General features: G+C 42.0%; 5 protein-coding genes and 1 long non-coding RNA gene across 6 annotated transcripts; all 6 read left to right on the plus strand.

The window, feature by feature from the left end:
- The first annotated feature begins 506 nt into the window (after positions 1-506).
- LOC133965081 (hepcidin-like) lies at positions 507-1,316 on the plus strand. Its single transcript, XM_062399477.1, has 3 exons — positions 507-687; positions 775-852; positions 1,027-1,316. Exons 1-3 carry the CDS (start codon positions 604-606, stop codon positions 1,117-1,119), a joined length of 255 nt encoding a protein of 84 aa, XP_062255461.1. The 5' UTR covers positions 507-603; the 3' UTR covers positions 1,120-1,316.
- Positions 1,317-3,665: 2,349 nt separating this feature from the next.
- Positions 3,666-4,492, plus strand: LOC133965084 (hepcidin-like). The gene is made up of 3 exons (XM_062399480.1): positions 3,666-3,843; positions 3,931-4,008; positions 4,187-4,492. Exons 1-3 carry the CDS (start codon positions 3,760-3,762, stop codon positions 4,277-4,279), a joined length of 255 nt encoding a protein of 84 aa, XP_062255464.1. The 5' UTR covers positions 3,666-3,759; the 3' UTR covers positions 4,280-4,492.
- Positions 4,493-17,396: 12,904 nt separating this feature from the next.
- Positions 17,397-18,702, plus strand: LOC133965083 (hepcidin-like). Its single transcript, XM_062399479.1, has 4 exons — positions 17,397-17,548; positions 18,044-18,076; positions 18,164-18,241; positions 18,417-18,702. Exons 1-4 carry the CDS (start codon positions 17,498-17,500, stop codon positions 18,507-18,509), a joined length of 255 nt encoding a protein of 84 aa, XP_062255463.1. The 5' UTR covers positions 17,397-17,497; the 3' UTR covers positions 18,510-18,702.
- A 7,048-nt stretch (positions 18,703-25,750) lies between these two features.
- On the plus strand, positions 25,751-26,579 carry LOC133965085 (hepcidin-like). Its single transcript, XM_062399481.1, has 3 exons — positions 25,751-25,933; positions 26,021-26,098; positions 26,276-26,579. Exons 1-3 carry the CDS (start codon positions 25,850-25,852, stop codon positions 26,366-26,368), a joined length of 255 nt encoding a protein of 84 aa, XP_062255465.1. The 5' UTR covers positions 25,751-25,849; the 3' UTR covers positions 26,369-26,579.
- An 11,290-nt stretch (positions 26,580-37,869) lies between these two features.
- LOC133965086 (hepcidin-like) lies at positions 37,870-38,679 on the plus strand. Its single transcript, XM_062399482.1, has 3 exons — positions 37,870-38,060; positions 38,147-38,224; positions 38,404-38,679. The coding sequence occupies exons 1-3, from the start codon at positions 37,977-37,979 to the stop codon at positions 38,485-38,487; spliced, it is 246 nt and encodes an 81-aa protein (XP_062255466.1). The 5' UTR covers positions 37,870-37,976; the 3' UTR covers positions 38,488-38,679.
- A 20,212-nt stretch (positions 38,680-58,891) lies between these two features.
- Positions 58,892-68,575, plus strand: LOC133965517 (uncharacterized). Its single transcript, XR_009923872.1, has 3 exons — positions 58,892-59,848; positions 62,982-63,181; positions 68,450-68,575. It is a non-coding gene; the product is annotated as an uncharacterized LOC133965517 (long non-coding RNA).
- The last annotated feature ends 3,059 nt before the right edge of the window (positions 68,576-71,634 follow it).

The following is a 71,634-nucleotide window of genomic DNA, read 5'->3' on the forward strand; positions in this document are numbered from 1 at the left end:
ATTACTGATTTGGTCACACTGCAGTTCTCTGAGATGTGACTATATTTTACATATTTTCTCTCCTAAGGTATATTATCAATAAAGACATTGCTGCTTGAATATAGACTTGTGCGTTTTTATGATGTATCCTGTTAGACTGTATGAAATCTTTGACATCATTTTCAAATATTATTTTTTAGGTGTGGCCAAAACTAAGTTTAGTAAAGAATCAACATTTATGATGTATCTTTAATAGTTTTAGAAAAATATCCAAACAAACTTGACAGATTTGGTGAACAATGTAAGGGGTCTATTAAACCCAGGGAAAGAGAAAAAAGTCCATGTTTTATTTGCAATTCTACATAAATGGGGCAAAAGGAGACTTTTGCATTAGTCTGGAGTTTCCCAAATGCAGGATTTCACAGTGTGGATGCAGGGAATTGTGTCTGTTCCTGAAAGCAGGCAGAGTTATTACTGTCAGTGATGAAGAAACGGTGTCCTCAGTCTGTATAAATACCAGCACAGTGCACATTCAACCATCAGACCAGTGAATTGACAGGAGCCGACCGGAGTCACCAGCAGAGTCAAAGAACTAAACAACTTAACTCAGTCAAACTCTCAAAGATGAAGACATTCAGTGTTGCAGTCACAGTGGCCGTCGTGCTCGTCTTTATTTGCATCCAGAAGAACTCTGCCACCTTTCCTGAGGTAAGCACCTGACATCAGATCGTTTCATTTGCTTGTTATCCATGAATCTCTCATCAACATACTGAGACTTGATTCCTTCTTTATCAGGTACAAGAGCTGGAGGAGGCAGTGAGCAATGACAATGCAGCTGCTGAGCATCAGGAGACATCAGTGGACTCATGGATGGTAGGTTCAGTTCACTCAATGGATCAAACCAATTCACATCAAATCTCAGATGGAGGTGAATGTGTTTTAGTCACAAAAGTGCCCTGAAGCTCAGTTTACACAAGCAGAGAAAACAAACAGTTAGTTATGATGATGCTGATGAACGTCTCCTCATGTCTCATGTCTCTCACACAGATGCCATACAACAGACAGAAGCGCAGCTTCAAGTGTAAGTTCTGCTGCGGCTGCTGCAGAGCTGGTGTCTGTGGACTGTGCTGCAAGTTCTGAGGATTCCTGCTCCAACAACCATCAAATATTCATTGTTTTGCCTTTTGTTTTAAAGTTCATTGAACTGTAAACATATTTCTGGTAGAACAGGTCACTCATTGGTTCATGGTGTAGTCAAGTGTTCAGAGATGTGATTGTATCACCCACATATTTTCTCTGTTAAGGTTTATTTTCAATAAATGCCAATGCTCCTTTGATTTACTGTGTTTTGAATATATTTTTACATTTTACTCTCAAAATATAATTTTCCACGCCCCACTGTAGGTATGAGTGGATCTATAGATGGTTCATAAAGCATTAAACTGGCATGATTTTCTGTCCAGGAAATTATTCATTTTTTTTTACCACTTCTAATATAGTAGTATAGTAGTATTATATTAATATATAGGTGGTCCTGAGGACTCAACGCACTGCAACTTAAGAAAACACATGCAGGTAGACAAAACACATGCAGGTAGACAAAACACAAGCAAACTAAGAAAACATCTTCATCAATTTGACAACACAACACTAGACATTACGCACAACACAACACATTATAGAAACACGCTGCAATTACAGAAAACTACAATGGAAGTGTTTCCAGTGGACAACTTAAAGTGATGGACACGTCCAATTGTATAATTGTCGATATTTCATTGTATTTCATATTTTTTAATTGGCAGACTATTAGTAGGCAAAACGTCAACGCTTGGTTAACATTAGACATCTGCAGTAATATCTGAATCATGCGATCACAATTTTAAAATAAACCATTGACCAACTCCAAACTGTGGCAGCAACAACAAGACATGTCCAACACTTCCGTTGTCGTTTTCTGTAAGTGCAGCGCGTTACTATAATGTGTTATGTTTCGGTAATCTGTTGTTTTGTGTTGTCAAATTGATGAAGATGTTTTCTTACTTTGCTGATGTTTTGTCTACGAGCATTTGTTTTCTTAAGTTGCAGTACATTAAGCCCTCAGGCCGGCCGTATGAGAGGCCGTGTGAAATCTTTGTCAGAATTATCAAATATGAATTCTTCAGGTGTGGCCAAAACTATGTTTAGTAGAGAATCAACATTTAATATGTATCTTCAATAGTTTTTCGAAATATCAATCAATCAAATTTTATTTGTATAGCCCATATTCACAAATTACAATTCATCTCATAGGGATTTAACAGGGTGTGACATCCTCTGTCCTTAACCCTGAGCAAGAGTAAGGAAAAACTACTAAAAACCCTTTTAACAGGGTCAAAATATATAGAAACCTCAGAGAGCGCCACATGTGAGGGATCCCTCTCCCAGGACGGTCAGAAGTGCAATAGATGCCACGTGTAGGAAAACATCATCAAGATTAAAGTCTCTAGCAGCATTTGATGAGGGTAGACATCCCGAAGGACAACCCTAACATGACATGCCAAGCAGTCCCGCTGCAAGCACAGTCCATGCTCAGCAACCATCTAGACCACGATCCACCATCCAGACCAGACGCAACTCCAGTCCTCAGTCACCGTCCACCGCCGCCCACCAGGACCCATCACAAGCCACCACCGCGGTCCTGGTCCACCGCCTGTGCCCAATGCCAACGCGACACAGGGTCCGCCACCAGCACCACGATCAGCCCACATGACTCAGAATCCGCCACACTGGATCCAACACTGCGACCCCCGGTGCGCGATCCACAAACCGTAATCCATGGTGCGGCCACAGAGGCCCTGGATCTGCGGGTGATAAAGCAAAGGGATTCCGGGGAAGGGGGATAGGGATGGAGAAGAGGAAGGAGAAGCTGGAAAGAGAAGCTCCGTGTGTCATGTGTCATAAAATAGAACAAGTAACGTTCTGCCGCACTAATTAGCTCTAACTATAAGCTTTATCAAAAAGGAAGGTTTTGAGCCTACTTTTAAACGAAAAGATGGTGTCTGCCTCCCGAACTGAAAGTGGTAGATTATTCCACAGCCGAGGGGCTTGATGGCTGAAAGCTCTGGCTCCTACTCTACTTTTAGAGACTTTAGGGCCGACAAGTAGGCCTGAATTCTGGGAGCGGAGTGCTCTAGCGGGTTTATAAGGTACTAACAGCTCTTTAAGGTAAAAAGGCCCTATATTATTAAGGGCCTTGAAGGTGAGGGGGGGAATTTTAAATTCTATTCTGGATTTAACTGGAAGCCAGTGTAGCGATGCTAACACAGGAGAAATGTGCTCTCTTTTCTTTGTTCTTGTCAGGACACGTGCTGCGGCATTTTGGACAAGCTGTAGAGTCTTTAACGACTTACTGCTGGTGCCTGATAATAACAATCACAATAGTCCTAAATATGTCCAAAAAAACTTGACAGATTTGGTGAACAATGTAAGGGGTCTATTAAACCCAGGGAAAGAGAAAAAAGTCCCTGTTTAATTTAGCAATTTTACATAAATGGGGCAAAAGGAGACTTTTGCATTAGTCTGGAGTTTCCCAAATGCAGGATTTCACAGTGTGGATGCAGGGAATTGTGTCTGTTCCTGAAAGCAGGCAGAGTAATTACTGTCAGTGATGAAGAAACAGTGTCCTCAGTCTGTATAAATACCAGTACAGTGCAGATTCAACCATCAGACCAGTGAACTGACAGGAGTCACCAGCAGAGTCAAAGAACTAAACAACTTTACTCAGTCAAATTCTCAAAGATGAAGACATTCAGTGTTGCAGTCACAGTGGCCTTCGTGCTCGTCTTTATTTGTATCCAGCAGAGCTCTGCCACCTTTCCTGAGGTAAGCGCCTGACATCAGATCGTTTCATTTGCTTGTTATCCATGAATCTCTCATCAACATACTGAGACTTGATTCCTTCTTGATCAGGTACAAGAGCTGGAGGAGGCAGTGAGCAATGACAATGCAGCTGCTGAGCATCAGGAGACATCAGTGGACTCATGGATGGTAGGTTCAGTTCACTGAATGGATCAAACCAATTCACATCAGATCTTTCAGATGGAAGTGAACGTGTTTTAGTCACAAAAGTGCCCTGAAGCTCAGTTTACTCAAGCAAAGAAAACAAACACAGTAAGTTATGAAGAAGCTGATGAACGTCTCCTCATGTCTCATGTCTCTCACACAGATGCCATACAACAGACAGAAGCGTGCCTTCAAGTGTAAGTTCTGCTGCGGCTGCTGCAGAGCTGGTGTCTGTGGACTGTGCTGCAAGTTCTGAGGATTCCTGATCCAACAACCATCAAATATTCATTGTTTTGCCTTTTGTTTTAAAGTTCATTGAACTATAAACATATTTCTGGTAGAGCATTGGATAGTTTAATGGTGTTACTCATTGGTTCATGGTGTAGTCAAGTGTTCAGAGATGTGATTGTATCACCCACATATTTTCTCTGTTATGGTTTATTTTCAATAAATGCCAATGCTACTTTGATTTACTGTGTTTTGAATATGTTTTTACATTTTGCAACTCTGAAAATATAATTTCCCACGCCCAATTTGTAGGTATTAGTGGATCTATAGATAGTTCATCAAAGCATTAAACTGACATGATTTTCAGTCCAGCAAATTATTCTTTTTTTTAGCACTTCTAATATAGTAGTAAAGTAGTAGTATATATATATATATATATATATATAACGTAAAGCATTGCTTTATATATCTACATACACTGCCATTCAAAAGTTTTGGGTCACTTAGAAGTTTCCTTATTTTTCAAAGAAAAGCACTGTTTTTTTCAATGCAGATAACATTAAATTAATCAGAAATACCCTCTATACATTGTTGATGTGGTAAATGACTATTCTAGGTGGAAAAATCTGGTTTTAAATGATATATCTACATAGGTGAATAGAGGCCCATTTCCAGTAACGATCACTCCAGTGTTCTAATGGTACATTGTGTTTGCTAATCGCCGTAGAAGACTAATGGATGATTAGAAAACCTTTGAAAACCCTAGTGTAATTATGTTAGCACAGCTGAAAACTGTTAAGCTGGTGAGAGAAGCTATAAAACTGGCCTTCCTTTGTGCTAGTTGAGTATCTAGAGCATCACATTTGTGGGTTCAAATATACTCTCAAAATGGCTAGAAAAAGAGAACTTTCATGTGAAACTCGCCAGTCTAATCTTGTTCTTAGAAATGAAGGCTATTCCATTCGAGAAACGGGCTCTAACCAGAGTAGGAAGCGAAGTGGGAGGCCCCGGTGCACAACTCAACAAGAAGACACGTATATTAGAGTCTTTAGTTTGAGAAATGAAGAGGCGACTCCAGGATGCTGGCCTTCTAGGCAGAGTGGCAAAGAAAAAGCCATATCTGAGACTGGCCAATAAAAAGAAAAGATTGATATGGGCAAAAGAACACAGACATTGGACAGAGGAAGATTGGAAAAAAGTGTTATGGACAGACAAATAAAAGTTTGAGGTGTTTGGATCACACAGAAGAACATTTGTGAGACGCAGAACAGTTAAAAGATGCTGGAAGAGTCCTGACGCCATCTGTCAAGCATGGTGGAGATAATGTGATGGGCTGTGGCTGCTTTGGTGCTGGTAAAGTGGGAGTTTTGTACAAGGTCAAATTGTTTTAAATAAGGAAGACTATCACTCCATTTTGCCATACCCTGTGGACAGCGCTTGATTGGAGCCAATTTCCTCCTACAACAGGACAACGACCCAAAGCACACCTCCAAATGATGCAAGAACTATTTAGGGAAGAAACAGGCAGCTGGGGAGCTGTCTGAATGGAGTGGCTAGCGCAGTCATCAGATCTCAACTCCATTGAGCTGCTGTGGGAGGAGCTTGACCGTAAAGTAAGCAAGAAGTGCCCATCCAACTTGTGGGAAGTACTTCAGGAAGTATGGGGTGAAATTTCTACAGATAACCTCAACAAATTAACAGCTAGAATGCAAAAGGTCTGCAATGCTGTATTTGCTACAAATAGAGCTTTCTTTGACGAAAGCAAAGCAAAGTTTGAAGAACAAAATTAATATTTCAAATAAAAATCATTATTTCTTACCTTGTCAATGTCTTGACTATATTTTATATTAATTTAGCAACTCATTTGATAAATAAAAGTGTGAGTATTAATGGAAAACATGAAATTGTCTGGGTGACCCCAAACTTTTGAACGGTAGTGTACTTCTTATACTGGTCTTATTCTCCTACTTGAAATCACCTCTATGCCCCATATATCGAACAACTGAACTTGTCCTTCAACAGCAGCTGATTCTATACAAGCTTGCTACATATTAATAAACGTATAACACACCTTTAACAGTGAGACATACAAATATATTGTAATAAACAAAACTTTCGACTAAGCACATAAAACGAAAATACTGAGTTTGTAAATCAAAACTAATATGAAAGAAAGGTTGGGAGACTTTACACATGCATGATGCGGCAATTTGTCGTGCCAGGGTCCTACACAACTTGCGGCCAAAGGCAAGTAAAGGTTGATACAGTTCAATTCAATTTGGTTGAGCTTTATCATCGTTGTAACAAAGTGATTATAATTTAATATATTTGTTCTCTAGTTTTGAAAAAGTACATACTGATGGAGGAATGTAGTGATAAATGTCACCAAAAGTCCTTTAATTAAGTTGAATTTAAGCAAAGTTGAAAGTGGAAATGAAATATCAAGCATGGACACTCACCAGGTCTGCTCCGCGTGTCTCGGGCTGGAACATGCCCGCGCCGCTGTCAGCAACGCGAGCTTGTGCGCCGACTGCGCCCGCTTCACAGCAAAGAGTCTCCACCGACGACTAGCACGCCAAGCTAGCGTCTCTGAGAGGGACCCGATCCTTTCCAGTGCCACTACCGAGGAACCCCAACCCGGTGTGGACGAGGAGGACGCTCACGAATCAGAGATTCGTCGCTGGGGCTCCACGCTGGATTTGCTTGACCCGTTAACGGGGCCACCCCTCATGTTGGATTATGAGGAGGAGGATGAGTCCAACGGCGGGGATTGTCTGGTGTCGGACGGTGACGACGAGGATTATGAATCCTGCTTTGTCCCACCTTCACAGGCTCTCAGCTCTCCAAGCCCTGCAAAGGGATCGGTTGGGAAGATTACACCCCAGCCCAGTGGCGATATGCACGATGTGTGTAAACGCGCCGCAGAGAGACTCAAGATTCCATGGCCCGCGGTCGTGGCGGAGGCCCCAAGGTCCCGCTACGAGGGGAAGAAATTACCCCAAGCAAAGAGGGCTGCGAGACAACTTCTCCCGGTGTTCCCGGAACTCCTGGAGGAAGTTACCACCTCATGGAAACAGAACCCTTACTCCAGCAAAACCACCATTCAAGGTGCGTCTTCCTTGGATATTGAGGGAATGGATGAGCATGCCATGGCCCGCATGCCTCCCATTGAGCCCCTGGTGGCAGCACACCTTCATCCACGGCTGTCAGCTGCCTCGTCCAGGGCCCCAACACTTCCCACGAAAGCCGATCGCTTCCAATCTGCCATGACTGAGCGAGCTTATAAAGCAGCGGCTTTGACGGTGAGGGCTCTCAACGTCACCTCCATGTTGTCAGCTTACCAAGCGGAGCTTTTTGACGACATAGCCGACATGCCCGAAAGTTCCGCTTGGGAGGAGATCACCACAATCGCGGATATCTGCCTACGCGTCCAGCGATGCGCAGTACAGGCGGCAGGGAAGTGCATGTCGATGTTGGTGTTACAAGAGAGGACAAGATGGCTGAATCTGACCAATCTGTCCGATAGAGAAAAGGAGGAAATCCTGGACATGCCTATTGTCCCAGAGGGTGTCTTCGGCTCCGCCCTCGCCTCAATGCAAAAGCGCTTTGAGGCGAAGAAAAAGGAGGATGAGGCGCTACAGCCCTTCTATTCCCCGTCAACCCAGGCTGCTCAACCGGGCCCGTCGACCAGTCAGCAGGCCAGGCGGAAGAAGAAAGCGACTTAGCGGCCAACCCCACCGCGAGCGGAGCTGCCACGCGTTCCCTGTTCACTGGCAGCCCAGCTATCCTGTGTGTTAGGGGAGAAATTACCCAGTGCCACCCATCCCTCTCGGCGACGCGTGGGCCCAGAGCTCAGTTTGTGCGTCCCAGTAAAGAGGCGAAGAGATATGTTTCAGGTGTGGGATTGTTCAAAGCCACATCAATGTCTCACAAGCACGCAAACAGAGTTTGTGTTAATAAAAAGTTTTCCACTGACGTAAACAGGCTCACAGCCGAGGGCGCAGGGTTGCAAAATCACAAAATCACAAAAACAAAACCAACGAAACACAGAGGTGCAGAGCACACTGTTGTTCCCCATAACACCACAAGGGGGAAGCAGCGTCCCAACTTGTGGTGAAACATCCCGCTCCGCTCGCTCCGAGCCTATCAGACCGCGCATGCGTAGTGATACTCGGAAGTGCACAGCTGGTACGGGCCCCCAAAGATCGTCTGTGTCAGGCAGAGCTTCACTCCCCCCTAACTTTGAGGCTAGAGAGTTGGAAAGCATGCACAGCGTCAGAATGGGTATTGAGAACACTGGCCAAAGGCTACAGGCTTCAATTCGCCACAATGCCCCCCCGTTTTCCCGGCCTCATCGCTTCCCGTGCGTAGGGAGAGTCGGCCCGGGTGTTACGGGAAGAAATATCAGCTCTATCTAAAAAAAGAGCCATACGAATAGTGCCACACAGGCAGGGACTGGAGGGTTTCTATTCGAGGTATTTCCTGGTCCCAAAGAAAGGGGGGACCTCATTACGTCCCATCCTGGACCTTCGCATTTTGAACTCGTTTCTCAGGAGATACAAGTTTCTCATGCTGACACACTCAACGCTGATACGTTTGATCCGACCGGGGGACTGGTTCACATCAATCGATCTGAAAGACGCGTATTTTCACATTCCAATTTATCCTCCGCACAGGAAATATCTGAGGTTCACTTTTCAGGACACAGTGTACGAGTACCTGGTACTCCCATTTGGCCTGTCACTGAGCCCGAGGGTGTTTGTGAAATGTGTCGACGCCGCTATAGCTCCCCTCAGGGAGCGGGGTATACGCGTGGCCACTTATCTGGACGACTGGCTGCTGCTGGCGCGCTCAGAGCAAGAGGCTGCGGCGCACACGAGCATTGTACTGACTCACCTGGCCGATCTCGGTTTTGTGGTGAACAGGGAAAAGAGTGTGTTAACACCGAGACAGGAAATTGCCTTTCTGGGTCTCACGTTAAATTCACTGACCTACACGGCTCGCCTGTCAGCCGAGAGAGTGCACACTTTCAGGTCCACTCTGTCTCGTTTTGCCATAACACGTCGGGTCACGTACGGACTGTGCCTCAGGTTATTGGGACTGATGGCCTCAACAATATTGGTGGTGAGGCTGGGCAGGCTGTACATGAGAGATTTTCAGCACTGGGTGGCTTCTCTCAGACTGGATCCTGTGCGCCACAGACGCCGCAGTGTAACGGCTTGTGCGTCCTGCGTCCTCGCGCTGCTACCATGGCAACGCCAGTCTATGTTGACAGCGGGGGTGCGCATGGGCACAATATCTGCCAGAAAAGTGGTCACAACGGACGCCAGCCTGTCAGGCTGGTGCGGTGTGTTCGAGGGCAGATCCGCGAATGGGATGTGGAGCACGGATCTCAAACATGCCCATATAAATTATCTGGAGTTGATGGCAGTGTTTCTGACACTGAAACATTTTCTGCCGTTTCTCCGGGGACATCATGTGTTAGTGAGGACGGACAATACGACCACAGTGGCGTATTTCAATCGTCAGGGGGGTCTACGTTTTCTACAGTTACACACTCTCGCACGCAGACTGATATTGTGGAGCGAGGAGCATCTCCTCTCAGTGAGAGCGACCCACGTTCCCGGAATTCAGAATGTGGGTGCGGACCTTTTGTCCATGGGAAATCCTCTCTACGCGGAGTGGAAACTTCACCCGGCTGTAGTAGCTCAGATTTGGTCACATTTCGGCCGCGCAACAGTGGATCTGTTTGCGTCGAGGGGGAACACACAGTGCCCACTGTTCTTCTCCCTGCAGAGCGCACCGCTGGGGCTGGATGCGTTCGCTCACGAGTTGCCGCGCGTCCCGCTTTACGCTTTTCCACCTCTGGCTCTGATTCCCCCGACACTGCTCAGGGTGCGGGAGAATCGTCTGTCACTAATTTTGATCGCTCCTCACTGGCCGTCCATGCACTGGCTGGCGGAAGTTAGACAGCTCCTCCACGGTCATCCATGGCCTCTCCCGCTGCGCAGGGATCTGCAATCCCAGGCGCGCGGACAGATATTTCACCCTCATCCGCAGCGCCTCGCCCTGTGGGCTTGGCCCGTGAGTGGTTTAATCTGAGCCTGACTGGATTATCACAGAATATTGTTAACACAATTCAGAATGCCAGAGCGTCATCCACTAGGTCTCTTTATGACTGTAAGTGGAGGTTGTTTGAGGATTGGTGTGCTAAGGCACAGGAAATCCCTTTTCAATGTCCAGTTGGTACAGTCCTGTCCTTCCTGCAGGACTTGATTGATCAAAAGAGGGCATTTTCAACTGTCAAAGTTTACTTGGCAGCTATTTCTGCTTGCCATGTTGGATTTGAGGGAAAACCAGTGGGCCAACACCCCCTGGTTTGTCGTTTTATGAAGGGTGCACGGAGGTTGCTGCCCATCTCTAAGACTGTCACCATCATGGAATCTAGCAGTGGTGCTTGGAGCCCTCTCTAGTCATCCTTTTGAACCATTGGATAACGTGGACATGAAAACGTTATCCTTGAAGGTGGCTCTGTTATTGGCTTTGGCTACAGCTAAACGTGTAAGTGATATTCACGCTTTATCTGTACATCCAGCATGTATGCGGTTCGCCCCAGGGAACCTTGGGGTGACAATGAGACCGAATCCTGCATTTGTTCCAAAGGTTGTTAAACCATGCTCCCCAGTGGAACTGTCAGCTTTTCAGCCACCTCCCTATGGTTCTGCAGAGCAGCAGCGGTTACACATGCTGTGCCCTGTCCGTGCCTTACACACATATGTGGAAAGGACAAGGAGCTTTAGAAAAGGGGATCAGTTGTTTGTGTCCTGGGCTAAGCCCCACTGGGGCAAACCTGTCACCAAACAAAGACTCTCTCACTGGATAGTGGATGCCATTGCATTGGCCTACTCCAGCTCAGGCCTTCAGGTTCCGACTGGTTTACGGGCACATTCTACTAGAGGTCTCGCGACCTCTTGGGCCCTTTTCAAGGGAGTCTCTATCCAAGACATCTGCGCTGCAGCTAGCTGGTCTTCTCCCCTCACATTTGCGAGGTACTACAGGTTGGATGTCACATCCCCTGACCTGACCCACGCTGTCTTGAGCGTGGGCTCCAATGTGGATCTCACTTTTAAGTGAAGGGGGGGCTGGCGGTCAGTCACCGAGATTAGCTTGTCTGGCAATACGGGAGTCTCCATATCCCATAGTGAGACATCGAAACGAATGCTAAGAAAGAGAACTTTAGGTTACTTTCGTAACCCCGGTTCTCTGAGTAGCATGAGTGAGATGTCTCACCAGACCGCCCTTCTTGCTACTGGGGTGAAGCAAGAAGAGGTGTGCTTGTTTTGAATGACGTGTGACGCCGCGTCCACCGTATTTAAGGTGCGGCACCTTGACGCGGACATCACGACTGCCAGCCTATCAGGGCTGGCGAATTGGAATAAGTGCTTCTGTGAATACGCGCGCGAGGGGCGTATCCCATAGTGAGACATCTCACTCATGCTACTCAGAGAACCGGGGTTACGAAAGTAACCTAAAGTTTTGCTGTTATGCATCAAAATTCCAGGAAGATCGCCAGTTTGTTTTCTCTTTCTTCATGTTTTTGAACATCGACGGATCCACTTTCTTTTATGAACACCAACATAAGGGAAAGCGAAAGAATAAAAACTCAAACTCGAGTAAATCTTACCCACGGAATAAGTTCATTGTCCAGGCCGGCATCATGTTTTGTGTGGTTTATTTTTAAATTTTTTCAGACAAACAAACAAAAAAGACAATGGTTTCTGCTGCCTCTCATATATAAAATAGCGCCTGGTGCCAAGTACCTTCAAAACAAAAGCATCAATTACCAAAACTAAAAAAATACTGTTTGTTATTATTATTAGTCTAAAGGCATAATCTAACTAGCAACATTAAACGAAATAAAAAAAGTAAAGAAATGCTTAACTATTATAAACAAATGAAAACAATGATCAGCTCCAACTAACACCCTCCCTTAATATTATTATTCTGAAACCTTATTTAGCTTATTAATGGGTTTATCTAAATTATTTTCTCCCCAACAAAGATAATGTGTTCACGTTTTTTGGGTCATTAATAACACTTGCTGAGCTCTTAAAAATCATAAAAATTGACTTTAAAAATGGTCTAAGAACCCTGTATAGCCGAAGCACTAACATAGTGATTATGAAAAATACAGATATGAGGTGATTAACTGTTTGATGATAATAAACTGTTTGATGATAATAAAAACAAGGGTCACCTGAAAACTTTAGCAATTATAGAAATCCCCATCTGTACTTTTATCTTGTTGTGTTTAATGTTATCACTGCTGGCCTGTGTGATTGCTTCACATGACCATGTAAGTCAACAAACAAACACAAATAGGTCCACATCTGTTGGAATCTACCTAAAAATGTTTCTAACTGGAAGCATTTCATGATTTATATATGATTTTCAAGCTACTATTCCAACTACCATTATCTCCATGGTGCTTATTACATTTCAGTATTAATTTTCTGTGAAAGAATCAACAAATATTTTGTGACTGTTCACTGTGTGTGGAAGGCAGACCTTAAAATGTATTTTAATAGCACCTAATGACTAGATAACAGAACGTTCCCCTATTTTGGTTACCTGCAGTGGTGGAGAAAGTTATCACAGTCAAAACTTTACTTCACTAAAACTACAAATAGACAAAATGTACCACATTAACCTCTTTACAGCTGGTAAAAGCCCAGCCTCCGAACCCAGTGTTCCTCGCCATTTGTGTTTACCGGAGAGTTCCTCAATGTTCGAGATGAGACCAGTTACAGGCCTGGTACCATGTCACTCAAAGCTCAGTCAGCCAATCAAAGGAGGGGCTCATAAATAATTAATGCAGCAACGGAAAATAGCCTGTTCTCGCTGGAGCGCCAGAGAGAGGCAGAAGAGGGGATATGGCCATTTCATCATGGGGGTACCAATACCTCATATTAAATCCCAGAAAGTTATAAATTATGGGCACTTTTAATCTTAAATCCACATTAAAAGAAAAAGTATTTGTCCAGTATATCCTATTTCATTATTGCTTAGTCTCGACCTCTTGCGAATTTATTTTAGACGTTTCTTCACCAATGATGCTGCTGCTGCAGTAGGAAGCCTGAAACATGCTTCTGTGTTTTCATGCTTCACGGGCCTGCTTATGTATCCCTTCTTACGTGCTTACGGGCGTCGCCCCATTTTTCTAAAGTGTAATGCTAAGCTCCGCAAGCTCACTCAGCCCGCAAGGCTGTGATTGGTCTGCTCTACATCCCTTCTGGAGCTGCATTTCCGGTTTCATGCCCCATAATACAGGCAGAAACAACGGAAGATTTTAAAAAGAAGAATGGACAGCTGCGAAGAACTCCTGTCGGAAGAGGTCCGAAAATATGAGCACCTTTATAACCCGTCGATGTCCGAGTACAAGGACACTGAGATGACTTCCAATTCGTGGAAGGAGATCTCGGCTAACGTCGGTCTCATGCTCCGTCTCCTCTTCAGTCGCTTTTCCTGATGACTAATTATAAGAAGTTGCTCTTCAATGTCCAGCAGCTCCATCTCAATCAATTGTTGTTCGGTTGGAATCGTGAATACACTCTCTGCCATGGTTCACCGTGTGTTTGTAATGGAGAACACGACTAGTAGAAGGTAAATAAACAGTCAACAACGATTGCCACACCCACAAAGAAGGCGTCTCTCAGGTTGTCTTCGACAAAAAGCATTACTCCGCCTAGTGTTCTGGCGCGGAATTGCTTTGTAAGACGCGCAACGGTTGGGGAAGCATGAATGACAACGAGTCTTGCGCCACAGCGGCGTGAAAAGACGCAGACGCAGTCGCAGAAGCATGTTTCAGGCTGGAGGCAGGATCAGTTCTAAATGGACCGCTCTGATTGGATAAGGACCGATTCACCTGTTATAACTGATCACATTTAAAATTGTAAAAAAACTTTGTGAACATGTAACAAAAAAAATTGTAAAAATGCAGTGGAGTACAAAGTCTAGATATAGTACAGATGCATGAAAAATGTACTTCAGTACATTGACAAAGCAAATGTACTAGGGTTACCTGTGCCCCATATTTTTTTAAAACAGAGACCTATTAAATGTTAATGTTCTCGTGAAATATCAATTGTGCCTTTTCGGCAGTAAAACAACACTTTCACACATGATATGAGACAAATTTAAGTTCATTGTCAGGGTACGTCCTCAGTTGTTTGCAACCACAGTGAAATTGAGAGTTGCAAAATTACAAAAGACAAATGGGTTAGTAGCTGTGGTGGGAATCCAAATTTGAGGACAGAAAATCCTCAGAACATCAGCAGATAACTGAGACTGTTATTTATTAACAGAAGTAGCAGCTCCAGGGGAAATCACAAAATAAATTGCACGGCATGGGGCCGCTGTGACGCCTCTGCCTGAAGTGAAATGGCATCTGTGAGATACACAAGAAATATGAGAAGGTGTATATCATCACCATCATTGTCAGACACTGGACTTATTTTCTCTCCTCATGGTGAGCGAGCATCAGGGGCCTCATGTACTAAGACTTGCGTGGATTTCATACTGAAACTTGGCGTACGCCAAAACCCAGAAACTGTCTTACGCACAAATAAATTCAGATGTATCAAAGTGTGCGAACGCATGGATCCAAGCACGTTTCTTTTGTACATCTCAATCAACGTGGAATTGAGCGCACATGCCGACGTGCCAAACTCCTCCCTGTCCACGCCCTCATTTAAATATGCAATTTCATTTAAATAGGCCCCTGGACCTGAGATTCACCTCTTAATCCGATCACCTGGCACCATGAACAGAGTTAAAAAACGCAACTTCACGGAGTCCGAGCTCGAGATTTTGCTCCACGAGGTAGAAATGCGCAAGCATATGTTATTTGGTACCCTGTCAACAGGGATAAATGCTAAACAAAAGACAAATGAGTGGGAGCGTGTTTGCGAGGGCGTCAATGCAGTGGGGTCTCAGCAGCGCACACACTCTGAAATAAAAAAAAAGTGGTCAGACCTCAAGGTGGAGGTGAAGCGGAGGGTTTCTGCCCACCGCCGAAGCGTGACCGCAACAGGTGGGGGGACGGTAGTGGGGGAACTCTCCCCCTTCGATTTGAGAGTGGCCGCTTTGATCGGTGACACAGCTCTCACCGGAGTGGTGGGAGCCCATGAAGGGGACACCGATCATCCCCAAGGTAAATATGCTGAATTCATAAATGCTGTTATTATACTGGTCATACAATTGGCTGCTTACAATACACAACGTAAAAACCACACAAAGAATGAATGCAGAAGTGCACCGCGGGCGACATTTCTAACTTTACGCCCGCTTTTACTGACGTGAATACTGAACACGTCAGAGAAACATGATATTTGGATGTGCACAAGCCCCAGATGTGCATTACGCTGGTTTATACATACGGGACAATTACACGAATAAAGCATTTACTCACCCAGAAGCCACCCATCGCGTACAGTGCCAGCCTCCAGCCTGTTCCCAACCATGCTGTTGGTCAGAATGAATGAATCGTGTGTTGAACCAGGCCACCTTGCCACGATGTTAAGGAGCTGCATTTGCGCATCACATATCACTTGGACATTGATAGAATGAAAGTGTTTCCTGTTAACGTAAACAAATTCATCCTGTGATGGCGCTTTTATGGCAATATGTGTGCAGTCAACAGCTCCGATTACATTAGGGAAACCGGCTGTTGCTGCAAATTACGCTTTAATGTGGGCCTGTTCAACAGCATTGTATGGGAATTTGATGTACCTGGATGACATTCGGATGATTCCGTCCCACACAGCTGGCATGGCTCGGCTCAGGGTGGACTGGCACACTCCTGACCGATCGGCCAGCTCCCGCTGGAAGGCCCCTGTTGCCAGGAACCCCAGCGTGGTCAGCACCTGTGTGGGCACGGACAACCCCTGGCTCCTGGCTGTGTGGCGCTCTAGGGCCGGCCGCAGCTCTGCGCACAGCTCCAGTAATACTGGCCTGGGGAAACGAAATCGGCTCATGAGCCAATCGTCATCATTTGCGAGTAAGTCCTCGCGTTCCCTAAATATACGTTCCCTTCGGATGTGACCATTTGCGATGTCCTCTAACAACGCTAACACAGCCATTGTTAAAACAATTTTCTTCATCCATTGCGCATGCTTTTATAGCCACCCATATAATTGCAAAGTGTGTTAATTGTTCATTAGTGTGTCTCTGATTTCCAAATCACTCTGATGAGTCATTGTTTTCACCTTTTTTCCCAGTTTCCCAGCGTCACCTCTAAGTGTCGCCAAAGGAACAATAGCTGTAGAAACGTGCGTACGACAGCTCTGGAGCTGGCGTGGGGACCGCACATTTTTACGGTCATTTCACGTTTTGTACATCTGAACGTGAGCGTGGAAAAGGACGTACGCCACGTTTTTCTGCGTACGCAACCTTAGTACATGAGGCCACAGGGCCCTACGTTCTACTAATGCACTGAAATTGCCTGATGGTATTTGGTTTAATTCATTCAAGTGATGAATCATACCATCCACTGACGTCCACTGGACTCCGCTGGCACCTCTTGCGTTTGCCATTGCCCATTGAATCCTGAAGCACTTGTTCCTGATAATGATTACAAAGAGTTTCTATAATGTGTTGTGCGTATTGTGTTGTGTTGTCAAATTGATGAAGATGTTTTCTTACATTGCTGGTGTTGTGTCTACGTGCATGTGTTATCTTAAGTTGCAGTACGTCAAGCTGTCTGGCCGGCCGTATGTTAGGCTGTGTGAAATCTTTGACAGAATTATCTAATATAAATTCTTTGAGTGTGGCCAAACTATGTTTAGTAAAGAATCAACATTTATTATGTATCTTCAATAGTTTTAGAAATATGTCCAAACAAACATGACAGATCTGGTGAACAATGTAAGGGGTCTATTAAACCCAGGGAAAGAGAAAAAAGTCCATGTTTTATTTGCAATTCTACATAAATGGGGCAAAAGGAGACTTTTGCATTAGTCTGGAGTTTCCCAAATGCAGGATTTCACAGTGTGGATGCAGGGATTGTGTCTGTTCCTGAAAGCAGGCAGAGTAATTACTGTCAGTGATGAAGAAACAGTGTCCTCAGTCTGTATAAATACCAGCACAGTGCACATTCAACCATCAGACCAGTGAACTGACAGGAGCTGACAGGAGTCACCAGCAGAGTCAAAGAACTAAACAACTTAATTTAGTCAAACTCTCAAAGATGAAGACATTCAGTGTTGCAGTCACAGTGGCCGTCGTGCTCGTCTTTATTTGTATCCAGCCAGGGGCGGACTGGGGGAAAAAAGTGGCCCGGGAGTTTCTGTCAGACCGGCCCACTCAATACACGGCGGTGCGCATGCGTATAACTGGGTGCCGCGTTGCGTGTATGTATGCAAATCCAAATTCTCTACACTTCGGCTGTGTAAGAACCAATTTAGAGGTGTTTATTAATAAGGTGGAGATCTTTTCTTACTTTGGACTTCCGAAGTCTGTAAAACACATATTAAAAGACACTTAAAAAAAAATCGAAAAATAGTCACCATGAGTGTGAAGACCGATTGCGAGTAGCAGTATAAAAGCAGTCAGTGCGAATAGATAGGTATAGCTCTTGGAGAAAATTACGCTTGTGCCGCTGTTTCAACCATTGTAGGGCTGATGCGATGATGGGCGTGGGCCGGTACATCATAGTGATGGGCCGTTGGATTTATATTTTCGGCCATCGGCCCACCGGGGATGTCCCCGGTATTCCCGATGGCCAGTCCGCCCCTGTATCCAGCAGAGCTCTGCCACCTTTCCTGAGGTAAGCACCTGACATCAGATCGTTTCATTTGCTTGTTATCCATGAATCTCTCATCAACATACTAAGACTTGATTCCTTCTTTATTAGGTACAAGAGCTGGAGGAGGCAGTGAGCAATGACAATGCAGCTGCTGAGCATCAGGAGACATCAGTGGACTCATGGATGGTAGGTTCAGTTCACTCAATGGATCAAACCAATTCGCATCAGATCTTTCAGATGGAAGTGAACGTGTTTTAGTCACAAAAGTGCCCTGAAGCTCAGTTTACACAATCAGAGAAAAACACAGTTAGTTATGAAGAAGCTGATGAACGTCTCCTCATGTCTCATGTCTCTCACACAGATGCCATACAACAGACAGAAGCGCAGCCCCCAGTGTGAGTTCTGCTGCGGCTGCTGCAAGGAGGGTGTCTGTGGACTGTGCTGCAGATTCTGAGTATTCCTGCTCCAACAACCATCAAATATTCATTGTTTTACCTTTTGTCTGAAGGTTCATTGAACTACAAACATATTTCTGGTAGAACATTTGATAGTTTAATGGTGGGGTTAAGTGTTCAGAGATGTGATTATATCACCCAAATATTTTCTCTGTTAAGGTGTATTTTCAATAAATGTCAATGCTCCTTTGATTTACTGTGTTTCAATATGTTTTTACATGTTGCAACTCTCAAAATTGTTATTTTCTATGCCCCAGTGTAGATATGAGTGGATCTATATTTAATTCATGACAGCATTAGACATGATTTCTGGTCCATGTAACCCTTTACGTTTGAAGTGGTAGACTGAATACAGGTTGCCAGGCTTCATATTGCTTTGAATATTAACCACAATAAGTGTTTTTGACTTCACAAAGAAGAGAAAGATAAAAAATGCATCCAGACACAATTTGGTGCATTTTCCCTGCATCACAATCATTACATCATCATTGCAGGACTGAAATGTTCAACAACATCTTCTATTGGGAACCCACCAGTACCCCAGAACCCGCTGTTCAAGAATATACTTTAAGAGCACTCTACACTGACATTGGGAGAGAGAAAGGGGAATTGCTGCTATACACCCTATACTTACTTTTATCATCCAACACTCCAGACCACATCTGTTCATTCACAAAACGCTATGCAACACAACCTATTTACTGACCGATACATCTCACACATCTTTGGTTTCTTCTAGTAATTTATTTTTATTTAATTAAATGTTTAGGTTTTGTCTTTAAGTCTTTGTTTCACCTAAAGGTTTCTAAATCAGTCATGACAACTTTTTGAAATTAGTGTCAGGTCATAACGTTAATCAATAAATGAGATAAGTGACATAAGAGAGAGGGATTTAGCTTATTGCGCCAAATATTTAGAAAGACTGAAATTATAGGAAATTCATTAACCCCGATTTAAGTGTTGTTAGATGGTTTAATAATTTCTACCGTTCTTTATTTCTGTTCTGTTTTTCACAATGTTACATTCCTAAGATGTCTAGGGTATGAGGGACAAGCATTTGAAAATAAAGCAGGCCAAAAACAAAGAAACATCGGATGCATTTTTAAATGAAACAAGCATTTATTAAAGAACTATAGGTTAACACAAAACGCCCTTCCCACAACGGAAGGGAAAAAAGAAAACACAAAATAACACCTAACACTGCACACTATTCCACACCGGAACACCAACACTAACACTAACACTTCCACACAGCACGTCCGCACAGCACGTCCGCACAGCACGACATCTCCCAAACTGCTGCTTGGCTCACTGGCGACAGCTGACGCTCTGCTCAAGCTCTTTATTGGCCACACCCTGATGCCAGAGTGGCCTCAGCTGTGCCAGTTGAGGTGCTTCCAGAGCACCCACCTGGAGGAGGCGAGGGTGAGAGAGAGAGAAAACACAGCACGTAACACACAACCTGATTTTTGAATTCAATAAGACAGTTATACAATCCTCATCCGATTCACTCAAACAGTTACAACTGTTTCACTCTATTTTACCCTGGGTTTCATAGGCATACGCTTCATCATTCAATATGCCTATACTTTATATGTCCAATAAATCTTTGTGACATGTCATGACAGACAGTTACAGCTTGACATGGGGATGATACAGTCAAAACCAAGAGCACACATTTTTTACTAAAGCATGGTCAGTGAACTGAACATACCATCCATGAGGCCTGCATGTTTCTATACAAAACAAATAGTTAAAATTAGTAATAATAATAATAATATGGTGTAACCCAGCTCTCTCTGAAGCTGATACATAAACACACACATACACTGGGTCATTGGACACAACTGTAAAGTCAGACTCAGTAAAAACAACAAAATACAGCTTGTTACGTGCCGTGTTTTCTCTCTCTCCCCCTCTCATATCTCCTCCAGGTGGGAGCCTAACAATATATAAAATATCACCTGGTGCCAAGTACCTTCAAAACAAAAGCATCAATTACCAAAACTAAAAATGACTAAAATAATACTGTTAATTGTTATTATTATTAGTCTGAAGGCGAAATTTGGGCAATTATAGAAATTTGTACTTTGACCTTCTTGTGTTTAATGTTATCACTACTGGCATGTGTGATTGCTTCACATGACCATGTAAGTCAACAAACAACACGAATAAGTCCACATCTGTTGGAATCTATCTAAAAAATGTTCTAACTGGAAGCATTACATGATTTATATAGGATTTTCAAGCAACTATTCCAACTACCATTACCTCCATTGTGCTTATTACATTTCAGCAATAATTCTCAGTGAAAGAATCAACAAATACTTTGTGACTGTTCCCTTTTTGTGGAAGGCAGACCCAACATTTATTATAATAGCACCTAATGACTAGATAACAGAAGGTTCCCCTATTTTTGGTTACATGCAGTGGTGGAGGAAGTTATCACAGTAAACACTTTACTTCACTAAAACTACAAATAGACAACTTATGCTCAAGTTACCACATTAACTTCATTAACAGTCCAGCCTCCGAACCCATTTGTGTTTACCGGAGACTTCCTCAATGTTCGAGAATGAGACCAGTGATAGGCCTGGTAGCATGTCACTCAAAGTGCAGTCAGCCAATCATAGGAGGGGCTCATAAGTAATGCAGCAACGGAAAATAGCCTGTTATCACTGGAGCGCAGAGAGAGGCAGAAGAGGGGATATGGACATATCATCATGGGGATACCAATACCTCAAATTAAATCCAAGAAAACTGTAAAAAATATGGGCACTTTATAGCTACTTAAATCCACATTAAAAGTAAAAGTATTTGTCGAGTGTACCCTATTCCCTGATGTAACAGTCTACCACATCATCATTGCTGAGTCTCGACCACTTGTGAATTTATTTTAGACGTTTCTTCACCAATGATGCTCCTGCTACTGTAGGAGGCGGGATGAGAGACATATTTAAGGTTAATGTTCTTGTGAAATATAAATTGTGCATTTTCACCATTAAAACAACACTTTCACACATGATATGAGTTCAATTTAAGTTTATTGTCAGGGTACGTCCTCAGTTGTTTACAACCACATTGAAATTGAGAGTTGTAAAATGACAATAGACATGTGGGTCAGACGCTGTTGTGGGAATCTAAATGTGAGGACAGAAAATCCTCCGAACATCACTTTTTAACCATAATAGGTTTATTGTTGCGCGGTTCGGGGCAGCATTGGCAACATCTGCACGGCATGGGGCCGCTGTTACGCCTCTGCCTGAAGTGTAACGGCATCTGTGTGATACACAAGAGATATGAGAAGGTGTACATCATCACCATCATTATCAGTCACTGGACTTATTTTCTCTCCTCATGAGGACAGAGCATCAGGGCCCTACGTTCTACTAATGCACTGAAATTGCCTGATGGTATTTGGTTTAATTCATTCAAGTGATTAATCATACCATCCACTGACGTCCACTGGACTCCGCTGGCAGCTCTTGCAGTTCGCCATTACCCATTGAATCCTGAAGCACTTGGTCCTGTTAATGATATCTTAGTAACTACATCTTCAAATTCTGACAAGCTCTCATTGTGAATAAGCAAAATAAATGATTCAGATCATACTTCAGCGACTGAGACAGCACAGCCCTCCTGAATGCAAATAAAGGTGATCAAGACGGCCACTGCAACTGCAAAACCCCAGGTCTTCATCTTCGGAGATGGTGGATTGGTTGGTTCTTTGGGTGAATTGTTTTTTGAGCTGTTCCCCAGTGTGATGGTTGGATGTGAAAGATGTGCTGGTATTTATACTCACTTGGTCCAATGTTGCGTCATCATTGGCTGAATGGATGGGCTTTGACCAACTCCATGGGAGTTGATCCAAATGGGACTTTATTGATTGTGGGCCATATTATCTGTTTCACAGCCTCAAATCATCCCCAAACCTACACTAGTGAGAAAACACTTTTTAAAACCTCAGTTTTTCCAGCTGTTACTTTGCGTTTACATCATTCAACGTCTCAGTGTTTCTGAAACAGAACATCTAAACTGAGGATTTGAACATCTCATATCGTTGTTTCTACCAATAAAGTAGATCACTACTACTCTTTCTAACTTTAACTCAAGAGACATCACTTGAGGATATTCATCAGACTTGTCTCTGTGATGCAGCTGCAGTGATGCAATAGTATTCCCACACACCTGTTTCAACATGCAAAAGAGATAATAATCAGATTGTGTCAAATATTTATCGATGTGACATCGGTAAAACAACAGAAAATGGTCAAGTTTGGCAGCAAAAGCTTAGTGTTAATTACATAAACATTCAGTAATCCTACCCTACTTTTGTTTTTACAGATACAAGTGCATACATTCTGCAAACAGGATGTGTGTGATTTTTTAACTCAGAGATAAAAGTATTTTAACATCCAAGACCTTTTAAAAAGGGATAGTTCACCAAAAAAAGTGAATATAAATGTCAGGGACACTTGGATGACACCACACGAGCAGTAAGGAAGGCATCTTATGTTTTTTGTTTTGTTTTATAACGTCTGAATAAGGATTCGCCAGTAACTTCAAATGGATATGATTTTGCTGTGACTCTGTTTACCCCTGACACTCCAGAAGTAATTTGTGGACTTAAACCCTTTTTGCAGTGTATACTATGACTCAATCTATTTTGCTCTTGTTATTTAAAAATCCCAGATGTGCCAGCAGATTTAATGTTGATTGAGAGTGACACTGGTGGGGTTCTGTGATGTTTCAGCACAGGATCAAGTCCCTTCCCACTGCAACATATGAAAAACAACCTGTATATTGCTCCCTCCTACAACTTCAAAATCACACAAACAGGCAAAGAGAGTTTCAGGGAGAGGTCAATGTTGTTGGAGAGCTGCTTGTATACAGCCGTGGCCAAAAGTTTTGAGTTCGCCCACCTTTTCTTCTCCAGATAAGCTTTTTTCCAGATGCCCCAAACAATCGGTAAGGGGATTCATCAGAGAAAATGACTTTACCCCAGTCCTCATCAGTCCAATCCCTGTACCTTTGGCAGAATATCAGTCTGTCACTGATGTTTTTCCTGGCGAGAAGTGGCTTCTTTGCTGCCCTTCTTGACACCAGGCCATCCTCAAAAAGTCTTCACCTCACTGTGCGTGCAGATGCACTCACACCTGCCTGCTGCCATTCCTGACAAAGCTCTGCACTAGTGGTGCCCCGATCCTGCAGCTGAATCAACTTTAGGAGATGGTCCTGTCGCTTGCTGGACTTTCTTGGGCGCCCTGAAGCTGTCTTCACAACAATTGAACCTCTCTCCTTGAATTTCTTGATTATCAGATAAATGGTCGATTTAGGTGCAATTTTACTAGCAGCCATATCCTGGCCTCTGAAGCCCTTTTTGTGCAAAACAATGATGACGGCACGTGTTTCCTTGCAGGTAGCCATGGTTAACAGAGGAAGAACAATGATTTCAAGCACCACCCTCATTTTAAAGCTTTCAGTCTGCTATTTAGTCTCAATCAGCATGACAGAGTGATCTCCAGACTTGTCCCAGTCAACACTCTCCCCTGTGTTAACAAGAGAAATACTGACATGATGTCAGATGGTCCTTCTTTGGCAGGGCTGAAATGCAGTGGAAATGGTTTTTGGGGGATTAAGTTCATTTTCGTGGCAAAGAGGGACTGTGCAATTAATTGCAATTCACCTGATCACTCTTCATAACATTCTGGAGTATATGCAAATTGCCATCATAAAAACTAAGGCAGCAGACCTTGTGAAAATGAACATTTGTGCCATTCTCAACTTTTGGCCACGGCGGTATATATTAAATGAATTGAATTTATTTAGATGTAATATCGCTATTCAGACTTGAGATCTTGAGAATATATCCACAGTCATTTTACATATGAACAACATAGAAGGAGATTCTCTAGTCAGACATTCAATTTAATTCAAAAAACTTGTTCCGAGAGGACAATTCTAACAACAACACAGAAATCTCTTTCTAAGTTGGCAGTTTCGTCAACAAATGTTGTTAATGCTGTAAGCTGTTGGTCTCTGGTCAAGTTTGAAATGTTTCTGTTTTTGCTATTGGCAGCAAAGAAAAGAGAGTATCAGCAGAAAACATCAGAGAAAATGTGTTGGCTATTGCCACTAACCAACCAGGCCTTTATTTTCCTTCATTGTTCTTCTCCCGCCTTCCACACGTCTTCACTCATAGCAGTTGGTACCACAGTGAGGAGCAGTGAGACGCTGTGGCACAATACTGGGAACTCATTCTTTAGGTGTGGCCAAAACTACGTAAGGTAAAGTATCAACATTCAATATGTATCTTCAATAGTTTTACAAATATGTCCAAACAAACATGACGGATCTGGCGTATGAAACCCAGGGAAAGAAAAAAAAGTGTTCCATGTTTTATTTTGTAATTGTACATAAATGGGGTAAAAATATGTGGGTGACTCAATATTATTTAGCCTCATTTGTGTATATATACACTGTGTTTTGCATATGTTTTTACATGTTGCAACTCTCAAAATATTATTTTCCATGCCCCAGTGTAGATATGAGTGGATTGATAGGTGGTTCATGAAAACATTATACTGGCATGATTTTTTGTCCAGGAAATCATTTCTTTATTACCACTACTAATATTTATATTAAAATATATAAAGCAATGCTATACGCTCCAGGTGGAGGTGATCTCTTAGCCACGTCCATGACCACAGAAATGAACCATCCACCTTTAAAGGGTATTACTGATTTGGTCACACTGCAGTTCACTGAGATGTGACTGTAAATTCTACATATTTTCTCTCCTAAGGTATATTATCAATAAAGATATTGCTGCTTGAATATAGCCTTGTGTTTTTATGATGTATCCTGTTAGACTGTGTGAAATTTTTGACAGAATTTTCAAATGTAATTTCTTTAGGTATGGCCAAAACTATGTATAGTAAATAATCAACATTTATTATGTATCTTCAATATTTTTAGAACTATTTCCAAACAAACTTGACAGATTTGGTGAACAATGTAAGGGGTCTATTAAACCCAGGGAAAGAGAAAAAAGTCCATGTTTTATTTGCAATTCTACATAAATGGGGCAAAATGAGACTTTTGCATTAGTCTGGAGTTTCCCAAATGCAGGATTTCACAGTGTGGATGCAGGGATTGTGTCTGTTCCTGAAAGCAGGCAGAGTAATTACTGTCAGTGATGAAGAAACAGTGTCCTCAGTCTGTATAAATACCAGCAGAGTGCACATTCAACCATCAGACCAGTGAACTGACAGGAGATCACAGGAGTCACCAGCAGAGTCAAAGAACTAAACAACTTAACTCAGTCAAACTCTCAAAGATGAAGACATTCAGTGTTGCAGTCACAGTGGCCTTCGTGCTCGTCTTTATTTGTATCCAGCAGAGCTCTGCCACCTTTCCTGAGGTAAGCACCTGACATCAGATCGTTTCATTTGCTTGTTATCCATGAATCTCTCATCAACATACTGAGACTTGATTCCTTCTTTATCAGGTACAAGAGCTGGAGGAGGCAGTGAGCAATGACAATGCAGCTGCTGAGCATCAGGAGACATCAGTGGACTCATGGATGGTAGGTTCAGTTCACTCAATGGATCAAACCAATTCACATCAAATCCTCAGATGGAAGTGAACGTGTTTTAGTCACAAAAGTGCCCTGAAGCTCAGTTTACACAAGCAGAAAAAACAAACACAGTTAGTCATGATGATGCTGAAGAACGTCTCCTCATGCCTCATGTCTCTCACACAGATGCCATACAACAGACATAAGCGTGGCTTCAAGTGTAAGTTCTGCTGCGGCTGCTGCAGAGCTGGTGTCTGTGGACTGTGCTGCAGATTCTGAGGATTCCTGCTCCAACAACCATCAAATATTCATTGTTTTGCCTTTTGTCTTAAAGTTCATTGAACTATAAACATATTTCTGATAGTGCATGTGATAGTTTAATGGTGTTACTCATTGGTTCATGGTGTTGTTAAGTGTTCAGAGATGTAATTGTATCACCCACATATTTTCTCTGTTGAGGTGTATTTTCAATAAATGCTCCTTTGATTTACTGTGTTTGAATATGTCTTTACTTCTTACGTTTGAAGAGGTAAACTGAATACAGGTTGCCTGGCTTTATAAGGTTTTGAATATTTACCACAATTAGTGTTTTTGACGTCAGAGAAGTTCATTCTGAGCTTTTGGATATAAAATGTCTCCACTCCATCGCTTTTCATCCTTTAAGACATTTGTGTGGATATCTTTGTCATCATTATGTGTTGTGTGCTCTCATCGTGACTTTTGATCTTTTTTAAACACCTTCTCATATCAGTTCCGCTTTGAGTATTTCTTTATATATAATGTTCAAGGGGTTTTATGCCAAATTTGAATGGAGTGCTTCAAGATGCTCCTGAGATATTGTGTTCTCTTTTGGCTGCTGCTGTTTTTTTTGTCAGGCTGTGTTTAAAATCCTCTACTCATTCACAACTGCCTTCTCAATTCTATGTAGAGGACAATTTGGTGAATTCATTAACGTAAGATAAAAAATTCTTTCAGACACTATTTGGTGCATTTTCCCTGCATCACAATCATTACATCATCGTTGCAGGACTGAAATGTTCAACATCTTCTATTGGGAACCCACCAGTACCCAAGAACCCGCTGTTCCCAGTATATACTTTAAGAGCACGCTACACTGACCTTGGGAGAGAGAAAGGGGAATTGCTGCTATACACCATATATATACACTTTTATCATCCAACACTCCCTATTTACAGATACATCTCACACATCTTTGGTTTCTTCTAGTTATTTATTTTTATTTAATTAAATGTTTAGGTTTCTAAATCAGTCATGACAACTTTTTGAAATTAATGTCAGGTCATAACGTTAATCAATAAATGAGATAAGTGACATAAGAGAGAGGGATTTAGCTTATTGTGCCAAATATTTGGAAAGACTGAATTACAGGAAATTCATAAACTCCTGATTTAAGTGTTGTCAGTTTGTTTACTTATTTGTACCTTTCTTTATTTCTGTTCTGTTTTTCACAATGTTACATCCCTAAGATGTCTAGGGTATGAGGGACAAGCATTTGAAAATAAAGCAGGCCAAAAACAAAGAAACATCGGATGCATTTTTAAATGAAACAAGCATTTATTAAAGAACTATAGGTTAACACAAAACGCCCTTCCCACAACGGAAGGGAAAAAACAAAACACAAAATAACACCTAACACTACACACTATTCCGCACTGGAACACTAACACTTCACACAGCACGTCCGTTCACCACAACTTCTACCAAACTTCTGCTTGGCTCACTGGCGACAGCTGACACTCTGCTCAAGCTCTTTATTGGCCACACCCTGATGCCAGAGTGGCCTCAGCTGTGCCAGTTGAGGTGCTTCCGGAGCACCCACCTGGAGGAGCTGAGAGAGAGAGAGAAAACACATCACATAACACACAACCTGATTTTTGAATTCAATAAGACAGTTATACAATCCTCATCCGATTCACTCAAACTGTTACAACTGTTTCACTCTATTGTACCCTGGGCTTCATAGGCATACAGCTTCATCATTCAATATGCCTATACTTTATTTGTCCAATCAATCTCTGTGACATGTCATGACAGACACAGTTACAGCTTGTCATGGGAATGATACATTCACAACCAAGAGAACACATTTTTTACTACAGTATGGTCAGTGAACGGAACATACATCAAACCCTGTTTGTATACAAAAAAAATACAGTTAAAATGTTGTAATAATAATAATAATAATATGGTGTAACCCAGGATATTTTCTATTATTTACCCCTTTACAGATGTCCCTTAATGCATCACCTTCAAACTATTGACAGGTACTGCTAAGTAGCTACACACTACCTCTTTTCCAAGGGAATGTGCTATTGCTCGTTCGGAGCCAGCTCTCTCTGATGCTGACACATAAACACACACATACACTGGGTCATTGGACACATCTGTAAAATCAGACTCGGTAAAAACAACATATTTTGGTCTTCCCTAACACAAAGTCACAGTAAAGATTTATAAATTATGTATAATGAAGGCATGAATTGTATATATAGCATTAGAGCATTCTAGAAAAAAAGTGAAACAACATAATTTAAGACCTGGACGGAATGAATATGCGTCTGAGAACCTTTGAGAAACTGGGTTTTATCAGGCAAAGCTAGACATGGCCCAGAGTTTAAACACAAGAGACATGAACATACAAGTTGAAATATGCACTATGTTTTATAGGGGTAAACTCTATGGCCAAAAAGCTTCAGCAAAATAATGTCCTTCAATTAGGAATTTAATACTATCAATAACAGCAAAATGCCCTTCCCTTCTAACATTAATGGGGTTATTGGGTCTGAATTATATACAAACCATTACAGTGATATTTTTAATTGTATGAAGAGTGAATCATTTAATGCAGGTGATGTTTCTAACTGTGTAGGTAGGGTTATTAGACCTGATGAAGTGTATTTTGCCATTGCGAAATTGGCAGTAAACAAAGCATGTGGCCTTGACCATGTAACAGCAGAACATCTGACAAAGGCTAGCCAAAGGATCTCAGTGTTACTCGCTAGTTTCACTGGTCTGCTGTTGCATGGCATATTGCCTGCATCCATGTTGTCTGTCGTATTAGTGCCAGCTGTTAAGAACAAAACTGGAACATATTCAGGATGGAAAATTACAGACCAATTGCTCTGGCTAGTACACTTTCCAAAGTACTCAAACAACTTTTCTCGGAAAGACTTATAAGACTTTAAGAATATTTAATGACCACTGACAATCAACTTGGATTTAAAAACAAACATGGCCCAAATTTATGTAAATATACACTGACGGAAATTGTTAATGGTATAAAATATATAACACCACAACATTTGTATTTCTGAATACATTTAAAGCATTAAACTGACTTCCTATGACCAGTCTGGTCCGACAGGTATTTTTTCAATCTGCATATAGATGGTCTCTCCAATCCTCTTGTTTCTGGAAACACTGGAACAAATGCCTGTATGGGTCTTAACAATAATCTAATTCTCCTGGGTTTCTGGTCTGTTAGGATTGTATTTATCTGCTATTTGTTTGTATTTTATTTTATATAGATATGGATCTTTTTTTGTCTGCAAGACAGTTGAATTGACTAAATGGATTCACTCCAGAAATTTTAAAAATTGCTTGACCTGTTAGTTTTAGACTACACATCAGCAATGGTGGACATGAACCAAAAAAAGTTAAACATAACATAAAGATTAACTGAAGGCTATCGCTATTATTATTATTGATGACCCCAGGTATAACAAATACAAGATTTTGTGCAATTTCTGTATATAACTAGTATAACTATTTCATGGTGTGGAACTAAAGGAAATCCCAAAAGGCAATTGATGTTTTCTGAATGTTCAGTTGGGTCGGTCCAAGTATCAAATCAATCCCTACAGCTTATCCTGGTTTACAAGAGGGTCAAAATACAGCTATATACTTCTTATACTAGTCTTATTCTCCTACTTGAAATCACCTCTATGCCTCATTTATCGAGCAACTGAACTTGTCCTTCAACAGCAGCTGATTCTATACAAGCTTGCTACATATGAATAAATGTATAACACACCAAACCTTTTTAACACTGAGACATGAATGTTACAACTACATTGTAATAAACCAAACAATAAAAAACAAATACTGAGTTTGTAAATCGAAACTAATATGGAAGAAAGGTTGGGAGACTTTACACATGCATGATAATGCAATATGTCGTGCCAGGGTCCGACACAACTTGCGGCCAAAGTAAAGGTTGATGCAGGGAAAGTTCATAGTGTACCTACTGTCCAATGAGAGCTCTTTGATCAGCAGACTCCCATCTGCATACTGTTGCTTTCTTGATGATTTTGATTTTTTGCTGTTGTGCATGAAAATTCCAGGAGATCAACAGTTTGTTTCTTCGTGCTTTCGAACATCGATGGATCCACTTTCTTTTATGGACACCAACATAAGGGAAAGCGAAAGAATAAAAACTCAAACTCGAGTAAATCTTACGCATGGAATACGTTCATTGTCCAGGCAGGCATCATGTTTTGTGTGGTTTATTTTTAGAAAATTTTCAGACAAACAACCCAAAAAAGACAATGGTGTCTGCTGTCTCTCTTGCACTAGAATAAAAAAACATGAACCCTTGCCGGTGCCTGGCTATCTATGCTGCCTAACCATATATCACCTGGTGCCAAGAACCTTCAAAACAAAAGCATCAATTACCAAAACAAAAAATGACTAAAACAATACTGTTAATTGTTATTATTATTAGTCTGAAGGCATAATGTAACTAGCAACATTTAAACGAAACAAAAAACTAAATAAACAAATCCTTAACTATTGAACACTAATGAAAACAATACAACAGATACCCTAACTTAATGTTATTATATTGAAACCTTATAAAGTTCATTAATGGGTTTATATAAATTCTTTTCTCTATCAAAGATAATGTGTTGAAATTTCTTGGGTCTTAAATTACACTTGTTGAGCTCTTAAAAAGCATAAAATTGACTTTAATAATCGTCCAAGAACTCTGTATAGCCGAAGCACTAAAATTGTGATCATGAAAAATACAGTTATAAAGTGATCAACTCTCTGATGATAATAAATACAAGGGTCACCAGAAAGTTGGGCAATTATAGAAATCCCAATCTGTACTTTTACCTTGTTGTGTTTAATGTTATCACTGCTGGCCTGTGTGATTGCTTCACATGACAATGTAAGTCAACAAACAACACGAATAAGTCCACATCTGTTGGAATCTATCTATAAATGTTTCTAACTGGAAGCATTTCATGATTTTTATATGATTTTCAAGCTACTATTCCAACTACCATTATCTCCATGGTGCTTATTACATTTCAGCAATAATTCTCAGTGAAAGAATCAGCAAATACTTTGTTACTGTTCCCTGTCTGTGGAAGGCAGACCTAAAATGTATTATAATAGCACCTAATGACTAGATAACTGAAGGTTCCCCTATTTTTGGTTACATGCAGTGGTGGAGGCAGTTATCAAAGAAAACACTTTACTTCACTAAAACTACAAATAGACAAAATGTACCACATTAACCTCTCTACAGCTGTTAATAGTCCAGCCTCCGAACCCAGTGGTCGTCGTCATTTGTGTTTGCCGCAGAGTTCCTCAATGTTCGAGAATGAGACCGGTGATAGGCCTGGTAGCATGTCACTCAAAGTGCCGTCAGCCAATCAGAGGAGGGGCTCATAAATAATTAATGAGGCGACGGAAAATGTTCTGTCTGTTCTCACTGGAGCTTCAGAGAGAGGCAGAAGAGGGGATATGGACATATCATCATGGGGGTACCAATACCTCAAATTAAATCCAAGAGAGGTGTCAAATATGGGCACTTTATATCTACTTAAATCCACATTAAAGGAGAAATGTATTTGTCAAGTGTATCCTATTCCCTGATGCAACAGTCTACCACATCATTATTGATGAGTCTCGACCTCTTGTGAATTTATTTTACATGTTTGATGCTGCTGCTGCTGTAGGAGGCGGGATCAGTTCTTAAAGGACCGCTCTGATTGGATATACGTGGACTGATTCCCCTCTTATTACTGATCACATTTTAAATTGTAAAAAACTATGTGAACGTGTAACGAAATAGAGGAAAAAGATATTTGCTGATAATGTAGAGCAGGGGTGTCCAAACTTTTTGTCCCGAAGGCCACATACAGAAAAAAATACGAAGGACTGGGCCACTCACGCCACCACACCCACCTGCCCTGGAGCGGACTGTTGACAGTGCGACTCAATCGCGTCGCTCAGGGTGGGGGAGCGAGGCAGCTTGGTGGCGTTCTGAGGTGCAGCGTATGGTTCTACAACTGCGGCTGCAACTTTTCTCGCATTTGTATCGATGGACTCATTTTAATTCATGGTTCTCCAAGGGTTGCGCGTGTTGCAAAGCAATTCACTGCAGAACACTTGGTGGAGTAATGTTTTTTGTTGAAGACGACCTTAGAGACGCCTTCTTTGTGTGTGGCAGTCGTCGTCGACTTACTTTATTACTTTTTGTAGAGGACAATTTGTCCCTGAACTTTCTCCAAAGATTTGTACAATCGTCGACCTGTAAACCGACGTTAGCCGAGATGTCCTTCCACGAATTGCAGGCCATCTGCGTGTCCTTGTATTCCATCATTAACGGGTTATACAAGTGGTCATATTTTCGGACCTCTTCTGCCAAACGCTCTTCTATTTGGTCCATATTCGTTCTTCTTAATCTTCCGTGGTTTCTGCCGGTATTATGAGGCATGAAACCTATACACTGTTAATGTGGTAAATGACCATTCTAGGTGGAAACATCTGGTTTTTAATGAAATATCTAAATAGGCAAAAACATCAAACATGATGCTTTGGTCAGTAGTGGTTGCAAGAACTGGAAGAAAGCATTGTTTATCTTTAGATGGCACAAACACATAGGGACAGTGTTGTTGCATGGCAAAGCTACCAGGCAACTAGCCGACAGGGAAACGTTGCACAGATGATAGCATCTGCACATGCAAGTGAGATACTAGAGAGAAGGGAGTATCTCAGGGGAATTGTTGCAGTCACCTCCATGTTAGGGCGACAGGGACTCCCTTTTCGTGGCAGTGATGAAGGCCAAGACAGCACAAACAGAGGCAACTTTCTTGCTTGCATGGAACTTTTGAAGGAGTTTGATCCTTTCCCTCAAAAATATAACCCTCCCTCAAATGCTACCTATAGCGCGCCATCATCTCAGAATGAGATGATTGAGTGTTGTGCTCAAGAAGTTACCAGTGTCATTGTATCTGAGATGACAAAGTCCAAAATGTATGCCATTATGGCAGATGAGGCAAGGGATGCACGGTCAGAGCAGCTGGCTGTTTGTGTTAGGTACGTGTCAGAGGGGGCAGTGAAGGAACGTTTTCTGGCACTTACAGAGATAATGTCATTCGAATCCCAGTCCATTGCAAACGAGCTGCAGCAGCAGATCCAGAACTATGGTTTTGCAGAGCTTAAGTGTGTAGCACAGACATATGATGGTGCAGCTGTTATGAGTGGGTCCACTGGAGGTGTGCAAGTACATTTTAGAAGGCTCCATCCTGAGTCTATATATGTGCATTGTTATGCTCATGAGCTAAACCTAGTATTGTGCCATACTTGCAGGGCTGTTTCAGAGGCTGTGGAACTTTTCAACTTGTTGGAGTGTGTGTATTCTTTTTTCAGTCAATCATCACAAGTTCCAAGAGGCTCAGTCCAAGCTTGGCTTGACAGCAGTTGAGCTTGTACAACTTTCATACACTCGCTGGGCATGCCAGCTGCGATCAATCAATGCAATTCTTGAGACATTACCTGCCATTTTTGAGTGTCTCTCTGCCATTGGATCCCCCACAGCTGTTGGTCTCAAAGCACAGCTCTACAAGTTCTCAACAGTCTATTCACTACTGATGTTCCAGACCCTTCCGTCTGTAACTGAAGGACTGCACAAGTTCCTTCAGAAAGAGACTTTAGACCTGGCAGGACCTTTTATCAGCAAACAAGCCGTATGTGACACACTGAGGGGCAAACGCACAGATGTATTTGCCACAGAGCTGTACGAGAGAACCAAGGCCCTGTGCCACACCCACAGCATCCCAGAACCAGATGCTAAGAAAAGGCATAAACAGAGAAAAATGGAGGATTTTGTGTTGGAGAGTTGGTTCAGGCACAGAGTTGATCAGCTCACAAACCTTGAAAGCAGAGTTGCTTTTCCCCTGTGTGGACAGGATGGTTAGTGAGCTTGAACTACGATTTTCTAGTGTAGATGCAGGCCTACTAAATGGCATCCAGGCATGCAACCCTAAATCTGAGAACTTCATGAGGGAATCACACTTGGATGAGCTTGCCAAGCTCTACAGCATTGATCTGAAAACAGAGGAGGTTCTGGTGGCCAGAAACTTCCTTGCCCGCAAAATAGAGGCTGGATGTCCACCCCAAGATATGTTAGCTGTGCACAACCTCCTAGATTCAGACATGTTTCCCTCACTGAAGGCAATCATTCAAGTTGCCTTAACATAGCCTGTGAGCAGCTGCTCTTGTGAAAGATCCTTTAGTGCACTGCGTCGGCTGCACTTCTGGCTACGGAAAACAATGGGGCAGAAAAGGCTTCACGGTCTTGCAGCCATGTCAATAGAAAGTGACATACTAGGTGGTATGAGTCACACAGACTGATAGATTGATTTGCCACACTTACAAACAGAAGGCATTCTTTGACGCTTCCTCCCACTAAATATAGTCATTAACGTGTGCTTCCAAACCACCCCCGTCCCTGTCAATGTCCCGATCACCTCACTTCCTCAGAACGGGAATGGAATGCACTAATCATTCATGTTTTCTCAATGCTATGACTATGGCCATGGAAACATGATTACATTTTCTAAAATCTCCTGTACATTGGATTCTATTTTTGAAATAATTTGAATGTATTTTTGTGTATTGTGTATCTTATTCCCTTCTGTTCATAAAACAACAAATAAACAACTCAGAAGTTGACACTGGCAGGTTCATTCTCCATCCATTGTGTGTGGTCCCTTTAAGAATTAGGATTTGGGAGTGACGCGGATATGAAAACTAGTATATCCGTCTTTCCTTTACAAGCAGGAAAATTATTTCTCTCTATTTGAGAAAAGCTCATATTTGTGTTGTCCAATTTCACAATGACCCTGAAATTCATTCTCTTCTGTTATCTTATACTGAATGAATGCAAGCAAAGATACAGAGAAAAAGCACACTCTTTCTGATTGAACCAATCTATGAACTGTCTGAAACAATGGAAATCCGCAGCCCCAAATGACCCAAACAAAAAATTGCGCGCGCTGTGCGCGCAACCATTCAGCTTCCTTAGGGGCTAAGCCCCCCTTTACTTTCATCCTACAAACGCCCCTGCACATGATATGAGTTAAATTTAAGTGTATTGTCAGGGTACGTCCTCAGTTGTTTACAACCACAGTGAAATTGAGAGTTGTAAAATTACAATAGACAAATGGGTTAGTAGCTGTGGTGGGAATCCAAATGTCTCATCTCATCATCCCATCTCATTTTCATCCGCTTATCCGGGGTCGGGTCGCGGGGGGAGCAGCTCAAGCAGGGGGCCCCAGACTTCCCTTTCCCGGGCCACATTGACCAACTCTGACGGGGGGATCCCGAGGCGTTCCCAGGCCAGTGTTGAGATATAATCTCTCCACCTAGTCCTGGGTCTTCCCCGAGGTCTCCTCCCCACTGGACGTTCCTGAAACACCTCCCAAGGGAGGCGCCCAGTGGGCATCCTTACCAGATGCCCGAACCACCTCAGCTGACTCCTTTCTAAGTAAAGGAGCAGCGGCTCTAATCCGAGTTCCTCACGGATGGCTGAGCTTCTCACCCTATCCCTAAGGGAGACGCCAGCCACCCTTCTGAGAACTCATCTCGGCCGCTTGTACCCGCGATCTCGCCCTTTCGGTCATCACCCAGCCCTCATGACCATAGGTGAGGATAGGAACGAAGATCGACTGGTAGATCGAGAGCTTTGCCTTGCGGCTCAGCTCTCTTTTTGTTACAACGGTGCGGTAAAGCGAACGCAATACCGCCCCCGCTGCTCCGATTCTCCGGCCAATCTCACGCTCCATAGTACCCTCACTCGCGAACAAGACCCCAAGGTACTTAAACTCCTTCACTTGGGCTAAGGACTCATTTCCTACCCGGAGTAAGCAATCCATCGGTTTCCTGCTAAGAGTCATGGCCTCAGATTTAGCGGTGCTGATCCTCATCCCAGCCGCTTCACACTCGGCCGCCAGCCGATCCAGTGAGTGCTGAAGGTCACAAGCCGATGATCCAATGAGGACCACGTCATCTGCAAAAAGCAGTGACGAGATCCTCAGACCACCGAACTGCAACCCCTCCCCACCACAACTACGCCTCGATATCCTGTCCATGTATATCACAAACAGGATTGGTGACAAGGCGCAGCCCTGGCGGAGACCAGCATCCACTGAGAACGAAACTGACTGGCTGCCGAGGACGCGAACACAGCTCTCGCTTTGGGAGTACAGGGATTGGATGGCCCTGAGGATAGACCCCCTTACCCCATACTCCCGCAGCACCTCCCACAGTTTCTCCCGGGGGACCCGGTCATACGCCTTCTCCAGATCCACAAAACACATGTAGACCGGATGGGCATACTCCCAGGCCCCCTCCAGGATCCTTGCGAGAGTGAAGAGCTGGTCCGTAGTTCCACGTCCGGGGCGAAAACCGCATTGTTCCTCTTCAATCTGAGGTTCGACGATCGGCCGAACCCTCCTTTCCAGCACCTTGGAGTAGACTTTACCAGGGAGGCTGAGAAGTGTGATGCCCCGGTAATTGGCACACACTCTCTGGTCCCCCTTTTTGAACAGGGGAACCACCACCCCGGTTTGCCACTCCTTTGGCACTGTACCCGACTCCCACGCAATGTTGAATAGGCGTGTCAACCATGACAGCCCCTCAACACCCAGAGCCTTTAGCATTTCTGGCCGGATCTCATCAATCCCTGGGTCCTTGCCACTGCGGAGATGTTTGACCACCTCAGTGACCTCCACCAGGGAAATTGACGATGAAACACCATCAACCTCGAGCTCTGCCTCCAACATAGAGGGCGTGTTATTCGGATTCAGGAGTTCCTCAAAGTGTTCCTTCCAACGTCCGACAACCTCCTCAGTTGAGGTCAACAGAGTCCCATCCTTACTGTACACAGCTTGGATGGCTCCCCGTTTCCCCCTCCTGAGGTGCCTCAGTCACTGGACTTATTTTCTCTCCTCATGGTGAGCGAGCATCAGGGCCCTACGTTCTACTAATGCACTGAAATTGCCTGATGGCATTTGGTTTAATTCATTCAAGTGATTAATCATACCATCCACTGACGTCCACTGGACTCCGCTGGCACCTCTTGCGTTTGCCATTGCCCATTGAATCCTGAAGCACTTGTTCCTGATAATGATTACAAAGCGTTTCTATAATGTGTTGTCAAATTGATGAAGATGTTTTCTTACATTGCTGGTGTTTTGTCTATGTGCATGTGTTATCTTAAGTTGCAGTACGTCAAGCCTTCTGGCCGGCCGCATGTTAGGCTTTGTGAAACAGAATTATCTAATATAAATTCTTTGGGTGTGGCCAAACTATGTTTAGTAAAGAATCAACATTTATTATGGATCTTCAATAGTTTTAGAAATATGTCCAAACAAACATGACGGATTTGGTGAACAATGTAAGGGGTCTATTAAACCCAGGGAAAGTGATGAAGAAACAGTGTCCTCAGTTTGTATAAATACCAGCACAGTGCACATTCAACCCTCAGACCAGTGAACTGACAGGAGCTCACAGGAGTCACCAGCAGAGTCAAAGAACTAAACAACTTTACTCAGTCAAACTCTCAAAGATGAAGACATTCAGTGTTGCAGTCACAGTGGCCGTCGTGCTCGTCTTTATTTGTATCCAGCAGAGCTCTGCCACCTTTCCTGAGGTAAGCACCTGACTTCAGATCGTTTCATTTGCTTGTTATCCATGAATCTCTCATCAACTTACTGAGACTTGATTCCTTCTTATCAGGTACAAGAGCTGGAGGAGGCAGTGAGCAATGACAATGCAGCTGCTGAGCATCAAGAGACATCAGTGGACTCAAGGATGGTAGGTTCAGTTCACTCAATGGATCAAACCAATTCACATTAGATCTTTCAGATGGAAGTGAATGTGTTTTAGTCACAAAAGTGCCCTGAAGCTCAGTTTACACAAGCAGAGAAAAACAAACACATTAAGTTATGATGATGCTGAAGAACGTTTCCTCATGTCTCATGTCTCTCACACAGATGCCATTCAACAGACAGAAGCGCAGCGCCGAGTGTAATTTCTGCTGCAGTGATGGTGGCTGTGGAATTTGCTGCTACTTCTGAGTATTCCTGCTCCAACAACATCCAATATTCATTGTTTTACCTTTTGTCTGACGGTTCATTGAACTACACACATATTTCTGATAGAACATTTGATAGTTTAATGGTGTAATTAAGTGTTCAGAGATGTGATTATATCACCCACATATTTTCTCTGTTAAGGTGTATTTTCAATAAATGTCAATGCTCCTTTGATTTATTGTGTTTGAATATGTTTTTACATGTTGCAACTCTCAAAATTGTTATTTTCTATGCCCCAGTGTAGATATGAGTGGATCTATATTTAATTCATGACAGCATTAGACATGATTTCTGGTCCATGTAACTTCTTACGTTTGAAGTGGTAGACTGAATACAGGTTGCCTGGTTTCATATTTACTTTTATCATCCAACACTCACACTATGCAACACAACCTATTTACTGACAGATACCTCTCATACATCTTTGGTTTCTTCTAGTTATTTATTTGTATTTAATTAAATGTTTAGGTTTTGTCTTTAAGTCTTTGTTTCACCTAAAGTTTTCTAAATCACTCATGACAACTATTTGAAATTAGTGTCAGGTCATAACGTTAATCAATAAATGAGATAAGTGACATAAGAGAGAGGGATTTAGCTTATTGCGCCAAATATTTGGAAAGACTGAAATTACAGGAAATTCATAAACCCCTGATTTAAGTGTTGTTAGATGGTTTAATAATTTCTACCATTCTTTATTTCTGTTCTGTTTTTCACAACCTGATTTTTGAATTCAATAAGACAGTTATACAATCATTGTCAGATTCACTCTATTTTTCCTGGGTTTCATAGGCATACAGATTCATCATTCTATATGCTTATACTTTAGGTTTCCTATCAATCTTTGTGACATGTCTTGACAGACACAGTTATAGTATAACATGTGGATGATAAAGTCACATCACACATTTTCTACTACAGCATGGCCAGCCTGCTTCAAAGCCATGAATATAGAAATAAATATAGAAATATTTGATGGTTGTTGGAGCAGGAATCCTCAGTTTGTTTACTTATTTGTACCTTTCTTTATTTCTGTTCTGTTTTTCACTATGTTACATTCCTAAGATGTCTAGGGTATGAGGGACAAGCAATTTGAAAATAAAGCAGGCCACAAACAAAGAAACATCAGATGCATTTTTAAATGAAACAAGCGTTTATAAAAGAACTATAGGTTAACACAAAACGCCCTTCCCACAACGGAAGGGGAAAAAGAAAACACAAAATAACACCTAACCCTGCACACTATTCCACACCGGAACACCAACACTAACACTAACACTAACACTAACACTAACACTAACACTAACACTAACACTAACACTAACACTTCACACAGCACGTCCGTTTACCACGACTTCTCCCAAACTGCTGCTTGGCTCACTGGCGCTCTGCTCAAGGTCTTTATTGGCCACACCCTAATGCCAGAGTGGCCTCAGCTGTGCCAGGGGAGGTACTTCCGAAGCACCCACCTGGAGGAGCTGAGAGAGAGAGAGAAAACACAGCACTTAACACACAACCTGATTTTTGAATTCAATAAGACAGTTATACAATCCTCATCCGATTCACTCAAACTGTTACAACTGTTTCACTCTATTTTACCCTGGGTTTCATAGGCATTCATCATTCAATATGCCTATACTTTATGTGTCCAATCCATCTTTGTGACATGTCATGACAGACACAGTTACAGCTTGTCATGGAGATGATACAGTCACAACCAAGAGCACACATTTTTTTGCTAAAGCATGGTCAGTGAACTGAACATACCATCAATTAGGCCTGCATGTTTGTAAACAAAAAAAATACAGTTAAAAATTTGTAATAATAATAATAATATGGTGTAACCCAGGATATTTTCTATTATTTACCCCTTTACAGATGTCCCTTAATGCATCACCTTCAAACTATTGACAGGTACTGCTAAGTAGCTATTCACTACCTCTTTTCCAAGGGAACGTGCTAGTGCTCGTTCGGAGCCAGCTCTCTCTGATGCAGACACATAAACACACAAGTACACTGGGTCATTGGACACATCTGTAAAGTCAGACTCGGTAAAAACAACATATTTTGGTCTTCCCTCCCACAAAGTCACAGTAAAGATTTATATATTATGTCTGATGAAGGCATGAATTGTATATATAGCATTAGAACATTCTGCCAAAAAAAAAGTGAAACAACATAATTTAAGACCTGGACGGAATGAATATGCGTCTGAGAACCTTTGAGAAACTGGGTTTTATCAGGCAAAGCTAGACATGGCCCAGAGTTTAAACACAAGAGACATGAACATGCAAGTTGAAATATGCAATATGTTTTATAAGAGTAAACTCTATGGCCAAAAAGCTTCAGCAAAATAATGTCCTTCAATTAGGAATTTAAGACTATCAATAACAGCAAAATGCCCTTCCCTTCTAACATTAATGGGGTTATTGGGTCTGAATTATATACAAACCATTACAGTGATATTTTTAATTGTATGAAGAGTGAATCATTTAATGCAGGTGATGTTTCTAACTGTGTAGGTAGGGTTATTAGACCTGATGAAGTGTATTTTGCCATTGCGAAATTGGCAGTAAACAAAGCATGTGGCCTTGACCATGTAACAGCAGAACATCTGACAAAGGCTAGCCAAAGGATCTCAGTGTTACTCGCTAGTTTCACTGGTCTGCTGTTGCATGGCATATTTCCTGCATCCATGTTGTCTGTCGTATTAGTGCCAGCTGTTAAGAACAAAACTGGAAAAATATTCAGCATGGAATATTACAGACCAATTGCTCTGGCTAGTACATTTTCCAAAGTACTTAAACAACTTTTCTCGGAAAGACTTTAAGAATATGTAATGACCACTGACAATCAATTTGGATTTAAAACAACCATGGCCCAAATTTATGTTAATATACACTGAAGGAAATTGTTAATAGGTATAAAATATTTAACACCACAACATTTGTATTTCTTAATACATTTAAAGCATTGGACTGACTTCCTATGACCAGTCTGGTCCGACAGGTTTTTTTTTTCAATCTGCATATAGATGGTCTCTCCAATCCTCTTGTTTCTGGAAACACTGGAACAAATGCCTGTATGGGTCTTAACAATAATCTAATTATCCTGGGTTTGTGGTCTGTTAGGATTGTATTTATCTGCTATTTGTTTGTATTTCATTTTATACAGATATGGATCTTTTTTTGTCTGCAAGACAGTTGAATTGACTAAATGGATTCACTCCAGAAATTTTAAAAATTGCTTGACCTGTTAGTTTTAGACTACACATCAGCAATGGTGGACATGAACCAAAAAAAGTTAAACATAACATAAAGATTAACTGAAGGCTATCGCTATTATTATTATTGATGACCCCAGGTCATGGACATGAACCAAAAAAAGTTAAACATAACATAAAGATTAACTGAAGGCTATCGCTATTATTATTATTGATGACCCCAGGTATAACAAATACAAGATTTTGTGCAATTTCTGTATATAACTAGTATAACTATTTCATGGTGTGGAACTAAAGGAAATTCCCAAAAGGCAATTGATGTTTTCTGAATGTTCAGTTGGGTCGGTCCAAGTATCAAATCAATCACTACACCTTTAGTCCTGGGTTACAAGAGACTTTCAAAATGCAGCCATATACTTCTTATACTGGTCTTATTCTCCTATTTGAAATCACCTTTATGCCTCATTTCTCGAGCAACTGAACTTGTCCTTCAACAGCAGCTGATTCTATACAAGCTTGCTACATATGAATAAATGTATAACACACCAAACCTTTTTAACAGTGAGACATGAATGTTACAAATACATATAATAAACCAAACTTCAGACTAAGCACATTATAAAAATCAAATACTGAGTTTGTAAATCAAAACTAACATGAAAGAAAGGTTGGGAGACTTTACACATGCATGATGCTGCAATCTGTCATGGCAGGGTCCGACACAACTTGCGGCCAAAGTAAAGGTTGATGCAGGGAAAGTTCATAGTGTCCCTACTGTCCAATGAGAGCTCTTTGATCAGCAGACTCCCATCTGCATACTTTTGCTTTCTTGATGATTTTCATGTTTTGCTGTTGTGCATGAAAATTCCAGGAGATCAACAGTTTGTTTCTTCGTGTTTTTGAACATTGATGGATCCACTTTCTTTTATGGACACAAACATAAGGGAAAGCGAAAGAATAAAAACTCAAACTTGAGTAAATCTTAAGCAGGGAATAAGTTCATTGTCCAGGCAGGCATCATGTTTTGTGTGGTTTATTTTTAGAACATTTTCAGACAAACAACCAAAAAAGACAATGGTGTCAGCTGTCTCTCTTGCACTAGAATCAAAAAACATGAACCCTTCCCGGTGCCTGGCTATCTATGCTGCCTAACCATATATAAAATATCACCTGGTGCCAAGTACCTTCAAAACAAAACCATCAATTACCAAAACTAAATATGACTAAAACAATACTGTTAATTGTTATTATTATTTGTCTGAAGGCATAATCTAACTAGCAACATTAAATGAAACAAAAAACGAAATAAACAAATCCTTAACTATTGAACCCTAATGAAAGCAATAATGAGCTCAAACAGATACCCTAACTTAATGTTATTATTCTGAAACCTTATAAAGCTCATTAATGGGTTTATATAAATTCTTTTTTCTATCAAAGATAAGGTGTTGAAATTTCTTGGGTCTTAAATTACACTTGTTGAGCTCTTATAAAGCATAAAATTGACTTTAATAATCGTCCAAGAACTCTGTATAGCTGAAGCACTAAAATTGTGATCATGAAAAATACAGGTATAAAGTGATCAACTTTCTGATGATAATAAATACAAGGGTCACCAGAAAGTTGGGCAATTATAGAAATCCCCATCTGTACTTTTACCTTTGTGTTTAATGTTATCACTGCTGGCCTGTGTGATTGCTTCACATGATCATGTAAGTCAACAAACAACACAAATAAGTCCACATCTGTTAGAATCTATCTATAAATGTTTCTAACGGGAAGCATTTCATGATTTATATATGATTTTCAAGCTACTATTCCAACTACCATTATCTCCATGGTGCTTATTACATTTCAGCAATAATTCTCAGTGAAAGAATCAAAAAATACTTTGTGACTGTTCCCTGTCTGTGGAAGGCAGACCTAAAATGTATTATAATAGCACCTAATGACTAGATAACTATTTTTGGTTACATGCAGTGGTGGAGGCAGTTATCACAGAAAACACTTTACTTCACTAAAACTACAAATAGACAAAATGTACCACATTAACCTCTCTACAGCTGTTAATAGTCCATCCTCCGAACCCAGTGGTCGTCGTCATTTGTGTTTGCCGCAGAGTTCCTCAATGTTCGAGAATGAGACCGGTGATAGGCCTGGTAGCATGTCACTCAAAGTGCAGTCAGCCAATCAGAGGAGCGGCTCATAAATAATTAATGAGGTGACGGAAAATAGCCTGTTCTCACTGGAGCTTCAGAGAGAGGCAGAAGAGGGGATATGGACATATCATCATGGGGGTACCAATACCTCAAATTAAATCCCAGAGAGGTGTCAAATATGGGCACTTTATGTCTACTTAAATCCACTTAAATCCACATTAAAGGAGAAATGTATTTGTCGAGTGTATCCTATTCCCTGATGCAACAGTCGACCACATCATTATTGATGAGTCTCGACCTCTTGTGAATTTATTTTACATGTTTCTTCACCAATGATGCTGCTGCTGCTGTAGGAGGCGGGATCAGTTCTTAATGGACCGCTCTGATTGGATATACGTGGACCGATTCCCCTCTTATTCCTGATCACATTTAAAATTGTAAAAAACTATGTGAACGTGTAACGAAATAGAGGAAAAAGATATTTGCTGATAATGTAGAGCAGGGGTGTCCAAACTTTTTGTCCCGAAGGCCACATACAGAAAAAAATACGAAGGACTGGGCCACTCCCACCTGCTCTGGAGCGGACTGTTGACAGTGCGACTCAATTGCGTCGCTCAGGGTGGGGGAGCGAGGCAGCTTGGTGGCGTTCTGAGGTGCAGCGCATGGTTCTGCAACTGCGGCTGCAACTTTTCTCGCATTTGTATCGATGGACTCGTTTTAATTTATGGTTCTCCAAGGATTGCGCGTGTTGCAAAGCAATTCACCGCCAGAACACTTGGTGGAGTAATTTTTTTTTGTTGAAGACGACCTTAGAGACGCCTTCTTTGTGTGTGGCAGTCGTCGTCGACTTACTTTATTACTTTTTGTAGAGGACAATTTGTCCCTGAACTTTCTCCAAAGTTTCGTACACTCGTCGACCTGCCAACCGACGTTAGCCGAGATGTCCTTCCATGAATTGCAGGCCATATGCGTGTCCTTGTATTCCATCATTGACGGGTTATACAAGTGGTCATATTTTCGGACCTCTTCTGCCAAACGCTCTTCTATTTGGTCCATATTCGTTCTTCTTAATCTTCCGTGGTTTCAGCCGGTATTTTGAGGCATGAAACCGGAAATATGTCTCTGGAAAGGATGTTAGCAGGCCAATCACAGCCTTGCGGGCTGCGTGAGGCTTGCATAGCTTTGTCGTATAGTTACAAAAATCAGACAACGCACGCAAGGGGCTCTTGCATTCTTGCGTGCTTGCGTATCCCTTCTTGCATGGCTCTGAAAACTCAGAAGCATGCGCCGGCCTTAATTGCATCAACCCCGAGAGTATATACCCAGAACAGCAAGAATCAAGAAAGTAACATTTCTTCAAAATAAAGGAAAACAAAGGGCAGCATTCGCAACATCTGCACTGCATGGGGCCGCTGTGACGTCTCTGCCTGAAGTGAAACGGCATCTGTGTAATACACAAGATATATGAGGTATACAAAATCACCATCATTATCAATCACTGGGCTTATGTTCTCTCCTCATGAGGAGAGAGCATAAGGGCCTTACGTTCTGCTAATGGTAAATGGTAAATGGTTTTGTATTTATATAGTGCTTTTCTAGTCTTGATGACCACTCAAAGCGCTTTACAGTACAGTTTTACATTCACCCATTCACACACACACATTCACACAGTGCATCTATTCGCAGCACTTTGTTATTCTATGGGGGGCCATTCAGGGTTCAGCATATTGCCCAAGGACACTTCGGCATGCAGATGGGTCAGACTAGGGATCTAACTGCCGACCTTCAGGTTGGAGGACGACCACTCTACCCCTCAGCCAAAGCCGCACAATCAACTACCATTATTAGGCACTGAAATTGCCTGATGGTATTTGGTTTAATTCATTCAGGTTATTAATCATACTATCCACCGACGTCAACTGGACTCCGCTGGCAACTCTCGGGTTCGCCATTGCCCATTGAATCCTGAAGCACTTCCTGTTAATGATATTTGAGTAAATTATTGAGGGCCATATTGTCTGTTTCACAACCTCAAATAATCCCCAAACCTACACTAGTGAGAAAACACTTTTTAAAACCTAAGTTTTTCCAGCTGTTACTTTACCTATACATCATTCAACGTCTCAGTGTTTCTGAAACAGAACATCTAAACTGAAGATTTGAACATCTCATATCGTTGTTTCTACTAATAAAGTAGATCACTACTACTCTTTCTAACTTTAACTCACAAGACATCACTTGACGATATTCATCAGGCTCGAATTTGTTATGCAGCTCCTGTGATGCACTAGTATTCCCACACACCTTTTACGTACATGAAAAAGAGATGACAATAATCAGATTGTGTAAAAATATTCATCGGTGCTACTCATTTATCAATTTTAATTGAAAATGCTTTGATGCAGATCTTAATGCAGCGTTTGATAAAGTGTAATTTTAAGTATTATTGTGTTACAGTAGGGAGAAATGTTTTGTTTTATAATTTCTGAATAAGGACTCGCCATTAACTTAAATTTTACTGGATTTGGCTCCAACTCTGTTTACCACTTACACTCCAGAAGTGCTTTGTGGACTTAAACCCTTTTTGCAGTGTATACTATGACTCAATTTACTTGATTTATTTGGCTCTTGTGAATTAAAATCCCAGATGTGCCAGCAGATTAATACTGATTGAGACACTGGTGTGGTTCTGTGATGTCTCAGCACAGGATCAAGTCCCTTCCCACTGCAAGATATGAAAAAACAACTTGTATGTTACCCCCTCCTACAACTTGTACACTGTGTGTACTGCGCCATCAAAATCATCCCACAAGAGAGTTTCAGGGTCAGGTCTAGGTTGTTGGGGAGCTGCTTGTATATTTATTAAAAGTATTGAAATTTATTTAGATGTAACATCGCTTTTCAGACTTGAGGTCTGGAGAATATATCCACACTCATTTAACATATGAACAACATAGCAGGAGATTCTAACAACACATCGTCTCTTTACGGTGCCTTCATATAAGAGTTATAATTACGAGCAGTGATCACATGTTTTTGTTTACAGCTCATCAACGCCGGTCACTTAAAGCTCTAGAGTTTCATTGTCTTTCTAAGTTGGCAGTTTCGTCAGTGTCTTCTACGTTTATGGCTCCCTCTGTTCATCGTGTGATATTTGTATTCCTTTATTATTAGTGTTTTTTTTTTGTCTTAGGAATATCATCAACTCACTCAGGGTGATGCATTTGCATTAACTCTTGTTATATTCTCACATGGGCTCATTCGCAGTTAAGTTTTTTTTACGGGGGGGGGGGGGGGGGTTCTGGAGAGGTTGAGTGAGAGCAGCATATGATTACCTTGTGGAGTTCAGGTTGTAAAATTGAAATGTTGTTAATGCTGTAAGCTGTTGGTCTCTGGTCAAGTTTTTGCTATTGGCAGCAAAGAAAAGAGAGTATCAGCAGAAAACACCATCAGAGAAAATGTGTTGGCTATTGCCACCGACCAACCAGACCTTTATTTTCCTTCATTGTTCTTCTCCCGCCTTCCCTACGTCTTCACTCATAGCAGTTGGTACCACAGCCAGGAGCAGTGAGACGCTGTGGCACAATACTGGGAACTCAGCCAAGGCATGTGTAACACAGGAAGAAAATCCAAGGGGAGACCATTGTAACGAGTCCAATAAATGTTTTCACTTGGATGTATTAGAAACAAAGTGGGGCTTATTACAGCGCGCATGGGATTTATTGTGAGAGCGTGTAAGCGGATGATGCCTTCTGCACCGAGTCAGAGGCCATTGCTTTTCTGTGGCAATGAAACAATTTAACAGGAGCTGTTGCACCAAGGAAACCTGGCTTCTGCTGCTTTGGATGTCAGAAAAATGTTAAACTGCCTCCCTGTCTCCTCATGTGAGGATGTAATAAATGCATGAGTGGATTTTGCTTTAATTTAACTTGCTTTTATCTTTTTCTAACAACTGTGATAAAAGATATTTATATATACGACAGATGCCACTGCAAAGACAAGCTGGTTTTGTGTGTTTCAATTATCTGATAAGTAAAAGGGATGCTTATAACTTCCATGAAACCCACAACATAACACTGATGCTTGCGAGAAACGGAAGCCTTTTAAAATAATGAGAATTATAGAGCTGTGTTTAATACAGAGCGCTGTGCGCTGCCATGCTCATTACTGAACAGGCAGTGGACTATAGGTAGGTTGGTCAGGTCACATGAAACATCGTTTTTCAACCTCAACCTTCATAGACACCGACCTACGCAGACTCACAGTTCTGACGGCGCAGCTTTGATGGGCTGGGGCCAGCACTCAGGGGCCTTCGGGCTGGTGTGATAGATGTGGCTTTGGAGCGGGTGTCAGGGGGAGGCTAGAGGGGGCAGCGAGGGGGTCGGGCGAATCCACCACTGGGTGTCGGCCGGCCCAAATTGCTGCCACATGAATGACTTGTGTTTAGGGAAATAGAGGGCTAGAGATGTAAAGGTTTGTTTCCTAGTAATCCGGATAGGCAGGAGCACTACCGGTAAACAGAGAGTAAAAACAAGTATGTGAAGTAAAGCGACTGGGTGTGCAGTAAAGCATCGATGAGTGATGTGAGAGGCTACGTGCACTGTGGTCACCACGCGGTAAAGCCTACAAAGAATCCAGTCCATTGGCTTCTAATTTGCTGTGTCCTGTATTTGCTAATTAAGCCACAAGATATCCAGCGAGACTCAGCTATTTCTTTCATTCGTTTTCTTTTTCTTGCTGCGCTTCCTGGGAGGTGACACATTTAGCTGTCTCGTGTGGCTCCGCAGGGTGGTTGTTATTAGGAGGTGATGGAGCTGTCTGTTGCGGCCTGCTCGGTCACAGCCTGTCACGCCTGTAAAAATGTTTGTGAAGTGAAAAACCCAGAAAACTGTGGTCCAGTGCCAAAAAAAGGGGTCTTTGCTCGCTCTCTGTGTGTAATGACAGAGCTAGAGCTACACAGAGGCTGCCCTCAGCGACGGTCCCGCACTCGTCGGCCCAGCCGTGAAGTCGCTCGGCCTCTGAGCGGTAAACAAGCATCTCTTTTCTCCAGCAGCGAGGTGCACATCTGTTCGGGTGGAAGGATCTTATTTGTGCATTACCCATCTTCTGTCCAGATCTCATTAGACATACCTAGACTGCAATTAGCAGGGCATCGTTATTTGCCTGGAAAGTTAATTAATCCACATAAGTTTCAAGGCAGGCTCGTAAAGACCTACACTCGTATGGCTGTAATACCTTACTGGAGACATTTGCAATGGAAATGCTTAGTCTTCCAGCCACCCAGGAGCATTTAGTAAGCAAACTGGCCTCTTCAACACCGCATCTTGTCCCCTTTTCAAATTCTTAACGCCCACCACTTATTCCAAGCAGGCGGTCGAAATGAGGCACACTGGAAATCGCTCCTGTTTTATCCAGGTCGCTTTACACCCAGCTTTTATAACGTAACGTGGCAAGCATTACACGATGAGGGACTAATGATATATTTTCTCAGCTGGAACAAGGGAATTGCACCGCGGACCCAAAACAGTGTCGAGTCTCAGTAAATGAGTGTGTGCCGCTAAGTGAACAGTTTGCCAGGGCTGCGCGGGCTCGGGATCGGCAGGGAACTCGCTATACCTCGCACAGGGAGGGAGAGCCACAAGAGATATTGAACCTATGGGGGAAAGGAAGCCCACTGTCAGCGAGAAGTCAGTGCGCGTCTCCGAAAACCCAGACTTCACCCTCTGACAGCTCGGAAATATCCATTTTAATAAGGGGGAAAAGTGGATTTGGCCAGACAGCTCCGTTCCTCCCATGGAAACTCATCTGTCCTGGCGTGAGGCGACACCCTCCGTGACTTTTAACCAAAGGGTTGAGCACAGTAGACTTTCTACAAACCAGTAGGCCCCACAGAATGGATGTGGTCCTCTGGTTTCTGTGAAAACAAATTCCTTTCAAATCCACTTTGTGTGAACTCCTCTGAGTGCTGCAGGTTGTGTCAGTGAGTGAACTGCAATGAGCATATTTTGCTCTTATCTATTCTTTTTGCTTTGTTTAATCATCCTTCAATGGGACTTTAAATATTGAAGGTCACGGCATCAAGTCTAGAAACAGAAGACAGCAGGGCTTCACATCAAATTCAGGAATGTGGGGAGAAGGTTCTAGAGTGTTAAACCCAGTTATCCCTTCCAAGATCCCGCTCAGGTATTTTAGGGGGTTTGTCAGAAATGTAAGCCAACCCTGTTTGCCCTGTATTACAAAGACCTCATCTGGTCAAAAGCAGAGGTGGTTTTCTGTAATTGAGTAGATTTTTCAAGTGTCTGTAGAGTATTTATTTTTCTGAGGACTTTCAACTTTGACTTGCCACAATTTGATGAAAATGAAGGATCAGCCAACATCCCTGATAACGACGACGAAGCAGGGCAGGAAAACATTCCCCATCCCCAAACCTACTCTATGGGCGTATTTAAATCAAGTGTACTCCATCTACTACATTGAACATTACTTTGCATTACATTTCATTTAGCTGATGCTTTTAACCAAAGAGACTTACAATAAGTGCATTCAACCCAGAGGTGGAGTGGTTTAAGTTTCACTCAGTTTTAGTCTCACTTTGATTTACGCACTTACAGATGGTAGAAATGACCTTCAGTTACTTTGATTACATTTTTGAGCTTGTACATTTATACTTTAACTTAGGTAAAGAGGTTGAATCACACAAGTAACTGTACTTCTACTAGACTAAATATACAAACTAATGTGTGTACATTTGTCACCTCTGGTCAAAAGGCAAACAGAAATCCAGAGATATAGAAACAAAAGTATTATTAGTTTCTGAATGACATGAAAAAATGCTTTTAATACTTTAAACACGATTATGACCTTTTTGATGGTTGCTTAATCTGTTTCTTCCAAGGATTCAATCAATTAGGAACTGTAGAAAAATAACTCACAAAGGTTTGAGCTCCACATTGGTGGTGAACTCAATTTTTAAATGTTTGAGAGAACCACATGACCTTTTTTTATGATTTTGATTATAATGGGGTCTTATTTAAAACACATGGATGTAGTAATATTCAGCAGCTGCGCAGCTCTGCCTCTGGGGCATTCTTTGTTCAGCTACGAGGAACGGGGGGGAGGGGGGAAGAAAAACTTCCACATGCTAACATTTACACAGTGATTTCTTTTAATTGCACTCTACTTTTTAATTTGCCCTGGACTAATGCTTTTAAAAGTAGGACTGGCGGTATTTTATTGAAGTCATGCCTTGTGCCGGACCTAGTTTTCCTGATTGCCTGGGCCTTGCAGCTCTGGTTCTTTCCTACCTGACAACCTGCGTTATTCCTTTCATTCACTATGTCAAACATGCCACATAGAATTTGGACTTGGAAAGGTGACGGGAACACACTGTCTGGGCGAGCTTCCTCCAGGTCCCCTCTTCAAAGGAGGACGATAAATTAGGGTTCCATGTACCGGGCAAGCGACAAAGTCGGAAAGAATCATGTTTAAATGTGCGGCTGGACTGGAAACGCTGATGGCCTAATAGATAAATGTTGCCTTTTAAAAGGGAAAGGGAGGAATGTTAAACTGATCCTAATCTAAGCCGCCTGAGGACAGGCGTAATATTTAGTTAAACACTTCCAGTCATAATAAAGCATCTATCAAAGCAGTCCCCTCGCACTGCAGAGGAAGGGAACATCTCATTGGGACACATATCAAGCTCGTCAGCCACCCAGCTCTCCATCAAACATCTCTGAGTTTAATGTCCTTTTAGAACAACCTGTGACTTCTTTTTTCTCCACTGATGAAAAACACCTTCACCCTGATGAGACGAGCAACAGGGAATTTTCCCTTCTTGATATTTATGATTATAGGCTGCCGGTTGCTTTAGCTTCATATCTCTTCTGTCTGGCTGCTTGTGTTACTGCAGCCACTTCCAGGGTGTGAGGAGGAGAGACCGGAAGAGCTCGGATCGGCAGAAAATCAAACCAGAGCTTCAGCTACTGCAGTGAAATAGATGAACAATTACTGTTTAGCTAAGAATTAGACCCGACCCTTCCATGACCCCTAAAGCTTCAGGTTGCATTTGCCTCTCAGCCACGATACAGAAGTTTTTTTGATCACAAAGATTTTTACGTGTGAGGGCTCATAGACGGCAGTCGGATATTTGCAAAACGAACTTTACCCTCTATGCTTGGGCCTTTTGTCCACATGTAAACTTTGTTTTTACTCATGACTCCCTAAGTATGGATGGTTTCTGTGTGTCTGTGTGTCGTGTAGTGGTGCCTGGAGAAGTGAGTAAACTCTTAATTATTGTATTTCTTTTAAAGCAGCCCATCAAGCAAGAGATAAATATTGTGTGTTATAAACAGTGACATGTACGACTATTCTTGTATATTCAGCTCACCCAAAAATCTCCCAATAGTATTTGCACATTGTCGCTGAATTTTAGATGCAAATTTTGCATCAAAACTCGGTTACAAACTTTAGGGTGACGCAACTTCATGATAAGTCAACTATTCCTTAGTTGTACAACTGTATACCTGCGTGTCCATATAAAACAGAGCATTTTTAAATGACAACCTGACATGACCTTGATTTTCTGTTGATTTGCGTAATATGCATGCACCACAAACAATAACACGGGTGGCTTCATAGTGGTTTCTCCATGTTTGGTTAACACTGTTAGGTCCAATTACAAGTTTGAGTTATATTTAGCATCACTGCACCACCAGCATTAAGACTCGCCTTGTATTATTTGGACCACAGATCTTCTCTGGTGGAGGGAGATCTGTACAGAATTCTTTGTTGAAAACTGGGAAGAAAATAACTGTTCAATAAAATGTCCACCCTGGTTTAGACAAGGCCGGACAAAAACGAATCATACTTAATAATTTCCTGTTATTTAATGTCGACCGCCCTTTGCTAAAACAGATATGATAACTCATCAACACTGATACAGACTGAATGCAGTTACCATTGAACAGCTCAATAAACTCTACCTGCAGGCGGGTATGACAGGAGCAGATGCAACGCAGACGTGGAAGCATACCAGTCCAGAGTGACTGGTTTAACACAAGTTTAAGAGTATGACTTGGCAGAGTGAGTCGCTCCATCTGCAGTGCACATTGTCACTATCTGCTCCAGCATTAATCCACAAGGGCTGTGGATTCTGTTTCACCTTGAAACTGTAAGTCACTAAATCATATTTCATCTCTCTCAAACTTACATCCCATATGGAGAAAGCAGGAAAAGGCCCACATATCTTTAATATAGCCATAGCTAATATAAGATAATTTTCTATGCTGTCATTAAGTGCATTTCCATCCCTCAGTTTTTATGCACATTTTCTGTTTGAAATATATGTTTATATGTTTGGCTGAGGTGGAGAAGAGGGATCCAGAAGAGCAAAATGCAACAAAGTGCAAAGGGAACAGACTGAGTGAGTTAATTATGATGTGCATAGAACATGTGACCCCTGGCAAATAGAAAGTGAAGCAGATGAATACGTCTGGTCCAATGAGGAGAATAGGGCTGGGCGATATGGCCAAAAACTTTCCCAAGATAAAATGCTCATATCAGTGAATATTGATAATTATAACAAAAAATGTCAAATTATTTATTTTATATAATTTAAAATGCATGTGGATGAAAATGTTCACTACTCTCACTATAACTCACTAATTTACTCTATTTAAGCACATTTTTTTTATGTATCTGTACTTTACTTGAGTAGATTTTTGGGGGATGATTGTACACATATCAAAATCAGTATTTTATACTCCAATACATTTTTACAAAGAATTGTACATATAAAAAAATTGGAATTGATCCTATGATCTATTCAGACTGGGCAGGTATAATACATTAATGCAGAGATATGTAGAATGCTGATATATGAACAGGGGACATTGTTAGCAATTTGTAGTAAATTTCATGGTACATGGTACATGTGTCTGATCTCAATACATGTATATTCAATAAAGTGGCCATTCAGCCGTGACTTATGTTCTCTCCAAGTGCTCTTCTAGTTTTATATGAATTATTCAGCTTCATATCAGCCGCAAAACTGTCATTATGGTACATATCAGCCCTTGTAAATGAGCACTATATGCCTGTTGATGTAAAGCTGATATCCTTCATCATGGCGCCACAGCATTAAAAGCAAATGGGATGGGTGCTAAACACTGCAGGATGGATGCTGTTGTTTTTCTGACTAGGCAGCCGCTCAGAATAAACAGCAACGCTTCATTAGAGGGGTAAACGGCAAAGTGAGTGTTTATGATCCCAATTACCACCTTTGCTTTAGTGCCTTGCTTTAATCATACCCATATCCTTCTGTTCCAGTCAACACAAGAGAGCCTCCAATTACAACAGCTCTCTCACACACACACACACAAATAAAACTAGAGCTAGACATCAGCAGTTCATTTGTTCCAACTCCCATGTAAAGTAGAAAGGAAAACAACTTTGTTTCATAAGCTTTGTTTTTCTGAATCCTCGCCATTAAAATTTTTGGTTTTAATATGACACACATTTATTTTCCGACTGTAAATAACATTAATCTCCCGACCTCCACATGCTGCATCCTTCACAAACTGTAATAGTTTTAAAGGACTTTCCTTTTAAGGCCTGGACTGGCTCATACAGTCAAATAACCTGTGGCACAAAACCTTTCACCATGATGATCATCATTATAGTTAATCACCATTCATTTCCAGTTTCACAAGAGCCCACAAGATCAAACATGAAGTATTTTGAGCATTTTCCTACGGCATGGTCTGGAACAACAGTTTGCAGTAATTGAAACAATGTGCAGTGTATCGACCCTCACAGTTACTGAACCATCACCACAGTTTGCAGATATCACGATAATAATGTGAGCGTTGTTTTCTCTTTGTTTCTACCACAATGGCAGGCGCCGCTGCTCTGTGCGAAGCTGTACGGTAATCCAGCAACACCATCTTGTGGACGTAACAGGTAAACTCAAGCACCAGCCACTGGAAATCATGCGGGGTCAAACCCAACACAGTGGAACCTGTGGTAAACAACAGTGTTTCCTCTGCAAGCCTCAGAAATTAATCAGCAAGCAGCTACAGTCTTCAGCGAACCGTTGGCTGCAGTCTGACTTTGAGGTCACATCAAAACTGACATGAAGACGTCAGGGAACTTAAGAACACTTGCTCGGGCACAACAAGAGCAGGGCTGCCCCAGTCACTTGAAACCTCCACAATACGTTATCCAAGGACGTTCCCTTTTATTATGGCCAACATTTGATTTGTGGTCTTTGTCTCGGAGACAGCGTTTCCTGGATTTGACACATCCTTTTTTTTTGTGTTAGCATGTTTCTCATTTCATTGGCGTTTCCTTTTTATGTTGTGCACGCCAGCCAATGAGCGCTGCACTGCTGTATGGTGAGATGCGACAGTTCAAACACACTGTGGTTCATTAAAGACATCCTGTTGGCTTCGCGAGGGAAAAAGATCCTGAACCAGCCGGCTGCTGCTCCGGTCTGCCCTCTAAACCCACACGGGCCAGACCACATCAGCGCTGAAGCTGGATATCACAGGATGACCGTGGTCAACCATACACACAATACCATTTCCATTTGTCGTTTTTTTTCTTTTGCAGTGTTCAATAACTGGTTCAGTATTGAGTGTTGCTCCGCGGTGCCAGTAAGCAGTGCAGATGGCTCCCTGTGATGTTTAATGTCACGTTTGTAGTGGCAGGACTGTCACAGCGGCCTCAAGTGCTGATGAATTAAACCCTTAACTTCAGCGTAGTTCACACAATGCTGTATTTTCATTTAACGAGAGAGACTCTGTTCAAAGAGAATGTAATAAGAGGGGACAACCACTGGCTATAACCAATGGCATTCAGACCGAGCAAACATGCATCTCCAGCTTGAGGAGGAGAGTTTTGGGTTTGAGCAAGTCATGTTGTAATGAGCCGAAGGAGTCACCACCTCAGTTGACTCATGGGAAGAAAGTTGATTCTGAGGTTGGAAGGGTTCAGACAGGAAACACAAAGAGAGAGAGAGAGAATGATCAACAGCCTCTGCTGACCTCATTGTTGACAGTTGACTAATTTCCTTTGGGAAAAAAGTGGTCAAAGTTGTTGAGAGAACAAACGTGTATTTGTTCATGTGGTAAATTGTTTTGTTTTTCACAAATGTACATGTATAGTATCCAATGCAATTCAATAGTACCATATAACTGTAGGGGCACTCAGAGAGCACATATCTCTGCCCAGGCGGAATCTTCAACGTATTGCATATTGACATCAGATACTACCATGAACACTGTAATGAGCAGATGCTAAATATACATTATGTGATACAGTAGAAGGGAATATTTGTTACCGTACAGTTATTGAATAATGTTCACCCCGCCAAAAATACTTATACACACCAAAATTCACCTGTTGATAGTTAGAAGCACTCTACAGATGTTTTTTTCATTATTTCTAGAGAAATTCACAATGGCACAATGGTAAAGAAAGAGAAAATAATTCCTGGATCCGTCCCCTGATCCGATTCCACACCAAAATATAATTGTCTCTTCTCTGACCCATACCACATCCTTTTCCATCCATGGAAATCTGTGCAGTAGATTTATTTGTGTAATCTTACTTACAAACCAACAAACCAATATAGGGCTGAACATATAACCTCCTTGGCAGAGGTAATGACATGACTATGGCCCCTTACACACCTGGCTTTAACATGTGTTTTTTGTGCTCTAATCCCAAGGAGACAGAAAAGCCCCCCCCCCCCCCCCCCCACACACACACACACACTCTTTACAAACAACAACATATGTCATGGGCATTCACATATGTGAATGTGAATGGGCAAATGGCAAAAAACTCTTCTGTAAAGTACTTTGAGTGGTCATCAAGACTAGAAAAGTGCTATATAAATACAGACCTACTACCATTTGTGTCCCTACGTTTATAAATCCCATGGAGTTGGTTTGTGTGGTTGATTTGGGTCAGTGGTGGAGGGCTGTACACTGCCCGAGGAGCAGGTTGGAACAGCAGCTTTAAGGTTTGGTTGCAAAATCTTTGAAACTAACTGAAGTCTATGTGACATTTTGGCCTGAAAACTACTTAGTTGCCTTGTACAATGTTTAACATGGATGTGGACACATTCAAAGTCAGCACTTTAACCTCATACTTATTTTCATTTCAAATCCAATGTGCTTGTTTCAGAGAAGCCCTTAAATTCAGCGTGCCTCAGTGTCCACACACTTACAGACTGCACTGTAAGCGCTCTGTGAGGCTTTCCACCATCAGTGAATTTGGAGTAATTTGAAACATCAGCATAATTACCATAAACACACCACACTGTACTTAGCAGAAAAGCTGTTTAATGGGAAAACGGGAATCTGTTTCCAGCACAAACAGCGTCAGAGCGTAGGTATCCGAGCTGATGACCTCACACGCACAACAGTTAAAACACAGCACTAACAATACATTACCTGTAAATGCTCTGAGTAAATACTATAAGCACTTGAGGCAAGGGGGCAGTGTAACAACTTGAATGAGTTTGTGCCCATGCGTGTGTGTGCATGTGTGTGTGTGTGTGTGTGTGTGTGTGTGTGTGTGTGTGTGTGTGTGTGTGTGTGTGTGTGTGTGTGTGTGTGTGTGTGAAGTGCAATACAGTAGCTGTGTACCCGGGGCTCTCATCCAAACAGCTGGTACCCATCTGTTTCTTCTTCTCCTCCTGCGGCCTGTGGCTCAGGGAGCGAGGTGCATTGGCATGCGGCGTCTGGGTCTGAACCAATGGTGGGGAGGTATGTGCTGCAGGAGTGTGCGTGTGTATATAATGTGGTTTATGAGGAACGAGTGCTCCTGTGTGTATGTGTGGTTTCGCACTGGACTGTGTGTGTGTGTGTGTGTGTGTGTGTTTAGTGGGAAGCAATAATTACATTATGTATCCACCCTAATATCACTGATACACAGTCATAGGTTACAGCAAACATCTGAAAGGACCCTGATTCCCCTTTTATTGCCATTCTTCGACCAGAAGTGACTCATTGCGGAGGAGAGCACAGTTTTTCCATTTACTGTTTATGTAAATCACATAGGCTGCACATAATGTTTGCCATCACCGTCCAGATTTTTTTCATTACTTTATGGTTTTATTGGCATGATCACTACCTGAAAATATGTGCCTTCCTTCACAGAAAGACATCCAAAATTTAGAGTCTTATGATGCTTTTAACAGAAAAAGGCTGGTGCTGCCTGAGGTGGTATTTCCGCTGGATGAGGAAGTCGATGGCTGGAGAATGTTGAGTGCTTGAGGATCACGATCATCTTTATTGATGTAGAGAATGTTATGTCTGAGACTTTGCGGATAAAACAAAGTTTCTTCCAATTGGTTTAATAAGACTGTTGTCTGGAGGAGCTGATCAAGTGATCCATGACTTCCCTTGAGCTCAATCCCACTTTTAACAGAATTTGAGGAGGTGTTTGTTTTAGCTCCACTGGAGGGCAGTGTTGGACTTGGTTCATCTTGTGACTGTTGCAGGTGAAAGTGTGTTTCAGTGAGTGTGTGTCAATAAAAATAAAAACAAAGTCAGTAGGACTGATGCTGCCTCTCTTTTCTTCCCTCTCCCTTGCTCAGGATGTCCCCAAATGACGCATTCACCTTGAAAAGGTTATGGGGGTCAGGTCTGCTCATTTGGGGGGGACTCCTGTGGTCTAACTGCAGTTCACAACTGTCCCAGCATCCCTTGTTCAGCACTAAATTATATGGCGATTCAGCGAGCTGCAGACTCAGGGACACCTGTCCACTGATCTATTTTAGGATTTGACATTTGGAAAGAGAGTCTGGTGGAGAGGAACACAGAGTAAATGGTCAGGTGACTTAACTGTGTTTTTCCTCCTTTTTTGCCCAGGGCCCCTGTGTGCCCTGCTGCTCACCGGCGTTTGTTTTCAGTGCAGTGTTTTTCATTTTCCTTGTGCTCAGCACTCATGCCACCCCTTGGAGTGTTCCAGCCAGCTCCCTGACTCCACAGCCTGCTCCTATCTGCTGTGTTCTCTTAGAATCCTAAACAAAGTGCAAACTGTATGAACATGGATGACAAGAGAAATGACAGAGACTGAGCTTGTTGCTGTCTCTATCCTCTGGGGCGCCCTTTCAGCTCAGGGGCTGCAGAGGAGGTTTTGTTTCCGTCCCTGTCCATTGGTCTGTGTTGTTTGGTCTGTCAGGAGGACTACACACTTTATGAAGGATCATCCTGATGTCATCATCATGTGATACCACCGAGATGTGTTGTCTCCACATAAATCATCATAAACACAATCATCATCATTGCAGTCTAAATCTTGACACTTCATTACACTCTCACGTCTGCAGAGTCCCGCAGAATCCACAGTGCTCAGCCCGGGACCAGCAGGAGAACTAATCGAACCTGAGCAGTGAGTCATGCAGCTTTTCACCGCAGCACCAGACCCTGCTGGTGGAGAGGCGCCGGTAATTGCTCTCGATCGGTTCCGTCAGTGTCTCCACTGCAGGTGGAGGACGCCTTCCTCCTGTGTCCTCTGCAGCCATGGAGGTAAGGAGCGGCATGTCGCAGCCTTGGGGTGTCAGCTAACACATGCATGACGGATAGAGTTCAAGAGTCCTGTGAATTCAGTGGTGTCGCCATGACGCTGGACGGGAAAGCGGGAGCAGGTCCAGCAGAGAAACATCAGATGACTGCGGATCCAGCGCCGCGGGTCTCCTGCACGGTCCTGCCTCCTGTCAGAGGAGTGGCTGCTTCTTCATTATAACCGGCACACACGTGCTATTCGCTGTCACGGAGAGACAAACACACACACACACACACACACACACACACAAACACACAGGCTGGCATACGTTGACTCGTATTTGTCCTGGTTGGCTGCAACCTGGAAGACGCAGAGTGGAGCAGCGGTTCATGAATTGATGGCTGTTTGACAGGCTTTTTACGCACCGATCCGACGGAGCAGTCAGGTAAGACTGTGAGTGCGAGCGTGTACGAGTGCGTTTGTGTGTTTGTTTGTCTTTGGCCTTACCGTTCAAGAAATACAGGTAGTTTATAATGCTTTACTCGGTGAATCATCCTACAAGTTTCTGTTGTGTTCCTCAGGGATCACTTTGTTGCAGGAGTCTACGGTTATTTGAAATGACACAGTCTTTGGAGCCTTGAGGAAAATATGCGAAGTTCAATTGCACCAAATTGACCCTGGCCCCAGGGACCAATCAGACGACAGCCCCCCCCCCCCGTCCTTTTTTTTTCATTTACACCCAAAAAAATCATACTGTCAGGATCCGCAGTTTGACTATGATTGAGATCTCTTTCACAGTACAATATTTATGAGGCAATTAGAAGACCTTCTTTTATTATTATCAAACACAGGCCATTCATTTTTGTGTGTCACGGCTGTGTGCTCTGTAATCTATTATGTCCATACCTCAAGCTGGTGGGCCATTTCTCACTGAATAGAAAATCTGTCTCATCTCAAAAGGATCACATGCCATGATATTAACTGTAATTGTACACTTAATTTAATGCTGAAGCAAGTTAAAGTCGTCTAATATTATGCAGTAGCCTGTTATTTATGTTTTGCATTCAAAGGGAGTCAATGGTAAATAAGGGTCCAGACAAGAAACAATAATGTCATGCCATGGGAAAATTTGCATCAATTAACTAAAGCAGCGCTCTTCTTATTATATTGTCGTCCATCTATGTCTGTCTGTTCTGTGATGACATCATGATCTCAATGTTCGCCCCCAACGGGCCACAACATTTGCATATGCACAGCTATCTTCTTAAAGCACTGCACTTTGAACTCAGGTCAGCTGTGACAACATTGGAGCTTCATGTACATGATACAACCAACAGCATGCATGCAACCAAGCTCGCTGAGCAGTGTATTAGTCCTTTCATTAGGTGTGTCTCAGTCATAAAATACTTACAGAGATATGTCTTTATCCAGGTCATTCAGCTCTCATTAATATTCATGTTGACAGAAAGTAAAGAGATTTGCGCCATGCCTCGAAGTGAAGGACAGTGTCGGATCAGCAAGTCTCTCAGGAAACACCACTTCACTGTTCTTTACCAGACACACAGTGTTTAGGAGTGCTGCTGATAGTGACTCATTCAACCACCGTGTGTTGGCGGAGCACAGGTTAATTAGTGAAGGTTGTGTTTTCACTGGACCAGCCACTAAGGTGTGTATCTTACCTTTGGTTGTGTTTGGCCTTGTCTCAACACACACCTTTTAAATGCTATTATTACATCGCCAACTGTTGGGTTTTAATTGCAAACATATTAAATATTAATGGGGCATAGAGAAAGTATGATATGATGTGGAGTGAGTTGTATTATTTTTCCTTAATAAAGATGATTGATAAGCAGCTTTATTACTCTATAATGCTGCACATGACTGGTAAATATTTAACCTCAATGCGAAAGTCAGAGATTGAACAAATACTCAAAACAAAATCAACACTGAGGGATTTTGCAGATATTGTTTTTCTTGTTGAGGGGAGATCTGCATAGTTTAACAAAGATCAGTTTTGCCCAATGATAATCATAATACAGAATACTGCTTGTCATATTACAAACACATTATTTTCTTTGACTGATTATGTGGTTGGAGTCTGTATAGCTGCTGCAAAATGTTTCTTTCAGTGTATAGCTTACCGATAGTTAGGAATGTTTCTTCATCTCACTATTTTGCATGAGCAGGTTAAGGTCCATTCAGTTCTGTTTTTGTGGTCATGGAGACCAGTAGATGCCTACTGATCTGATCTCTAAAAGTATACACAAAGTGTGTCTGTGCCCTGTATTTTGCATTTTATGGCACTCTCTAACACCAAGCCCTTTTATAAGTTTTATCTTGCTGTGCAGGTAGTGTTAGTTAAACATTAGAGGAGTGAGGTCACATGACATGAAAGAAGAAGCTGACACAGTAACAGCTGAGCTGAATCTGCTTGGTTCACAAACCCATAAGTGTGGCGTTAAAGCATTTTGTGTACTTTAAGAAGCCTTGGACAACTTGTGAGCAATGACTGTACCTTCCAATATCATAACCAGGACTATAAGTTGGGTGCTGCTCTTGTTCTAAGGGTTTTCAAACTAAGCTTTATCAATAGTTTAGAAATATATTTTTTACAGAAAATACTCTACAATAGCACTAGGAATGTGCGTTTGATTAAATAGTCTTCATCGATCGTCGGGAGAATTAATGACTGAATGATTTTCGATTAATCATTCATATTTTCAAGTTCAAAAATTCACTATTTATAGGCTATAATAAAAAGAAGGGAAAAAACAAAACGTGTTTCCTCATTGAGATCTTTATTACAAGATGAACAAAATATGCGCTGCCGTACTCTTAAGCAGCGGCGCTGACAGCTATAATACTTAGGTCTGACAGGTTTTGCCAAATGTAACTCAAAACTATCAAACAAGGCACCGAGTTGAGAAATCTTCATAAAAATAACCAGTAACTCTCATACAACCTCAGCACCAGCCTACGGGTTTGTGTTGAGAAAGATGAGCATGTTAACATGTGCTGGGGTCCGACGCGAACGCAGCCTGATGAGCCAGCCGCCGAAAAAACTCGCTCTGAGGTGACTGACGGCCCTGTGATACACAGGTAGCTCCATGCCAACTTGGCTAGCCTGGCCGCGGCTCCAGTGTTTGCGCTCCCCTCGACCGTGTCAGACAACGCAGGCTCCTTGTCTCCCCCAGTCTCGGGGATAGCTTTGCAGTGTTGGCAGTGAACCAAGTAATTTTTTTTTAACTCAAAAGGGTCCCACTCTACCCTTCGCCATGACCTCTTCATGTTTACTTTGGAAATGGAAATACATGGTAACTCGCAGCCAGTCGCAGGTAACTAAGTAGGCCTGTGGCGTTTTTTTCAAACACTGCCCCCCGTGGTCAAATGTGTAATTAGTGAATTTCTTGATGAAAAAATTATTTCATCGACGAAATTCTTAATAATCAATTAATCGATCGTCGTTTAATTATGCCCCTCCCTGAATAGCACCAATGAATCATTGTTACCAAGAAGCTCTCTATGATTATGATTATTATGGTTATCAAACACACTGCCCTTTTATCACTCCGGTATAGGTAGATGATGGCGTCCCATAAAGATAGACGCAGGGATCAAACCCCACAGGAGGAAAACTACGGAGAGAGGAGCAGCGGCGCCCCCTGTCCTGGAGACACCCTGCCCTGGAACCTGTCCAAACACCAGAGGGTCAAACGCTCTAAGTCGGCCTCAGGGGACGTCCTGGATCCAGCAGAGAGGGCTGTGATTCGTATTGCAGGTAGGATAAATAAACTTGTTTTAACCGTATCTATAAGCGACTAATATTTGACCCCCAGTGGTTGAAGGTGTCACTTGTTGTGTGTAGTACAACTCGATCTCACTGTCTAGGCTTGACAACACGTATTGTAAGTGTTAGTACAAAAGTATGAGGGACACAAAATTAAAGTAGAGATGAATAAATAAATGCAGGAATGAATAATTATATACCTGAATGAATGGATAATAAATGGAGCGACCCCTGTGGGCTAGTTCAGGTAGCCAACTCGAGCTGCGCTGCTCCAATCATTCATCATTTTAAATTTTGTCCTTTGAGCCAATGATCGAGGCAAGAGGATATCGAGATTGTAGCTGGCAAGCTAAATGGTAGCATGGTGGGAACAAGCTAGCATCAGTCACAATTCTCTACTGTTAGCTCGCACCTTCCAAGTTGTCTTGAGAAGTTCCTGTAGAAGGAAAAGAAAAGCTGTTTTAGCCGCTAACTGTCATGTAGCAAGCTCATTAGTGTAGTTAAAAAAACAAAAATAGGTTCCTGAAGAAAGACATTTGCAAAGATGAATCTTTTGGCAGATTAATTGTTTATTTGTGTTGAAGTGAAGGAGGTTAGGATGAAATAAATAGTTCTTCCTGACTATCCTCTCATCAAATTTAGCATTTTAAGATGGAATACCGTCAATTCCACAAATCTGCATGTAAACGTTCGACTCAATGTGTAACATTTACTTCGACACCATGAGCAGATTCACTGATCACAGTGATTCCATTAGAATGATTGTTTGCGATACAACATTGCATCGTTCTCCCACTATCTGGACTTAAAGCCAAATAACAAAAAAATGAGTGCTACCATCTTGCACATTCAGAGCCAGAGTCTGCGCCACAGTAGCAATCAGGTGATGGAACTGCGGTAGTGAGATCCCGCCGATACACTCATTTGACCAATCGTTAGTCGGTGTCAATCATGATGTATTACCTCGTTTTATATAGAATCAAATAACAAACCTATTTAAAGCCAAACTTACTGGAAATATGTGTGATCAGTGTGATATGAACAACCTAAAATGACAGAAACCATCTTTGAGCACAATTTACACGTTCTTTGACTTTTTCAGTTTGGCTTATCTCACATTATTAAATATAGAGGAGGCAGGATTTACGACCTATGCTTCAGCCAGCCACCAGTTGGCAACCAAGACACTTTGGCTTCACTCAAGGGGGGGCAGCCATGTTGTACATCTTTATATTCAGTCTAGGGATCTGGGGTGACCAGGCCAAACAGAGAGAGATAAACATCTCCGTGGTCACAGCTGCGGCCGACATGAGCCTTTAAATCAAAAGAGGTCTTTGAAAAATTGCAACTTATCTTAAAAGAGCGATAATAACCCACAGAGACAGCTGAGAAATGTGAGCAATAATGTAGAGTGGTTTATAGATCATGTGTATGCACTAGCAGTGGGTGTTAAGTGAGGTGTTGTGTTGTTGACGGTTCATTCCTTTGAAATAAGAACCTTCATCAGCAGAGAGGGAAACAAATATTTCATAATGGCAACTCATCAATGAAAAGCCACTGAAAATACATTTACTAGTTATGTCGGCGCCATTTTTATGTTAGGGGAATGTTCTTGTTTGCCTTCTTGGTAGAACTTGGCAAACTACATGACTTCGGTTGGTATTTAAGATACTGACATCTGAACTGGTCACACATCTGTATTAGTACAATTGTTTTTAGGTGTGTGCTTGTTTTTAAAATAGCAACAAGAAGTTCCTGTGTTTTGAGATGTTAGATATTATAAAACCATGTAAATGAGTGGAGTTCTTTGTGTGATAGTGGGATTGGTTGAGAACAGTATTAATGTTGAAGGTCAGGTGGGATGCTCCTGTCTGCTTTAGTCTTACTATGCATTTTAAACTGCCTTGACCTGCACTCTGCAGCTTTAAATGTCAGGTCACTGAGGAACAATTAACCTTGTAAGTGATACTGTAGGTGGGAAAATAGGAAACCAAGAGTATTGTTTTGTACATACATGCGTAAGGTACTTCTTTCTACGTTGCAGACTGATGATTGGTTTTGCCATCTGTAGAGGATATATACATAAAGACAAGGACAGCAGCAGAAACAGTTTTCCATGTGCGAGGTGTGGTTTCTTTTTCTGGAACAATAGGCTGGGATCCTGTCCAATCCACTGCAGGGATGCTGGGAGCACATTATTTATTTACACTATGGGCGCACAGGGCCATCTCTGTGATGTGCGGTTTGCCTGTAGCCAAGTGTTAGATGCTTTTACACAGTAAAGAATCCAGAGAAGGCTTCATGTAAAGTGAATTATCTTTACCTCTCTTACATGATGACTCGTTGCTAATTTGAAATCTTGAATTCCCTTTAAGGGGCCTAAATCATATGGCATGTACACATATGTCTGTGTAATAACAAAGTTAATTAAAAGTCACCATTACAGTTCAGTGCAGTACAGCCAGTAACAGGGGTTATGAATATAGAAACCACATTACATTTCTTTGAAAAATGTGTTTCATTATGAGGTCATCTAAAAAATTCAAAAGTTTAATAGCAGTATGACTTCTTTGTCATTGTTTCACAGAAATAAGATGTACAGTTCTCCCACCACAATGAAGTAATGTGCTAATTTTCATCGTGCCAATTTCTGCCCAGCCAGTCTTTGATCATGTTTGTTTTGGAACGCTGTGCTCCTGCCGGGCTAAGAGGAAGTCTGGATAACTTTAGCACCTACAATAGGCCTGTGTCCACATCCTCTATTTCTTGTCCTCCATCCTGCAGAAGGCCATGTCGGGCTGTGTCAGCACCGATGGATGAGGCTGAGCTTTTGTTGTCCGCTCTGCTGACTGACTTACTGTCTGACTGTATATGATGAGCATGGGCTCGAGGGTTACACAGTGTTTGTGAGCCACCCAACGTGTGGTCGAGGCAGCTCTCTGGTTCTCTGGTTATGTCCAAGACTGGTTTATTGTGCATTCACATGCTCCTCAGAAGGTACCATTTCCAGAGTTGTAAAGTCGTAGTTCTAAATGTTGTATATCTGTCGAACTGAAGAATGCAAAATGCCTCCTTTTTTTAAACTAGCTGAGGGCGGTTCCTTTGATTGCGATTAACTGTTCTAGTCTCTGTTGTAAGATGTGATCATCGAAAGTGTAAAATCTAACAAGTGCAAAAATACTTAATGGAAAGTAAGGTACATCCACAGAATGAAGTAAAACAGCAGTTTAAGATAGTATCAGTTATTGTTTGTAGGCAACATTTACTGCAACCAAAAGGTGCATGTTCGAATTGAAAAGGAGTTCAGGTAGATTCAGTAACAGTTATTTGGAGGTAAGAGGTGGGTTGGCTTGTGATATAGATGGGTGGGGGGGATGATGGGTGAGTCTTTACTGCTAGAGGTGGAGGTGAGTGGGTGGGGATGTGTGGGATGGTACAGTTCTTGTTATCTGAAGGTGGAGGGGGGTACAGGTTTTATTGGTGTAGTTTAATGGTTTAGTGATTTAGTGGTTGATGGTGGTTGCTCGGGTCGGAGAATGGTACAGTCCATGAGGGCGAGGGCAGAGAGTTCAGCATCCTGACAGCCGGGTGGATGAAGCTGCTCTGAAATCTGGTGGAGCTAGGGGCTCCGGAATCGTTTCCCAGACGGAAGGAGACTGATGTGGGGGGTGTGAGGGGGGGAGTTGGGTCACACACAATGCAGGTGGCTTGTGATTGTGAATACTTCCCTACAAGTTGGCATTTGTTCAAAGCATCACTCAGTCTTAAACAGCTCAACAAAGCCATGCTGTGGCCTATCAGTCTCATTTAGCGTAGTGTGGCAGCTGGGGCAATGCTTAACTGTAGAAAGGAAAGTGTAAAGTGGCAAACGTACTTGCTAAGCCCAAAGTTGCTACTTAGAAAACATTGGAATATGAAGTTGTTATTTAGCTTTAATGGAGCCTCACAAAGTTGCTTTGGCTATATTCATGGACTAATCCCATTCTCTTTTTAAGAAACTGTAAAAACGCAGCAAAACGGTTCACAATATTTGCCAATATAACTCTGTGAGTCTGTGACCTGGCAGAGGTGTGTGTGTCTCGACTTGAACAGGTCAGGTGTTCTTTTTGGTGTCTTGTAAGCTAGTGTATCTGATACATGATGACCCCTCTCAACTTTATAGATATATAGATTATAGATTATAGATCTGAATTAGTTATTAATATACATCTATCTTTCTAATGATCTTCAAACAGGAAATTAGACACTGTTCTAATTACCTGTGGGAACAGGCTGTTCAAATGAGATGAGAGCTTGATTGAGACTTGATGTTAAACGAGGGCCTTAGTTAAATACCACGGGATCTATTACCTCAAACTGTGACAATAGCAGGTGAGTAGAAACTGGAACTATAATGAGACTCTCAGATCATCTTATCCACAGGCCTTAATAGAAAGTGAAACATATTTAGGCAATAAAGACGGTATATAATAGTCCTTTTGGCTGCTGGATCCAGTGGATCAGTAAAAGCTCTCAAGTCAGTCAGCTGTCTGACTGGCAATACAGAGGAAATACTGGCCACTGTATGGCTTTGGGGTTGGTACAAGAACAGGTCAGAGGTCAACCCTGATCCTGGTCAGAGGGAATGTGAAGTGTCCTCTGGTCTGCAACATAACTCATTATAAGATCAGATGCTCCAACCTGCCCCCCTGTGGTCGAATATTCACCTTCACTTTAGGGACACAGCAATATTAAAGTGAAAGATCTCCAGAAATATTTTCCAGAAACCTAGCTGAGTAAGCTGTGACATTATAACATTGTCTTAATCACACTTTTCAAGCTACAGTTTTATGATACAATGTAGTGACTGAAAGTTTGGGCATAACACACACAAACTTTAGTTTACCTTTGAATTCACTATTGGCCTAATAATCACAAACAGTTTCAAGAGGAAAACTGCACTTAAATGTGTTTTTGGAGCTGTACGCTAAACCAAATTATATGACTGCTGTTCTATGAAATACATAAATGCAGGTTTTATGGTCTGCTTTATTACTTAAATTATTAGAACAATCTACATTTGTGGTTTGAACAAAGCCACCCAGTGTTTCAAACCGTCCAGGACCTTTCAGGTTCAATGCCTCCGGAGAGTCTCCATTTAGTTAGCACCCTTAATCATAGGTGGGCCAGCAGCGACCCCTTGAGAGTGGGAATCTGAAAATCTTTTTTAAATCTTTTCTACAAGTAAATCCATAAAGCACCTCAATGTTTACATTTCAGAGACGTCCCCTCCTCTCCTGTCCATCGGCTGCCTCCCACTCACACACTGTTTGAACTGCTGGCTTAGACAGGCTCCTGTGGCAGAGGTTTGAAAGCTACGATGCTGCATCAGAAGACAGATGCCACATAGGTTTCCTTTTATATTTCTGAATGTAATAAAAATGTAGAAATGCCCTGATTGTCAAAAATTGTTTTCATATCCTTGTGAGCTTGGTCTACCCCTATAGAAATTGAATTAGTTTTTTCATGCACATTACAGAAAACAGGTTCACCCTTTGAGCAACGACACACTTGTTGCATGGAACGATAATCACACTCTTACATGATTGAAAAAAACCCATTAAGTTTCAAGTTAATTTCCTAAATTGAAGTTGAAATATTAATTTTAAATACTTGGTAAGAAATGCAGTCCAAATTTAACTACCCATGAGCAAGTTAGAAATACAAATTATTATTTATTATTTTTAATAACTGTTACATTCAACTTTTTCAAGACCTTTAATGTTTAATAAAAAAAAATAGTGGGTTGAGATTTGGAAATGATTATTGTAGATTTGCAATATATCTAAACAGTGCAGCTGCAAACTGAATGAGAACATTGAGTCACACGTTGTCTTCAGAGCTGTGAACTAACCAGAGAAAAGGTTCCTCTTTGCAGGTGATAATCTCCAGCCAGAAGAGCCCACTTCAATATGTACTCCAGCCACTTCACACACTTCACAGTGCACAGACACAGGATGGTCTTTTGTCATTGGACAGCTTTCATAACGGTGCAATAAAGCAATATTCATGGCGACATTGCAGCTGAATTCACTGGCATTTTATTAAATTATACTCTGTATTCCTAATCATATTCATCAAGATGGAGTCAGGGTTCTGTGTGATTTCTCTACAAATTCTTACCTACACCTATTCTTGACTCTCTGCTGCAGTCTCAGGAGCATTATAGCAGCTTATTAAATGTTATCTCATCATAGATCAAGCTCCATGTTGATAATTGAATACAGCCATCAGCAGTAATCCACTTGCCCAGCAGATGGCATCCTTTATGAAAGTGCTGGTGTGCTGGAAGTTCTCATGGGGGAGAGTCATCACAGCTTTTGGAAAATCTGTCTCATTTCCCACACACGTCTCAAATGGCATTGACTACATAGTGTACTCCTTGTGCCACTTGCGTTTCAGTGCTTGGCCTTATTTCAGCAGACAATATTTTTTACGCTCATTGAGGCAGTGCCTCGGACAGAACATCTTTATTTCCAGATGTGACCTTTATGCCCTTGCCCTCTACACGGTGCATCAGGGACTCGATGAACCCTCGCCATCAGTTTTAAATTCTGTAAATGAGCTAGAATGACACATGTGGTGTGAGTGTGAGCAGATACATATACCTTTTATATACAGTCTGTGATACACACAAGCAGCAGCAGAGTAACTGCATCACATACGGTTGTGTTGTGGAAATCCAGAGGAGGGCGCCAGGTTTTTATGTCTGTGTGTTTCTATGCATGTCTCTCACTCATGATTTTACTGTTATTTCAGCAGCATTGCCCAGTGATTGCAATATACTGCAACACCAGTCAGTCGGCACCAGCCCTGGCTGATTGACTCAAGCGCCTAAAATACAGATGACACACTAACAGGGAAAGTTTCTTTATGGAATTGCTAAACATTTGCATGCGACACATTGAGAATGTCGACAGAGAAGATCACACGCTGCCTTCTGGTCTTATGGGAACAGTGGTTGCGTACACATTGCGTTCCTTCACTTGTGCCTTTACTGTACGTGTGCCTTAGAGGAGGGGTCCCTGGACTTCATGCACAATTCAATCGCTGTGCTCATAGTGATCATAGTCTTTCTGCGACAGACAGCGACACAGAATAAATCTGTTAGGGATGATGGAGTGTACAAGATGGAAATAGAAAGAATAAACTTCTGACAAAATAGTTTCCGTTTCATCAAAATCCAGACAAGGGAGAGACCGGGTGAAATTAGTCTCCTACCATAGCAGCTGTCACAGTATTGTCATTGTCAGCCTAGCTGTTGGCCATTGTGTGTTTATGTTTGTGCACACTTGCCTTTGTTTGTTTCCTCCTTGGTCTTTTCCATCAGCAGTGAGCTGTTCTTCAGTAATCCCCCTGGCACTTGAATATGAAGGATCTGCTGTGATTTGTGAGAACTGGGGTCACATTGTCGCTACAGAGTGGTGTGACAAAGATTCATAATCTTAAAGATGAAGCGTCGCCTCTCTCGTGAGTTGGCCTCTGCCAGTTTATCAAACAGAAGGGTGGTGCTGTAGTGTGTCTCCTGGACGGATGAATATATTCTTTAACCAGTGGGGATGGCAATAAATGAGAAACATTTTGTGATGTACCTGTTTAAAGATTAAACATGCTATAAAGTATTTTACTATCCCAATTTTTTTTTAAAGGCTCATGCTTTACAACCTTAACAGTGTATAATAATATAATGGATAAATTGATGATCCTCATTTACTGGTTTAGCAAGACTATAAAACTTTACGTTTACGCTTTATACCAACATCATTTCCTGTGTGGAATGCAGAGGACGTCTTTAATTTCTTTGTTTGTTGTGTTATCCCCTTGGACCATCATTTATACTTGAGAGTGCATATACATGCATGTTGAGGAGTTCACACACTGGAACATGCACCAACACTTTTGGCCTTCGATCGTGGAAATTGTGTGTGTGTGTCTGTGTGTGTGTATGCTGAAGAATATGTGCAGGAGTCCTGAGCCCCTACATGAACATGTTGAGTTAGATAAATTCTGGAAAAGGTCCATATACACACATTCACACACAAACACTCACAATTTCACATACTGCTTTTCCTTCTGTCCTCAACTTTTGTCAGAGTCACACTTTTCATGTGTTCACAAGGCTTTGTAAAGTCACAGCTTCACAAAATAAACCGAGATCATGAAGCTATTTGGGAATGGAACCCTTCAAAGTATCTTGTGATTGTCACTACCATGTGTGTGACTGTGTGTATGTGTGATTGTGGTTTCAGGTGTCAGTGAGTGTTAATAGTGGTAGAGTTGCTAAATAGTAAGTCTTAAACATCTCCACTTAGCTTCCACTTAGTTTCCATGTCAGCAGTAGAACACTGATATCACAGTGCTACTTAACTTGGACACTGGCCTCTGTCTAGTTCTGTGCGGTTTAA

This window comes from Platichthys flesus, chromosome 11 (assembly GCF_949316205.1).
Source record: "Platichthys flesus chromosome 11, fPlaFle2.1, whole genome shotgun sequence".
NCBI classification, from domain to species: Eukaryota; Metazoa; Chordata; class Actinopteri; order Pleuronectiformes; family Pleuronectidae; genus Platichthys; species Platichthys flesus.

Excerpts from the sequence above, each read along its gene's own strand:
- LOC133965081 (XM_062399477.1), top strand. The coding sequence starts at position 604 with ATGAAGACATTCAGTGTTGCAGTCACAGTGGCCGTCGTGCTCGTCTTT. Across the intron at positions 688-774 it reads ACTCTGCCACCTTTCCTGAG|GTACAAGAGCTGGAGGAGGC; the intron begins GTAAGCACCTGA and ends CTTCTTTATCAG. Across the intron at positions 853-1,026 it reads CATCAGTGGACTCATGGATG|ATGCCATACAACAGACAGAA; the intron begins GTAGGTTCAGTT and ends TCTCTCACACAG.
- LOC133965084 (XM_062399480.1), top strand. The coding sequence starts at position 3,760 with ATGAAGACATTCAGTGTTGCAGTCACAGTGGCCTTCGTGCTCGTCTTT. Across the intron at positions 3,844-3,930 it reads GCTCTGCCACCTTTCCTGAG|GTACAAGAGCTGGAGGAGGC; the intron begins GTAAGCGCCTGA and ends CTTCTTGATCAG. Across the intron at positions 4,009-4,186 it reads CATCAGTGGACTCATGGATG|ATGCCATACAACAGACAGAA; the intron begins GTAGGTTCAGTT and ends TCTCTCACACAG.
- LOC133965086 (XM_062399482.1), top strand. The coding sequence starts at position 37,977 with ATGAAGACATTCAGTGTTGCAGTCACAGTGGCCGTCGTGCTCGTCTTT. Across the intron at positions 38,061-38,146 it reads GCTCTGCCACCTTTCCTGAG|GTACAAGAGCTGGAGGAGGC; the intron begins GTAAGCACCTGA and ends CCTTCTTATCAG. Across the intron at positions 38,225-38,403 it reads CATCAGTGGACTCAAGGATG|ATGCCATTCAACAGACAGAA; the intron begins GTAGGTTCAGTT and ends TCTCTCACACAG.
- LOC133965083 (XM_062399479.1), top strand. The coding sequence starts at position 17,498 with ATGAAGACATTCAGTGTTGCAGTCACAGTGGCCGTCGTGCTCGTCTTT. Across the intron at positions 18,077-18,163 it reads GCTCTGCCACCTTTCCTGAG|GTACAAGAGCTGGAGGAGGC; the intron begins GTAAGCACCTGA and ends CTTCTTTATTAG. Across the intron at positions 18,242-18,416 it reads CATCAGTGGACTCATGGATG|ATGCCATACAACAGACAGAA; the intron begins GTAGGTTCAGTT and ends TCTCTCACACAG.
- LOC133965085 (XM_062399481.1), top strand. The coding sequence starts at position 25,850 with ATGAAGACATTCAGTGTTGCAGTCACAGTGGCCTTCGTGCTCGTCTTT. Across the intron at positions 25,934-26,020 it reads GCTCTGCCACCTTTCCTGAG|GTACAAGAGCTGGAGGAGGC; the intron begins GTAAGCACCTGA and ends CTTCTTTATCAG. Across the intron at positions 26,099-26,275 it reads CATCAGTGGACTCATGGATG|ATGCCATACAACAGACATAA; the intron begins GTAGGTTCAGTT and ends TCTCTCACACAG.